The sequence below is a fragment of the Hippopotamus amphibius genome, chromosome 5, assembly GCF_030028045.1.
Source record: "Hippopotamus amphibius kiboko isolate mHipAmp2 chromosome 5, mHipAmp2.hap2, whole genome shotgun sequence".
NCBI classification, from domain to species: Eukaryota; Metazoa; Chordata; class Mammalia; order Artiodactyla; family Hippopotamidae; genus Hippopotamus; species Hippopotamus amphibius.
Genome location: NC_080190.1, coordinates 14271157 through 14343245, shown reverse-complemented (window position 1 = coordinate 14343245; position 72089 = coordinate 14271157). Strand labels below are relative to the sequence as shown.

The 72089-nt window shown below is 38.9% G+C and overlaps 1 protein-coding gene across 4 annotated transcripts; it reads right to left on the bottom strand.

The window, feature by feature from the left end:
* Nucleotides 1-27221: 27221 nt before the first annotated feature.
* RAB11FIP2 (RAB11 family interacting protein 2) lies at nt 27222-69892 on the bottom strand. Of its 4 annotated transcripts, XR_009053814.1 has the most exons (6): nt 68733-69892; nt 62928-63370; nt 61744-62212; nt 37791-37836; nt 31699-32028; nt 27605-27991 (listed from the first exon to the last, which is right to left on the bottom strand). XR_009053814.1 is itself a non-coding variant. In XM_057735699.1 (5 exons), exons 1-5 carry the CDS (start codon nt 69083-69085, stop codon nt 31801-31803), a joined length of 1539 nt encoding a protein of 512 aa, XP_057591682.1. In that variant the 5' UTR covers nt 69086-69892; the 3' UTR covers nt 27222-31800. The 4 variants fall into 4 exon arrangements, 3 of the variants coding, with proteins under 3 accessions (XP_057591682.1, XP_057591684.1, XP_057591683.1); XM_057735699.1 differs by having other exon boundaries at nt 27222-32028; XM_057735701.1 differs by lacking the exons at nt 27605-27991; nt 31699-32028; nt 37791-37836 and adding an exon at nt 60041-61106.
* Between the last annotated feature and the right edge of the window lie 2197 nt (nt 69893-72089).

Here is a 72089-nt window from a genome sequence, read left to right as displayed (position 1 = left end):
TCCCTCATCCTGTTCTTGCCAGGTGACTTGAGCCACCATCAGAGGACCCATGCTCTGTTTAGACTCAGAGGGGCTCACTGGCCAGTCCTTTCCAGGCTGTGCTACAGGAAGCTCATGCCCGGGACATGCTGACTTCCAGGATGATGGAGACAGCCTCCTGAGTGGTCCTGTCAGCCCTCTCCCAGACCAAGGGCACCCTACAGCATTCTAGAAATGTTATCTGGGAGCTGCTGTTTAGGGAAGACGGGTAGATGAGCTAATCCCCATGGTCAGCAGTGCCCCCAGCTCCTAATCGCTCAACATCAATTCCTCCTTATGGGAATTGAGTCATCAGAAAGCATTCAATCATCTCAGGTCATTCAGATAGACTTGCTCTTCATAAAACCCAGCCCAACTGCTGATCCATTTGGCCAGCTGAGGATTTGATAATTCTGAGAATGCAGAGCTGTGAACAGAGGGAAATCATGGGTCTGTCTGGCTCACAGGGCAGATGGAGAAAGCAATGCTTTTCCAATCACATACAGCTCCTCCTGTTCTCTGGGCCTATGGCTAAAATCCAACAGTCAGTGATGGATGCAAAGCACCTAAAGCTGAAAGTTCTTGATGAGAAGTTTATAAATGCTTAACGGCAGCTTTGACTTTTCCACTATGTTTTTTCATTATATACCTATATATAAAATATAACAGATGTGTGTGTGTATATATATATATATCATGTCATGAAATAAAATGTAGAAGTTTTTAAACCACCTGTAATTTCACTGCTTCAACATATTTTCTTCTTTATGTAATTACTTCTAGTTTTTGCCCTTAAACATTTTTACATAGTTGTAGTTATATATGTGCATACTTGTGTTTTTAAGTTTTACATTGTACCATAAACACTTTTCCATTTTCCTTCTACCCTTTTAGCTTATATTTTAATAACTAAATTATTATATTACCAAGTAAATGTACTATAATTTATCTGAGTGATACCTTTCTTTTAGAGATTTGTGTGATTTTAGTATTTTGCAATCATGGATAAGATTATTTTCACTCATATAATTTTTTATTTCAAATTTTGTTGGAAATATGATATTATTAATTTTAAAAATATATCTGTTCATACATATATTACCATCTCTTCAAATGTCCATTATTTTTCCTAAAGATACTTCCAAATGAAAGTAATTTAGTGTGAAGCCGCCTTTTGGTGAAAAATTGTCTCTCGTAATGACTTGTGATGCTAGGGATTCAGATGTTGCTTTGGTCAACTTCCCATTCAGACTCTTCTAGGATGTTCTGTGCTTTTTCTTTGTGGAAGAGAATTTGGGGCAGAAGTCTTCTCTAATCTCAGTTCTTAACAACAACTTTTCCCCTCTTAGATCTACTTGCACAGCTTCAGGGAATGGCGAAGTTCCCCTCCTTGGGAGAGGGGAGAGGACAAAGGGGCCTGTACTTAGATAACAATGGCCCGTCACCTGGAAAGAGCTCTAAGCCAGAGAAGAGTGATGCTCTGTGCAAGTCAGAAGTCCCTCCAGGAAGGATGGTGCAGCCCGTGGGTTCTGCCTTCCCTGGGAACATCTTACATTCATTCTTTCTTAATCTGCTAAGTTTGAGGCATTCTTTCTTTAGTGTGTTTCTGACACTGCTGAGCAAACTTCCTAACTTTTAAATCTGTGTTTAACTAATCCTTAGCACTTGCAAACAAGGGTACCAAAAATAGAAGTATTCTCTTAATGGGGTTGCTTAGGGAAGAATTTTCTCTGAAGATTTTTTTTTTATGAAGGAAAGTTTTAAAAAAGGAGGTGGGAAGCAGGTTAAGGAGAAGAAAGTTTCCCTTTGACAATTTTGTTAAGATTACTTAATCCTATTTTTAGCTCTCCTAAACAGATGGGGCAAGAAGTTACAGCTGTGGCAACTTTGATAAATCTAAAGAGGGACATTTCTGAGAGTGACTTTTATCAATCTATAACTATCAATGGAGAATTCATGTTACTATAAAATAAAGAATGCCAAAGAATCACTTCTTTACTGTCAAATAGAGATTTGATGGAAGAAACAGCCAGGCAATTAATTACATTTAGGAACCATGCATCTTGACTTTGAAGTTAAATGTATTTCCCTGTGGCTTTATATTGAGAACAGCTTTTATTAAATTCAATTACTTTTCCCTCTGGCCTGCTCCATAAAGTTGCACTCATAGAGAAGGATGGCTCTTAACAGAATTATTTCCACTGGAAAAGATGATGATCAAGTAGGATTGGTCACTAAAAAAAGTTGGTCATATGTAAGCAAAATAACAGATGATAGGCTGTGTTCCTGGTGGCCTTCAAGTTCAACCACTTTCTCATCAGTTAACAAAACAAAGGAAAGAAAAATGAAAGGGTCTTCTTATTTTCCATTTTGCTTCTTTCTTGGCTATATCACCACCTAACACCTTACCCTTTTGCAAAAGGGATCAACTCATCTAAGAACCCTTGGACCATAACATTCCTCTCAAGATGCTCCCAGCATTAGAACCTTGTTGGATTTGGAAAGAGCTCAGAATTCATGATCTGCAAAGATCACCGGATTCCAAATCATCAGTTCTAGACCCACCTCTCTCTCTAGCCACACGAGACTTAATCATTTCTGTTCCATGAAACTTATTTTCTTCATTTGACCAGCAGGCACAATGACTCTTGCCCTGCCCATCCCATACCGCCATTATGAGGATCAGGCGAGATGGTGAGATAATAAACAAGTGATTATTGCAAAGCACTGGCACCATTGTTATAATAATTTATGAACTAGCAAATTTCTGTTTCAATGCCATTTAAAATAAACTGTGGTTTTCTTGAGTAATTTTCTTGTCCAAGTGTGCTCAGTTGTATCTTACTATATATAAAGAATGATTTTTCTCTCCCCAAGCCACACAAGCAAAAATGTTTTAAGAACCTGACATATTATTTGATTAGAAAGTGACTGCAAAAGTTGACTGCATCATCGACCAATCAGGTGACAGCTCCCAAGGAGGGCATTTTCTAACCAAAAGAATAATGTATTTCTGCAATAAAATGACCAGTTTTACAAGTCCCAGGCATTGCTTTAAAAATGGTTATATTAGGATCAAAAGCTTCAGGGCCACCTGGGACCAGTAAGTGGTCTGTTTCCTTCAGAAACATCATCTACTTTAGCCCCAGTCCTATGGTTCTGGCTCAGTGAAATTAAGAAGCATGAAACACACAAGGCAAGCCCAAAGAGCTTGTAGAAGAATTATGTAGCTAAAATTCAATATTATGGGCAGGTAGTTTTCTTCCATGTTTGTCACAGAAAGGAGTCAAGGTTAAGCTACAATCGGCGTGACTCCTACCAGCAACACACTTCCAAAGCTGGATTCAAACGCTCAGCAGCAAAATCTACAAACGGCCTGGCTACGTGCCACTGGACTTGGTTGTTGAGTCATGCTGTCCTTCCTCATTTCTCATCGCTGATCCTGTTGGGGACATGTGTTCCAAGCAGTGTCCGCTTCATCAGGCGTATCATAACCACCACTTAGGGACAACCTCCTTAATGACAGAAGATCATTAAACTGCCACATCAGGACTTCGAGTGGATGGAACATATCTTCTGGCACTTTCTTTGGGTACACTGAGCTCAGCTGTTCTGTTGGCTTTAAAAGAAATGAAAAACTTAGACATCCAGATGTGCTGACATCACAGTACCAGTGATTAAATCCCTGAGAAGTTCCATGCGCAGTTTAGTCAATGGGATCAAGGTGGGGCATAGGAGATGGTTTCGAGCTTAATGTGCTTGGAACATAGTATGACCACCATGGAAGGGTAAGCAGCAACACGGGCGATATATTCTCATTATCAAACTATCATGTTGATTGTCTACCGTATGCAGTGAGTTCATCTAGGGTCCTGGGAAAGACACAAGAAATCTGCTGGCTTGCAAGCTGCATTAGGCAAAAACCACATCAGTCTTGTGAACTTATTTATCCATAGCAAGAAACATAAGGCCCCAAATGTACTGTGTTCAATAAATGCTTTATAAATTAAAGAATGAACAAACGACGAATGTTAAGATGTTAGGGGTAGGCCTCCAGTAAGATGATGGAGTAAGTACAGATGTCTACCCACACTCTCCCAGCTCCAATTATCAAAAACTACGAAAAGAAGTGAACTTACTTCTGGAAACTAAGAAGGGTGCCATTTCCTCACCAGGCATTGCAGGGTCTCTTTCGCATAGATAATTTTGTCATTGCCGGAAGACTCTCTAAATGCGCTCATACGGTATGTAACCTTTCAAGACTGGCTTTTTTCACTCCGTATAATTATCTGGAGATTTCTTCAGGTTTTTGAGTGTATCAATAATCCATCCTTTTTATTGCTGAGCCGTGGTCTGTTGTATGGATACACCAGCACTTTGTAACCATTCACCTGTAGAAGGACATCACGGTTGTTTCCAGCTTGGGAAATCACAAATAAAGCTGCTGTACACATCCATATACAGGGTTTTATGCAAACATATGCTTTTTTTTCCTCTTGTTTATTTATCCTAGAACCAAAGACTTGAGATTACCTTATGGAACCAGCGTGGGCGCATGCCGTTTTTAGAACCAGTGGCTGGAGGGAGAGTAGAAGGAGAAGAAATAAATGCTGACTGTCTTCACCTGTGTCATGAGTTCCACCTTGGGGTAGGAGGTTGGGGTCAGTTTCCCTAGAGTCACAGGAAAGCCCATCAGCATATGGATGGTCAGCAAGATGGCAACATGGAGAACTGGGCAACATGGAGGACTGACCAAGGTACCATCGCTCAGTGAGGATTCTATGCTGCGAGCAGTTCGCTCTCCTGGTGAAGGTCTAACCTCAACTTCAGCCTTTTCTCCAAACTTCTGCACATGAAATTTGAGACCACATGGCAACCAGTCCCCTCTTGTTCCCCTTCTCTTACTTCCCACTACTACCTCCCTCAGCACATGCTAAAGGGTCCTTGATCCTTGGTTCCTGTTCCATAACTTGTGTTCAATGGTCCATCAGAGTGAACCTGCTCCCACCCCATCTCCTCCTGCTTCCCACCCCAGACACATTATCCCTTTTGCCTCTGCATGACTGCACATTCCATGTCTACAGGGACAGGCTGTTCCAGCGGGCTGCCAGCCTCTGCCTCGTGGATCTCAAGGTAAATTTCACTTGTAATTTTAGAATTTTAGAGAAGGAAGGAGTGAGAAGGAATGGGAAAAAACAGACCATCACCATTAGAAACTCTACTAAGTGCCCTGCCCCAGGCTTCTTGGGGGCAACAGCCCATCCTTACCTTACTCTGATGTAGTCTCCATTCCTCCTGCCTCCCATCAACAGTATCTCTTCCATGCTAATAGCTGACATTTACAAAGACTACATCTCATGCCCTTTTCTAAGTGTATCACATATGTTTCATTCTTACAATGACTGATTGCTCCATTTTAGAGATGAGGAAACTGAAGCTCTGAGAAACTCAGTGACTGCTCAAGGCCATACAGCTAGGAAGCATCAGAGTCAGGATTCAAATCCAGGCCAGACAGCTCCAGAGCCCATGTGCTTAACCACCATGCTGGCTTCTCCATCATTCAGAGTTAGCAGGGCTCATCACTTTCACTTGGATTTTTAGGGGATAACCAACTCAATAACTTCCCTCAGTAATGCAATTAATAAGAAAAGAAGGTAACAAGGGACTTCCCTGTTAGCACAATGGTTAAGAATCCACCTGCCAAGGCAGGGGACACGGGTTTGATCCCTGGTCCAGGAAGATGCCACATGCCACGGAGCAACTAAAGCCCATGCGCCACAACTACTGAGACTGCTCTCTAGAGCCCTTGAGCCACAACTACTGAGCCCATGTGCCTAGAGCCCGTGATATGCAACAAGAGAAGCTACCGCAATGAGAAGCCTGTGCTCCACAACAAGGAGTAGCTCCTGCTTGCCACAACTAGAGAGACAACTAGAGAAAGCCGGCACACAGCAACAAAGACCCAACACAGCCAAAACAAATTAAAAAAAAAAAAAAAAGATAACAAAGGCCAGCGGTCATGGGACACATACTCTGCGCTACAGGCTCTACCACTAAGCACATTGATTATAAAGCTGCTCGTGTCACACAGAAATACTGTGGGGAAATGAGGCTTCGAGAATGTAAATAACAAGGTCAAGGTCATTCAACTAGTTAGTAAGGGAGCCTGGGCTTGAACCCAGGTTTTTTGATGCCAGACCCCATACCTTGGTCGCTGGCTTGTGGAGGGGCTGCACTTTGGTCCCATAGGTCCAGGCTTAGGTCCAGGGGGATAAGAGTTCTCTTTTAGGGGGCTTTTCATTACTCACAACCCCAGGAGTTCATGACACCAAAGCAGGGTACTGGGTGCCCAACGCTTCCCCAAACGGACACACCAAGTGGCTGGCTTATCTGAAGTCCAGGGTTTAGGTGGCACCACCAGACAGATTGGATTAATTCCGAGCTAAGCTCCTTAAGAGCAGGGCTCAAGTTCATTTTATTCATCAGTTTATGCAGTTATTAGCACAGTGCCTAGCACTTAATAGACGCTCAATAAATATTCAACAGATGAATAAACGAGCATTATTTTAGCGGAAGGGTTAGCATCCTCTTTTTGTTTTTTTAAACTTCTTCCCAGGTTAAGTGGCAGATTTGCACCTTGCTGAACATACACATCACAGACCAAAGCAGGAGAGTATGGAATCATAGTCCATTTAGCTCAGTAATAGACATTAATGTGACTAAATTCAGCTGATGGAGACTAGGTGCTGAGTAATGCTATTGCTACCTTGATGGTTTTCCAAACGATGAAACCACTGAGAAAAATAAAATAGGAGGAAAGCCAAAGAGAAAGAGATGCAGAAAGGAGAACCCGCAAGAGCAGAGAATTCAGGTCAGAAGTTCAGGAGGAAAGAAAAGTAAAGACTGCTACCAATAAAATAGAAAACACAGAGTAATCCCAGGCAAGGGAGTATCAGGAAGAAGCCCACAATGCTGAGGCCAAAGCAAAGATTACAGAGAAACTTTGGAGAAGCAAAAGGTCAGAAGAAAGCAAAAGTCAAATAAATAATGAAACCTGCATGAATAAAACCTGCACTGGGGCGCTGATAAATATAAGTTGTCACATCCCAAGGAAAGGTCAGCAAAGGAGGGTGCTACGAGATACAAGAGATAACCTGGGGAAGAGTTTTGCTTTCAGGATTTGATTTGCTTACTTATTTTTAAAAGGAAGGAGAGCACAGATGTTCAATGACATCAGTTTCCCAGGAGTGGCTGGCACCTGTTTGCATACCCACAAATAAAAATAAAGAAAACGTGCTAAATTCCTGGCCTACTTTACTGTGGTTTTTAAGACAGAGCTAAAGATCGGCTGTCACTGAGTATTGATGGCTTAGAAGCTCCCGTCAAATACTTTGAAATTTGTCTTTGAAATGTTCTTCTCTGTTCTCTGATGGATGTGGGGTTATTGGGGTTGTCTCTGTGGTCCAGAAATGGGTTTCGAGAAACCCACACAGGGGCCTGGCTAATGTGCATTGACAACAACTTACCTCTAAGAAGGAACTTGCCCAAGGTCACCTGGAAGGTTCACTGCAAGATGTGGCCAATCTTGCCCCCCTCCAAGCAGGTTAGCACAATCAAACCTCATGTCTTCACTGCCTTTGATGAGCCCTGGGGGTTACTTTGCTTCATCGATAAGCAACCAACAGCATTGTATCGCGATGCCATCTGAAGAAAGCATCTGTCATTTCCGGGGGGATTTTTCAAAGCAGGGTATTCCCCAGGAAGGTATGGGGCCAAGTCAAACCCCACTGTCCACTCAAACCACACCTTTCCCCTCTTCCCACTGGGATTTCCCCATGAGATCCAGCCACGAGAAGATCAAGAATGACTTTGAGTAACAAATGCAGTTACCAAGGGCAGGCTGGGAAGAAAGGAGGGGGTGTGAGCTCCTTCTCTCCAAATGGCTGTCTTCATGAGTCTCCACCACTTGCCTTCAGCCCGCCCAAAGCACTGAATGAAAAGACTTGTCAAACTGTTTTTCTGCCCTGAGCCTTTGTACGTGCTGTTCCGTCTGCCCTTCCCCCACCACTGGGCTCAGTCTTCCGTCTTCAGGACCCACATAGAGGTCACCGTCCCAGAGAAGCCCTTCCAGATTTCTGGATTTTAAGTATTAATAGATTCCAACTTTACTGACTCACAGAGGTCCGTTCTTTTCCTTCCCAAATGTACTACTACAACCTGTAATCACTTGCCCAGTTATCTGATTGTGTGTTCAATGCCAGCCCCAGCGTCCCCTGGACTGGAAGCCCCATGGCTTCCAAAGAACAAGGACTTTGCTCTCATCTCTACCACCGGATCCTCAGAGGCCAGCAGCATGCCTGGTGCAGGTAGTGGGTCTACTGCACATAGTGGGTCTACAGACATTTGCTTCACAAATGCTTGCATAATCCTAGAAATCTCTACTCCAAGATGTGTGGGTGACTCTGTGAAGCGTTCATAAAGCTGATAGAGCAAAGCAGCTTTGGATTAAGAAAACTGTAAGGTTAAAAATATAGAAAATTACAAATTCACTCTAAAGAACAAATTCATCAAGGATTTAATATCAAGGATCTATGACAACATCGTATGCAACCATTTTGTGCTTGTTTGTAAAGTACTTGTAATTATGCTACAGGAAGTTCTTCAAGTGAAATGGAAACATTGGAGGGAAAGTTGTATCTTCAAGAAGGGACAAAAAGCATTAGAAATAGTAAGATCATTATTTCTCTTCATTCTCTTAAAATACATATGACTTTAAAATGCAGGTTATAATATTGTAGAGTTTATAATATATATAAACGTAAAATATGAAAATTTTAGCATAAAGGATGACAGCTAGGTAGAAACTAAGCAACTAATAGATATAGTTTTCTATAAGTAAGATTTCCACATTTTACAGAAATTGTACAATATTAACTCTAAGTAGCCTGTAAAAAATAAAGAATGGATTTTGTAATCTTTAGAGCAATCATTTAAAAAATGCAGTATAGGTAAAAAGTCAATAGAAAAATTAAAAGGGAATTCTCAAAAATATGTAAGTAAATCAAAAGAAGGCAGAAGAAGAGAAACTGAAGTTTAAAAAAGGGTGACAATATGAAAACAAATAAATAGAAAATAGTAGAATCCTAATCTCAACCATACTGATAGTTACATTTAACCGTAATACCCTAAATATTCCACCTGAAAGAGATATTGTCAAAATGAGTTAAAAAAAGAAGAGCCAACTATATTCTATCTGCTTTGCATTTGTTAATGCATTCAAATCTCATTGTAACTATCAGGCTTTAGGAGGCTGTGAAAGATGAAGTGAAGCGCCCAGCTCACAGAGCCACCGAGGGGAAGAACTGGATTTGAACCCAGTAATGTGGCTCCAGGACCCACTAATCTAAGATTTATAGAATAATCCTAATTAAAACATTTAATCTGGATTTAACCTAAAATTGTGGTATACCTATATTTTGAGGACGGGAGTGAGGGCGGGAGCGAGGGAAGGAGGAGAATGGAAGTAAGTAGAAAATAAAATTGGCCTCATCCTGCACAAGAGAAAACTAATAGAAAATGCCTAAACATCATGATCTGATGGCGAGCACTATACATTTAACTGAGAGAAATGCAGACATGTTTCAGAAGAAAGAAATAGACAAGGCGTCTAGCTAAATTAGGGCTCCATAGTGGGCAAGGAGGGCATGGAACTATTAGTTTTAACTTTGTCCCTTTTAGCAATTTTTGACATGTTAAAATTATTTGCATTGACTACTTTGATGAAAATGCATTTGAAGGAAAGAAAAAAAAAACTTGCACCAACAATAAAAGACATGTTGAGCGACCCGGCTCTCAGTTTGCTGAAAGTAAGACAAAGACAATAATTTTGTTATTATGTGGTGTATTTATTTATCTGTCCATCTAACCATGTATCTATGTATGTATGCATCTATCCATCCATCTGTCTATTTAAATTGGCTCAAGTGATTGTGGAGGCAGACAAGTCCCCCAGTCTGCTATCAGCAAGCTTGAGACACAGGACAGCTGGAGGTGGAGCCCAAGTCCAAGTGTGAAGGCCTGGGAAACAGGGGAGCTGATGGTGTAAATTCTAATCTGAGGGCAGGACCAATGTCCCTGCTCAAACAGTCAGGCAGGCGAAGTTCCCTCTTACGCAGCCCGTTTGTTCTGTTCAGGCCTTCAGTGAACTGGCTGATGTCCACCCCCATTAGGGAAGGGGCAACCTGCTTCACTCAGTCTACCCCTTCAAATGCTAATCTCATCCGGAAACACCCTGCGAAATGGCCCAGTGAAACTGACACAAAATTAACCATCACCCATGCCCTGAAGAGTTTACATCTATCTTATGCACAAATTGCTATATTTGAACTTATACAGATTTCCAATATTCCCAATTTCATCTGCACTTTCACTAAAACTGCTCAGTATCATAGTTATTTATTTTTAAAAGGCTTTTTAAAAATCATAAAAATAAAAGAGAACATTAGAGAGTGCTACAGTTCCCTGGTTCCCCTCCCCCGCCCCACTCTCCCTGGTCCCTCTCAAAAGGCTGTGCCTCATAGATTCACGAAAAAAATACGTTGCGTTGTTTTGCATATTCTTGTCAATAATCATAAACATTATTTTCAATAGTCATAAACACTACCATACTACACAGGCCATTCTGCAGCATGCGTTTTGCACTTAATGTGATTTTTTTGAGATCTATCCAATGGACTATATTGTTCTAGGAAAAACATGAAAGTATGCTGCCAGGGAATTCTCCTAAATTTTCACATTTCATTCACATTCCCCCTCTCAACAGAGATTATTTCATACCTTCTTTTCTTTTTTTTTAAACTCTCCCTTCCTCTGTATTTCTGCACTTGCCTTGTGTCATCTCATCCAGTCCAAGAACTTTAAATACCACCTTTGTGTTGATGTTGCCTTTCTGTTGATTCTCCAACCTTGACCTCTCCCCTCTCCCTAGAGCTCCCCATTCACACAGCTACTGTTTATTTCACTGTGCCATCTGGATTTCCTAAGGGCATCTGATACATCTCATGATGAAAAGGGGGGACTCTAGAATTTCCCCTGATCCTACCCCAGGCTCCTTCATTTCAGGGAAAGGCCCACAGCCACCCAAGATGCTTTAACCAAAGTTTTAGGAGTTATCCCTGTTCCTCCCTTTCCTTCACTTGGTCTGGCTGAACCAAACCTCTGAGAGGATACGGCAGCAGAGAGGATGCGGAGGGAAGCTGACATCTACGTCTGGCAGCACCAGCTCAAGGCCCAGGTAGGAGACAGAATGGGAGAAGAGTCTGGTTCAGCATACAATATGAAGTAAGCGGGAGCGGACCCTCATCCTCCGTCAGGGATGGGGGTAGGGTGAGGGCTGTGATGGGCTGGGAGACTGAAAGCTTATTTCAGATGGGGCAGCTGGGGAGAGAGACCCTCAGCCCAAGCTGGCGGGATCTTTTAAGAGTAGTTGAAAAGCTGGATTTTAAGTCTTGGCAACTAATTCAAACCATTTGTATATATTGCTTAGGCCAAACAAAATATCTCTGAGGCCCTGATTTGGCCCATATGTCACCACCTTGCAATCCTGTGTGGGTGTGAGTGCATGTGTGTTACAGTTGGGGGAGCGGCGGTACTTGAGATGCAGAGTTCACAGGACAGCATTACGCCATATGTTATTTATTGTTCCCTGCATGACCCCCCTTTTCATATTTTCTAATTACATTGTTTATTTATTCTTTATTCCCTACTCCCACTCCCACCCCTACCACATGCAATCACTCCAACTGACTCGAAACTTTTGTTTGTATGTGTTCTTGTAAACTGCGTACTGTTGTTGTGCATGCAAGAATTGTTCATTTACGTAAATGTGCTATTATATAGATCTAATTCTGTCTTGCTTTTGTCAGGACTAGGTTTCTCAAGTGTAGATATCTACTCTATTTCCGACTGCCTCACCCCACCTGTGGTATGCCTCCCCCTCCCCCACCCCCCATGCCCGCTCTCCCCAGGTGCTTCCGAGTCCCACTAAGAGGAACAATACTGCAATTAACGTCCTTGTACCAGTCCTGCAGAAAACTGTATGAGCATCTGCTTGGGATATACCTTGAAAAGCAGAATTGCTGAGTCACAAGGGGTGCTTACTGCGCATGGCACTGCCTTCTGGTCTCATAGGTGGGGTAGGAAGATGCAGCGATTCCTACGTCCTCACCCACACTTGGCATCGTCCAACTTTCTTCTCCTCAGCCGAATGGAAAATGATACTTCATTGCTCTGAGGCCAATGAGTGCTTCCAGAATTAACACAATCGCTTTTCCTGGGAAACTCAACAGGCTTTAAAAACTCTTTGTGTTCATCTTCAGACCTGAAAGGTGATTCTCCCCATTTTATAGTTGACTTACTACACACCAAAAGGCAAAGCCAAAATCTTATTATACTTCTTAAATGGTGAATTCCACCTACTGGCAAGGCAAGACGGATGAGAACTGCCTTTCTAGCTATTGCATTCTTCCATCCATTCAGCTCAGTATTCCCGTCACCAGAATGCACTTCTGGGGTGGGAAAAATAAGACAATCTTTCTACTATGATGTTTTGTCAAATTCAAAGAAAAATGAAACTTACATAAGTAGAAATCCAAAGCATAGTCTGTAAAGTGAACTTTTTCAAGTGACTTAAAAAGTCAGAGTCCCAGGTTGAGAGGAAATACACTCTGGACACAGAGAATTTACTCTAATAAGAGCATGTTATGATTATCTGTTCCAGGGTCTTGACTGAGTTTGCCTTGTCATTACAGAAGTTGTTTTTTTCCTTTTCAGTATGGCATAATACAATCCCCCAACACTTAGGTACTTAAAAAAATTTTTCCCTAAAGCAGCAGGAGTGATTATCATGAATGATAAGTAAATTTGTCAGCATTCGCACACCAGAGTAACTTGCATCAATCTGCACGAGACTTGTCTGAAGGCTGGAAAGGCTTTGCTGACACATAGGCTGTCAGCTCTGGAGCAGGGCTGCTGGGTGTATGTGGTGTTTTGTTTTCCATTCTGCCATTGCAAGAATATTATGGGTAATTTAATATTTTCTAAAATATTGAAAATCCTTTTAATTGAATAAATTTACTGAAAAGCTTCATAGATTTAAATAGTCTTAGTCATTTTCTAGGAAAGATTGATTTCCTTAAGAGGATCCAGCTGTAACTTGCCTGGAGCATTGTACAAATTCTTTAGGGGAACTGATGACTTTTTTCTTGTCAGTCTAGTTGAAAATGATACTCCCTAGTTCTATTTATCAGTGGGGAAAACTTGTTCAAACACATTCAGAATGCTGCTCCTGTTTTTATTGAATCTAATCCTTCTGTTTCCCTTGTTAAGAAGGTTTAAATATAAACACAATCAAATTTGCTCTATGTGAGCTGTTAAAACCCAACAGCAATACAGAGAGGACCAAAATAGCTCTGGCATAATTTGCATTAGAAACATAACTGCTGTTTACTTATTTACAGGACACAATGATAACACCCAAAGAGATAAAAAGAACCAGGAAGAACCCCACCCACAATTAAAACTAACGAAATTGAATTTCGTAATCCTAGACTGCAGCTTTCTCAGGACAGAGACCAAGTCTCAGCCTTCTTTACAGACTCAGTTCCTGGAAATGAGCCTGGCTCCCTGTACCTAAACGTATTGAAATCACAGTGACCACAACAAATATCACCCCTTTCTTCCCTACCTGAGATACACAGAGGAGTCAGACAACTGGAGACAAAAGTATCAGCTTCATTCAAGAAAAAGCTACATTAGAGGGCATGGCAGCATTGTGAATAGAGTGGGCTTCTGAATCCTTCACCCTAAATTAGATGGAAGTGGCTTTCCGGTCATGGGCAGCTCTGGTCAACTGGAGAGGTCCCCCTACACATGCGAGCCTGCGAGCTCCTGCCTGACTGAGATGCCCCAGAACGCCTGCATCCTGTGGACAAGCTGCCCAGGAGTCAAGGACCTGCAGCTCCCTTCTCAAACCTGCCAATCAGCTAAGCCACGCCCCCTCTTGGCAGGGGAGGGGGCAGAGAGAAGCTGGAAGCTTCCAAAGGCTTTTTCCTTCTGGAAGCAGAGTGGGAGTTGCTGCCTCTCTATAGAGACATACACCTGTGGAAGTGAATGCTTAGTAAAATAGGGGGAATGTGGTTTTAAAATGATACCAGCTTCACTAGCGCTAGAATTCTCAACTCTGTTCTTATCGTGGTAACCAGAACGTGTGCTAGCAAATACGTCTCCAAATTTAAAATTCATCTCATTCCTTAGATCCATGTTTTAAATCTGCCTTCTGTTTAGATTAAATTATGTTCTTGGCCAAGGAATTACTTGGTCATACTTTTCTTTATAACTTTGCACTTTCCTCCTGCCCTGTTTCATGATTTCTTAGTATACTTTTTCTGTAACCTGTTGCTGGGGAAACTCAGCAATTCTAAGCATAGGCAGCTATTTGAATCAGCAAAGTGTTCCTTAATGACCTTAATTGGCTAGAAAGAAAAATCTTTGTTATAGTGCTTTCTATTCTGTTTTGGGTTTTAGACTTTCCGGATGTGTGACAATATTAAACAAATGATCACTTTGATTTGGGATTTCGGGCTCAGATCAAAGTCAACCTTGTCAAACACTTAGGGAGAGGTGATGAAACCAGGCAGGGCTCTGTGATGTAGAATGCAGACACACAAGCATGGGCGTCCAAGGGTGTTTGCAGAGTCTCCCCTGAGTTTCAGATCAATAAGGAAGACACCTGGGTGTCGATCCTCTGCAGGTGTCTCCCCCATGCTGCGGTCTTTGATTTTCACAGGGTTCCTTTTGTATTATCTTAGCCCTGGGTTCGGATCAGGGTTGACCGCTCAAAACTGAGCTACTCGAGTTACGAAAAACACTTAAGACCGCCTCTCGATGTTTAAAAGGCATTTTGTAAAACAGAGAGAGGAAGAATGTAAAACACCAGACATGGAGTTTGAGGGCCGGGGGGCATTGTTGGAGATCATCAAATATACCAGCCCTCCAACCCACTTCCTCAGTTTCTGAAATGGGGAAACACACAATCAGTGTTGAGAACTTGAACAAAATTACAAAGCTCATCATTGACCAGATCAGGGCTAGAACTCAGTTTTTCGGATCCTCCATCCATCTTTATCCATCTCTGCTTCTCAGCTGTTGGAAACTTTAAGGAAGAATACCCAAGTCAAGAGGAGAAGGCAGTGTGACTTCTACCTCGTTACCTGTATCCTGTGTTCACTGCTCATTTGCTGAAGTATTTCTCCAAGGTCAGCAATAAGTTGTAGATTGCACGTTCTGGCCCAAAGCATGACTGTCTCTTGGTCCCCACAATTTTCCAGCTTTCATTTCTCTTCACAGTACACTTTATACTATAGTAAGGATCCAACCCCATTGGCAAGATCACAGCTCAAATCTGGGAAATCCGGGTAAGAATTGATCCGTGGGTCTGCTTCCTTGCTTGAATGGACTCAGAACGTAAATCATTAAATTAGCCTTGACTGTTTAAGATTTATTTGTTTTGGGTGTTGTTTTGGAGGTCCTGGGGATTCCAGTGGAATGATAGGAAAGCTTTTGGCATTAAGTTTCAAAGTGAGAAAGTGAAAAGGTCAACACCAGGGTGAGAAGGGGCAGGAGGGCCCCCAGGGAGGAAGAGGCAAAGGCATCCCTTCCAGCCACACACACACATGCCCCAGCTCGAGCAATCAGACTGACTTTGGAAACACCTACCCGGCACCCATGTTTGGAATCTGTGTCTGCAAAGGCATGGGGCACTCCCAATCAGGTCTTCCTGGTTTCTGAAAAGGCAACCAGCAATTTCCATCACAGCTAAAAACTGGACACCTGGGGCTACCACTGAGCCAGCTTGGGGGAAAGGCGGGCAGGAAAGGCCAAAGATGCTGATGAGAAATTCATGACAGCCCCCGAGGGGCAAAAGGGAACACCCACCCAGAGAGGCCCAGGAAGGAAGACTTGGCCAGGTGGCACCACTTCAGTTTAATTAGACAAAGGCAGGGGGAGGGGGCGAGGTCTGAAAGCAGAGACACCTGGGGAGCTAAAGGGGTCGGGGGCAAAGGTTGAGAAAAACAAGCCACCTGGGAGCCTGATGGAAACACTCTTCACAGGGATGAGGTGTAAAGGAGGCAGGTCCAGGAGGCTGGCAGACCAGAGTATAGAAATGGAGGCCATGGAGGCACTGCCTGTTAGACAGCCTGCTTTCAGTCCAAAGAGGTCAAAGGAACTAGGAATGGCAGGGATGGTACTAAGAGAATGTCCTCACCTGAGAATAATAAGGGATAAATGTCAAATCAGGAGGATGGCACAAAGGGGCCTAACCTAAGAAAGTCTTTTTTCTTCTTTTTAATTTTTTTTTTTTTTTTTTTTTTTGCTGTAGCTATCTGTTTACGAACAGTATGGTCTTTTTATTTTTCAGATCTTTATTGGAGTATAATTGCTTTACACTGTTGTGCCAGTTTCTGCTGTACAACAAAGTGAATCAGCTGTATTTATACATATAACCCCATATCCCCTCCCTCTTGAGCCTCTTTCCCACCCTCCCTATCCTGCCCCTCTAGGTTATCACGCATCATCGAGCCGATCTCCCTGTGTTACGCAGGTGCTTCCCACTAGCTATCTATTTTACATTTGGGGAGTGTATATATGTCAATGCTACTCTCTCACTGGGTCCCAGCTTCCCCTTCCCCTCCTCCCTGTGTCCTCAAGTCCGTTCTCTATATCTGCGTCTTTATTCTTCCCTTGCCACTGGGTTCATCTGTACCATTTTTTCAGATTCCATATATATGTGTTAGCATATGGTATTTGTTTTTAAAATTGATGTATAGTGAGTTACAATGTTGTGCTAATTTCTACAGTACAGTAAAATGATTTAGTTTTATGTATGTATATATATTCTTTTTGATAGTCTTTTCCATTATGGTTTATCAGGATATATTGAATATAGTTCCCTGTGCTGTACAGTAGGATCTTATTGTTTATCCATTCTATACAGAATAGTTTGCATCTGCTAACCCCAAACTCCCACTCCATCCCTCCCCAACCTCCCCTCCCCCTTGGCAACCACTAGTCTGCTTTCTACGTCTGTGAGTCTGTTTCTCAAACCGTATGATTTTATGAGTCGAATTAGATTTTTTCTCTCCATTTTTTTTTAATTTAAAAATTTCAAACTTCCCTAGACTGGAAAGAAAAATACACTTTATGCCCATATATCCTTCACCTAGATTTACAAATTGTCAACATTGTATTACAGTTGCTTTAGCTTTCTAGCTGTAACCTTTTCCCTGAGCCAATCGAAAATAAGTTGCAAACACCAAAATGCTTCATTTCTAAATATTTTAACATGCATTTCCTAATAATAAGGCCATAACCATCAACATACCTGGGAAAATTAATGTTAATTTTATTTAATATATAGTTCATATATAATTTTCTCAATTTTCCCCCAAATCCTTTTTTTTTGTCCTTATTTTCCTAATCCAGAATCTACTATTTGGGCAATAATATAGTTGAATACATTTGGTTATATCTCAGGAGAATATTTTAATTTGGAGCAACCTTTTTTTCTTGTTGCCGCTTGTTTTTCATGACATTGAGGTTTTAAAAGATAACTGACTAGAATAAACTACATTCTGGATTTGTCTAATTGCTTTCCCATGGTTAGATTAAAATTAAATTATCTTTGGCAAGAATAGCATGCAGGAGATACTGTCTTTCCTGGAAGGAAAACATACCTTAAAGGTTTCATCTCACCTACAGGACAGAAAGGTTCTAGTCAGAGTAGCATCAAGTCTGTTCCTTTCTTTACAATTTACACTGATGTCACGGTTTCTCAAAAAAAAAATTTCTGTAAATATCTTGGTCACAAGCAGATCATTAAAATAGTTATTAAAAAGCCAGTTATGAATTGAACACTGATTTTGATGCTAAGGTTCCAGGCAAAGAAAGCAATATGGTAAAGAAAGTCAGTTCTAGAACTTCACTGTCCAACTCCTATAGAAAGTTAAAAAAGAAATTCCTGGACTGAATTCTACTGGAAATGTATCATAAGAAACATGATGGGCAGCACCTTTCACTGATTCTCCAGCAGAAGCAGCATCAGTCTTCACGGAGAGCCTGGATCTCGGGGATTCTGTTCTCTAATGGGAAGGGCCCCACGTGTTCTGGATGCCAGGTGTGCGAGTGGGAAAGCTGGTGGTTTTGCAAATGGAGGAGCCTGACTCCTCTTCTTGACCAGATGGTGAGTCACTCACCTCAGCAGGGCAGTGATTTACTTGAGGCTCTGATAGAGACCCCCAAATTATATAAAGGTGGCAGAAGTCTAAAACCAGGCTAATAGTCAAATATTCCTAAATTAATCAAAAGAGGTACCTTATTCAGTTCTGAAAATGGCACAGGAACCCAAAGGGATTTATGAGAAACTAATCTGTCTCCTATGCAAACCCAGTTACATTCTTCAGAAATAACCATCATCTCAATATTCTTCCAGAAATGTTACTACAAATGCATACATACCTACACATATTTTAAAATGTAAATTACTAGAGCACTCTATATTTTTCTATTGCCTTTTTCTTCTCCCTTAACTAAGTGGTTGGGTATTTTGGCATACCAGCTTATACACGGATCTCATGCTTTTTACTCGCTGCATAGTATTCCATTAGACACCATGAAGTGTTTGACTAGTGGCCAATTTCTAGCATTTTGTTATTATCAACAATGTTGCAGTCAACATCCTGACAAATACATGTTTGTATACACTTTCCAGAATATTTGTAAGATCAATTCCTGAAATATAATTGCTGGATCAAAAGGGATGTGCATTTAAGATATTCATAGATATTACAAAATTGCCCTCCAAAGAACCTGTTTCAAGTCACACCCCCAATGATTTAGTGTCCATGTCCCCTTTTCCTGGGAAGCCTGTGCTTTAACACAGCTGAGCAACCTGATAGGTAAAACATGGCATCTTCTTTGTCTTTTCTAATTTGCAGGTGTTCATAGTAAGCTATTTGGATTTTTTCTTCTGCCTGCCTTCTGTTTTCCTAATGGTCTTTTCCTTATGGGTATATGAGGGCTTTTTATAATTATAGAGAAATCAGACCTTGTCTGTCATTTGTGCTGCAGTCTATTCCCCTTTTTGCCATTTGCCTTTTGATTTTGTTTATTGGATTTTTTGGTGGTGTTCAAATGTTTTAAAAGTGGTCAAATATATCTATCTTTTCCTTTATAGCTTTGGGTTTTGTGACTTGAATAGAAAGGACTTCTCTGCTGTAAACCAAACTCCCTCATTGCTTTGATACATCTCATATTTTATGTTTAAAATTTTAATCCATATAGAATTAATTCTGGTATAAAGAGTGAGGCATGGATTTGAACTTGTGTTTTTTCCCAAATGGAATTCAGTTGCCTTAAGTCTATTTATTGACTGACCCACCTCTTTCCCATGGCTTTGATGTTTGTTTTTCATCTTTTGAAGGTAATTATTCTCAATTAAAAAGCTAAATCAGACTCATTAGATTCTGAGTATGAAAATTTTTCAGTTAGTTTATTCAATTTAGAAGCTACTGGTAAAAATAATTCCTTTTATACACAATTTTAAATCCATTCAGCAGTTGGTACTTATTTTTCTCCAAACCAAAAACTCATGTGTCATAAATGTTGATGAAGTTTTCTTAAATAAAATTTACCTTAATTCATCTTTCATTTCTCAATGATATGGCTGCAATCCAAGTGGAGAATGAAAATGAGTTCTCTGCGACGCAGGAAAGGATAACATAGACCATTTGCATCACAACCTTTAATTGTCCAAGAATTGTCCCTATACTGGAGATAATTCTGTGGTTGTTCCAGTCTTGCTTGGAACACCTCCCAGGTTTCAACTATATATATTTTTTTAAATTAAACTCATGGGTTAACAAAGAGAGTCGTGAAAAAACTGCATGTGAGCTCATCATTAGTTCTTTATGCTACCAGGTACATCTACTATTACCTCATTGCCTAGGATCAGTATTTGTCAGATGACATGAAGTTCTCACTCACAAGAAGGTAACACTCAAGTACAATCAGTTGGTGCTGCTATGATTAACTTGAGAGTACTTAACTGGTTACTTCAACTTGAACAGGCCTTAAAAGATTAAAACATGGTCCTTAAAAAATAGGCGTGTGTGTGCATGGACTTCATGAACCCTTGGTAGACATCACTGGTGGATCAGGGCCCTATTTCCGTTTGTCTATCTTGCTCAACTCTGTCATTAGCATTTGGAACAGTGCTTTGCACAGAGCAGGTATTCAGTTTGTTGAATGGAAGGATGGAAGGAAGATGGGTGGATGGCAGAACCCAGATGAGCCTTCACCAACTTCCTTGACATTGCAGCAACTGTTGATTGAGCAATTAAACACTCCAGATGAAATCTATTTACCACACACACTGAGGTTTTATTCTGGACCCATTTTTTCTGACTATTCAATGAAAGACATATATATTAAAGAAAGCACTTCAGTTAGAAAAGCCTATCGTACTTGGTATTCTTATCAAAATGATTTATTTTTGCATCATGATATAATTAAGAAAACTGTTTTTATATCTAGAGTTTCCATAAGACTCCTAAACAAATGTGTACCTATGTACTCCCTGTTTCCATTAGGGACCACTCAAGGTTTCTTTCTTTCCCATTAATTACAAATATAAGCCAAATTAACATGGGAGCTCCTCCCTTCATCAAGGACAATGGAAAGTGTTTTCGTAATAGCCATGGTTGCAATATTTTAAAGTACAGATAATTAAAATCTCAGCATGCTGCCATCCGAATCACATACAACAAAAAAGTAAAACCTTCTTACACCATATTTCAAAGCACCAGCCTCTAAACTTCTCCCTCCCCTCCCTCCTCTAACAGGCATTTACTGAGGACCCAGAATGTGGCACGTGAACTGTAAGTGGGAGGGCAGCAAAGGTGACCAGCAATTTGGTTCTGCTGGGCTTGCATACAGATGAGCAGGGCACAGAAACCAGGAAACAAATGTGGAGAGTTGCAGATGACAAGTCCTTGCTAAAGTAAAGGAAGGCATGAAACTGACTAAGCATGCTTCTTAAATTCTGGTAGACTACCCATAATTTAAGATGAGCAGTTATTTCTACCTGTTCCTAGTTTACACTGGCAAGCTTTTGGTAGCAATCATGTCTCCTCTAGACCCAACTTCCACTGCTTGTTAAAAAACTTTATTTTTATTCATCTCAAAGGGGCTGGCTCCCTTAGAAGATAATGTCACTGTTTATAACAGATATTCTTAATGATCATATGGATCTTAATAAAAAATAATTTGATCATTCAACAAATATTTATTGAGTAACAACTAAATTCCAGGCACTGTGCTACACATCAGTGTTGGGGCTACAATGACTAGAGGCTCAAACTCTTTGCCAGGAATTTTTTAAATAACTAGTAGACTCAAAAACAAGAACAAATAAATGTATAAGATGAGGGTTTGCCAGAGGTCAGCAAAGATCAGATGGGGCACTTTGCATGCAGTGGAATGAGCAGGATTGGAAGAAATGCCAGATAAAAAATGTATTCATACGATGCCCCATCCCACAAAAGATCTGAGGTGATTTACAAAGACACAAGGGTGAGTCGATAATTATCCGCCCTCTGGTTATATTAAAACTCGTATAAATTCTACAGCCAAGTGCGGATCATTTTTGACTCACCCTCGTACATACAATTCAAAATGATGAAATAAATGAGTCACGACAAAGAGGAATATGGATATAAAAATAATAAAGGTAGGAGTAAATTTACCATGCATAGTAAGATTTATTTCGTCATTATGGAATGCCAAACACTATTGATTGACAAACGAAAGAGAAACTTAGGTGAAGCTCATTCAACACGTTGATTCCCTCCACAAATAGGAAGAACTCAGCACAAAGACAATTGAAAGGCATTTATAAAATGATTGGCCAGTCTGTGGGAATCAACAGAAGGTACAGTCCCACATTATTTTAGGTGGACGATAATAAATACCTAGGGTGTCTGTGATAATGTTAAAAGAATAAGGATCAGACAAAAGGTTGAAATAACACGCCAATATCCCTAAATAGTGAGTTCTATGCAATAGGCAATCAGAAATTAAGATGTACATTGCTGTGGTCTTATTAAGGCTTTTGACAGGAGACGTGCCTTTGGGGTTTGAGGGCCACCCAATGAGCGAGGTTACTCCTGCTATGGTGAGATCAAAAGGTAACAATCACTAAACAAAGAGAAAGTTTGGCTCCGAGGACACCTAGTTTAGACATCAGAACACGAGAACCGAAAGCAGTTAGATAAGGTACCACTAAAGGGTGAGTAACAGGATTGACTTACCATTGCCCAGACAATGGCGCGGTGGGAACTACATTTTGTCCCATGTATATACCATTCTGGCACATTCTTAGAGGCAGGTGGCATCATGACAGGAGTCTAGGCTACCGCTCATCAGGTGGTGTGACCCTTAAGTGACAACAAGCCTCCTGGGAGTGAGCGAAGCTCCTTAGAATCACTCTCGGCTAACAGGTGGGTGGACTAAGAATCCAGGTGTCTACATGCAGCTAAGTGACTTAGGAAACCTTTCAGCCTTTCACAACAAGGTCCCCTGCTCTGGGGAGACCCACCCATGGTGCCACCATGCCCCCATCCTCCACCAATTCAGAGGAAAGAAATAAACAAATAGCCTCAACCTCCAACAGGATTAAAGTATCCTCCGAGACCTAGGATTCTGCTGCACCCAGCTCAGGGTTTCCAAGACTACCCATTTCAACCTGATGCTCCCCCCAAATCCGTCCTCCAGGGATGAGCGCAAGACACCCAGGCTGTCCTAGTCCCAGCCTCCCTCTCTGGCCCGCTTCACAGAACAGCCTGCTTCTCCCCGCGTCCCATGCGGCTGTGGCTGATACTCTGCAGCAACTTCTCACACTTAATGAAGGATGCTCAGAAGCACAGTTCTAATTAGCGCTAATGCCAATATTTTTATTTAAAATCTATTCGCTTGAAGTCAAAGTGACATCTTAATGTCACTCAGCAGAGCAATTTGCCCAGAATAAGAAAAGAGCTTCAGGTTTTGGAAAGACTTCCTGCTAGATTTCAGACCACATTTTTTTTTAAATTAAAACACAAGGATTGTCTTCACAAACTCTTCCTGAATATTTCATGTGTTTTCTGCTTTATTTGCTGTACATATCTTCACAGTGTGCATATTATTCAAGTATTCCTAACAGATGGTCTCAAGTGCTACATATTATATAGCATTAAGTGAATAGCTTGGTAAACAAATGAGTCAAGGATTAAAATATTTTACAGCTTATAAATCATGAAAGATGTTCAATAACAGTATATTAGTAAGAAATCTTTAAATGTAAACATAAAAACATTAAATATGGCTATTGGATCAGTCAACTGTTTATGACAAATTATTATTTCTTCAAAAGAGTGCTCATCCTATAGGGTCTCAGATTATAACCTAATCTGAAGCTGGCAACTAGTTTTCCTGTGAGCCTGGCCCACTGCTGCCTTCTCTACCCATTTCCCCCTCATGAATGTCTCCTTCACCACTAGGAAAGGAAAGGAAATTCATAAGCCAATTTAGTTACTCTCTAACTGTAGCAAAATTTTGCTGAAGGAGGTGCAAAGCACAAGTTCAAGTTGAGGATTCGGAATCAGCTGTGATTTTAACGACCTGTGCTGCCTAGTTTCCTTTCTTCAAGAGGCTAATCAAATGTTTGGCACTGAAGTTTCCACTGAGGGTTTGAGTGATGACTGAAACAAACAAGACAAAACCCCCAACAACGTTTGCCAGTGTGATGTCTCTGAATCCAGTTTACACTGTTAAATGTTCTAGCCATTATTCCACCGAGGAATAAAAACCAGTAAAATACTCTGCTATTGATGGTCCTCTCTCCTACCATCCTTATTCTATAGCAAATTATCTTATTTTTAACCTAATACGTAATGGTGTTTTCCTCATCGCCCAGTGTTTCTAGTATCTGATGCAAGATCTACCGAGACTCTTACATTTCATTCTTGATTTCCCTAGAAATGACAACTCGACTCAGTTTTGATTGTGAAAATAATGGTAGCTTTTTATGAACTATTTGACAAAATGATTGTAACTAGCAAAGTTACGAAGTGCCTGTTAAATAAAACCTCTCACTCAAGTCACAAGTTGGCTTCACTTGTAATACTAAGGTTCATTGCCCAATTTCACACATACATTCAAAAACTTTATTCTACCACATTCCATATGTAGCTGCATTCTGTTTCCTTTCTACACTAGTATCTGTTATCTCAGTTTTCAAGGCCCCCGTGAGGCTGAGAAAGATGCCCTCCTTAATCAAGTCTGGCTGCCATGTCAGAAAAAAAGACATCCTGGCAGTTTCACATTAAGGCCTATGTGCATTTTTGTCTTCCCCATCACAACAGCACATCTTACTGCACAAACAAAACATCGTATCAAAGAGCCAACAGTATTAACTACGTATCTACTCTGCATAGTGCATTGTGCATATCTTACAAGCATTCTATCTACGTGAAGTGTCATCAGACTTGTTTCTCTAAAACACAAAATATTCTTTTCATCAAAAAACTAAAAAAACCGGTTCATAAATAAATTCAGGACTGGCAAGGAAAGTTACATGAAGTTAAAGGATTCTCTAAAGTACATTAAACTAAGAAAAAAAGGGGGGGGGTCCTCTATCTCATTGGTACTCAGATTTGAATGTGCATTTGAAAGACCAGGAGGGCTTGTTAATGGAGCTTTCTGGGTCCCTATCCCCAGGGCTTCTGATGCAGTAGGTCTGGAGTAGGGCCTGAGAGTTTGCATTCTTCCAAGCTCCCAGGTCCCCAGGTGATACTGCCATTGCTGCTCTCGGGACAACTCTTTGAGAACCAGTGATCTAACCATCCAGCTTTCCTGATCTGGCTGGAGTCCAAAAGTACGGCAGAATGTTAAATGGCTGATGTACAAAATCAAAACTACAGAATCAATGACCATTTCAACTGAAATACGTATTTTATATCCTAAAAAAAATTCACACACAAACACATTGACTTTGGATGACTGGAAGTTGTTATATACCATATGTGATTTGACCTTAACACAGGACAGTATAAAGTGCTAAACTGATCTTTGGGACACTAATAGTTTTTACACAGTTTTTTACCAAAAGCCAAGACCATCATAAATAAGATATTGAAATATCATAATTGCCACAAAAGGGTATGTATCGGATCCTAGATAACATTCTAAAAGGCTCTGAACACCAGAGCAGTGGCCCTTGGACTGTAACTCAGATCCACCGTGCTGTTCTCCCTCTGAAAGGTATCTGCACTGCCAGGCTCAGGGGTAGGCACCTGAGAAAGGCTTTTTCTTTATCTCTGTATGAACATTTCACATGAGCTCTACCTTCGTCACAGATTTCTACGTGCACAATACAGTATCGTTAACTGTAGGCACCATGGTGCACAGCAGGTCTCTAGAACTAACTCATGTTAACTGAAATTTATAGTCATTGAATAGTTACTCCGTATCCTCTCCCCACTCCTTCCCGAGAGTCTTGAGCTGTGATTCCATCTTACACAGCACACGTGCCCCGCACACCTCTTGGCCAAGCCACGTTTCGATTAAACACAAGATCATCTGTGGGGCACGTAAACAACTACACTCCGCACTGTTCTGATGATGAGGATGGTACCTGGGAAAGAGTGACTCACCAAGGAAGGGACTGCACACTCATGGCCTGCGTGTTTTGTCTGCTTGCTTGTTTTTAAAGAATCAGTTGCCGACATTTGGAGATCATATTTCACATAAAAATCTGTATTGTCAGTCTCTGAGATGATCAGGTTTAGCAACGCTGGCCTTGCATCCATCTCCATCTGGCCACCATGAGGTGGGGCTGAGCAGCTGCTGCCGCCATGAAGCGGAGGCAGTGGGCCCTCTGGACCGCCACCGTCCTCAGTAACCCCTGCTCTCCTACACCTGGGCCCACCTGCTCTGCCACCGCACTCACCTGGCTCTGCAAACATTTGAGTCTGCAATCCCTGCATGAAGGTCGTGGCACAAACGAGAAAGTTTGCTGGGAACTGCAGATAACCGCAGCCTCAGTCCCACACGCTCTCCTGTCACTCACCAGCGCGCAAGAGAATGGGACATTGTGACAGAGCTGTGACCATATTTACTCTCCTCCAGTTTATTCAAAAAAATCATCTGCAAACTTTGGTACTAACATGAGTAACAAAGTGGACCATACCTCACATTTGAGCACAACACGCCACTGAATACCTCTGAGAGAAAAACTGGATTTCGTGCTTCCTCGCCTGCGTTCTGGCTTTTGAGTAGGTCTAACAGGTGATGAAACCCTGGAAATTTTAAGAATCAAATTTCAGGGGTATAAGAACAGACTCAAGCACTTCTAGTTCATGTATTTATAGCTTTATAAGAATGTTGCTTGTAAATATTAACTCTGTATAATCATAAAACTGTCAAAGCATGACATTCTGTGTTATCATGTAAAATTATCTGGGGAAAATGCAGAATGCTGGGCATCCTACAAGCCCATTACTTTGAAAAGCTGAACAAAAACACTTCTGAGAGAGGCACTGCATTAGAACAAACCTGTGTGGAAAATGGCCACTTTAATAGAATAATAACTCTCTACTCCCAAGTTACCTCAAATATCTTTGTCTCAGTAGACCAAGGGAAAACAAACATGTGTGCTGGGGACAGGCAGTAAGGGGAACAATCTAGAGAAATACCAGAGGAAGTGAAGAGAGACACTGCCTCTAAAATTGAGGGCAATTAGGGACCAGGAAGGTGTTCTGGCCTGCAGGAAACTCCCTTGTTCCAAGTGTGTATGACTTATTTTCATGGCTAATACGTGTGGATCATGTCTCATAACCCAGAATAATACAACTGCTCAACACACTGCCACACCCACACCCACACCATCATCCCGGGCCCTTAGATCCCTGCTTCCCTCCGACAGCATCTGGGATGGATAGGCGTGCACCTGGACTGTAGGCTGAGAGGGCTGGAAGTGGGCATGAGTTAGAGGTCTCTGCCATGAGGTAGACGCTAAAAAGTAGTGACAAATGCTATGGTTTTGCCAACTCTACTCTACTCGAGTTCCACAAATAGATATTTTGTTAGTTGTCTTAAATTTCCTCTGAAAGCTTGTACAGTCCTTACCTTGGAGGGCTGTTGTGAAGAATAAATGAAATAATGCGTAAAGAGAAAGCACTAAGCATAGGTCTTAGCCTTTGTATAAAAACGCAGATGTAATTTTCTACCAAACGGTAAGTTCTGTCCGGGTGAGGGGATGTCTTATACACAAAGGGCTGCTAAACAGTGTCCATGCTAAAGTACAAACCTTCCTTTTCAAAACTCTTTTCATAGTGAAGTGAGTCTACAGGGCTTCAGAATGTTTGCTGTGGTACATCAAATAATAAGAGGCACCCTAAGTACTGTATTTTTAAAAGACAAGGAGGGCTCATGTACAAATGAATATTCATGCTGTTTTATCTGCAATAAGAAATTATGACAACCAAATTAAGATTAAACACTTTAATCAACTATAATAAACCAATAATCATATATTATATAAAAATTCTGATTCATGCATCAGAGTACATAAATTACACAACTGTCACATTATATAATGCTTACATACTTTTGAGTTTGTACCTGCAAAAATGTATACAAGTTACTAGAGCATTTTATTTAGTAAGTGTAATACTCTTCAGTTATAAATAATGCTTGTATCTTTCAAATACCTGCTAAATATATACATTTCTAGATCTGCAGCATTTTTCTTTTGTACCTCAAAATACAAACCACCTGGAAGATCGGAGATTGATAGGCCCCATGTATCATTTGTTACAGACTTCAATTCCAGTAAGAGTGGATTTTTTGACATGGAAAAAAAATGAAATAAAATGTCAACTCTAGTTTAATGCTTGAAAAACTTCTACACTTCTTATTAAATACATCAGAAAACCCTTCATATGCAGACTAATTAGTTAAGGTGCTACCTATTGCATATTAAATACTTCCAAGGATTGCATCTGGATTATTAGTTATAAATCTGTGAAAATGGGGGCTTTCAGCGTGTGCTGACAGACCCTTCCATCTACAACCATGAGCCAGCAGCACTGCGATCCTTTCCCTTTTACTTCAAAGAGATCAAGGGAATGAGCATGCTTCGTGTTTCATTTACACACACACGTGACACCAACCATATCTATAAGACACATAAGCACAGAGACATCAGAAAGTTTCTCCTTGTTTTACAAATCCAAGGTAGGCTGCTTTTTCTAAAAAACTACAGAGGAAAATAAAAGTTCTAGTGTAACAATTACTAGATATATTAAAGACAGAAATTCTTTTTTTTTTCTTGTTTTTTTTTTTGAGATCCTCCTTGCTAAAGAATAAGCACCCATATGGGGGTGGTAGGCGGTGGGGTGTGAGGGTGGAGGAGTTGGTGAAGGATGTGAAGAAAGCAAGTCTGTCACTAAGGAGCTGAGTTTTACTTAGGTTTCCATTCATGAAACCCTTTTAAATACAAGGTAACGTTTTCACAGCTGGAAAATTACAACGAAATCTTCACTCACTGCTAAAAGCAGCAGATGTAGTTATGTATAATCTATGATAATACTACATTCATGGGAGGATGGGAAAACTAGGCTCGATGCAGAATATAGCAGCAAAAAGCAATACTTACATACTTTTCGTGAATGGGTGACATGTCATTTTATATACAATTCTAAGATTTATTCCCTGGTATTCAATAAATGAACCTGATGCCTAAGTGGTAGGACAATATGTTCAATACTTTGAAGCTGAAATTTCAGAACTGGGAGGGGAGCTGGCTGTAAAACTATACTGTTTTAAAAATATTAGCAGAAATATTTTTAATTATGTGACAGAAGTATGCTAGCTTAAGACAGGTTTGAGACTATTATAAACTGTGATTTAAAAAAATCCTCTTACTGGTGGAAATATTTTGGAGCATGCCTTTTTTAAGCATAAAAGCAAAAGTAAACTCTGTCTATAAGTCTACTGTGCTGCGCATTATTTAATGAGTACATATGTTTTATTTCCAAGTCTAAGTTACTAACAAAATATACCATTAGAATGCTTAAAAGTTAGAGTTTGGAAAAATAAACTAATATGTGATCTTTTGGCCTTTTTTCTACAATGCTAAAAATTAAAACTACTCTATTTGCACTTCTGCCCACAAACACAGGAAACACTGATATGTTTACTTAGGAACTCACTTTTTGTTTTCAGTTCATTATACTGACCGACTGATTATGAAAATATATAGTAAGTTTGACTCTAGGTCATGAGTGAAACAAAGTTCATTAACATCGGAACAGAACATTTCAGGCAGTGATAAACGCAGATTCAGTTTTCAATACAATTCTTGTCTCAGAATTAAAGCTAAAAATATTGATGCGGTTATAACCAAATCTTTAACGTATGGATAAGTCTAATCCTTAACAGTTTTTGTGCAGCAAAGAATCTCTCCTTAAAAATGAATTTCCTCATAAAAAGAATACTAGTCCCAGAACCATACTTTTTCATGAGCTCTATTTACATCAAACATATCCCCAGTACAACACTGGCATTGTGGTTCATTCTATAAAGAGGAAATTTGGCCAAAGCATATTAAAATATCTGCAGATAATCTGTCATAATACTGAAAACACATGGATTTTAGTACTTTTAAAAGTGTAAGAAGAGCCTCAGTTATACTAACAACAGAAAAAACAAATACTAAGAACTGCGTAACATTTAATAAATGTTAACTAAAAATGACACCCTGTTAAAAAGTGAGAACTACCAAGACCTCATATGGAAAAATAAAATTCTGTACCAGATTGTGACGTTTATTACAGAAATTTAGAAGAGGAGGAACAACATGGTAAAAGCTGTTTTTCCTTCTCTAGTTCCTCATATTAAAAACTACTTAATTTTTTGTATTTGGGAAAATTTTTCAGAATTTCAAAATTTATGTTTTCATAGAAAAACTAAAGAAACTCAGAAAAATACAAACAATAAGGAATTTTTGCTTATGAATACAAGCTTGGCCAAGTATTATCCGATTTAAAATATGAAATTGGGCAAAACTATTATATGTGCTTTGTACTTAACTCTCAATGAAGTTTTAGTAGAGATAAATATTAGACAAAAATGCATTTGGTAAAAGACTGGGGAATATAATGTCTCCATATACAGGTGAAGTTTTCATTTTAAATTTCCTTTAGCAGACACAGATTCAGTATTTCATAGTATGTATTTCAGACTTTTAAAGTTAAAAAATAAGCAGCAGATGATTAGTAATATTTTTATATTGTTATTTTTCTAATGACATATTTTATCCAAATATATAAAGAAAGTTCATAAAAGTAGTCAACATTTTGGGGGAGCAGACTTAAAAAGAAAGCTGACAATTTTGTGATACTGAGTCATTCTTACAGGGTGGATATAGAATAGTGTAGAATGTCACGCTAGTAAGATCTGTTCTAAAAACTCACCCCTCCTTTAGTAACTCTTATTTTGGTTCAGAACCCAAATGCAATCATGTCCTTTTATTTATGTAACTTGAAACCAAGCCTAATTCTTCACTCCTAGAATTTACTCATTGCTTTGGGTTATCAGGCATCAAAATGATCACCTACTTCCTGGCCCCCCCCCCCAAAATTACCTTCAGATATAACGTCCTATTATTTTGCTAGTACTGAATATTTTAAAGACACTCAGAATCTCAACAAATCACATTTGCTTATCTTCTGTTTACAGGTCAAACAAAACTCAAATATTAAGATAAAAAATTAATTCAAGAAATTCATGCTGTTGCAAAGTTAATGAAGTTTCCTAAAATACATCATTCTTTAAAAAGGGACTCTAGATCATTACTTTTGGAAAAAGAGAAAAGATTTGATGCTGGAATAATATATAGTAGCAACTCATTTTGAAACTAAGGTTCACATAGTCAAGAGTGATCTGAAGCAGCTTCTCTATAACAAACCATTATAGTAACAATGATGATTTGTTTCGCATGGATAGAGCACACATACATTTTCAAATTAAGAAATCTTAACTGGTATCCTAATTTGAGAGGCAACCAGTTGTCTTTAAATGTTCTAAAGACACATGTATATATGAGGTATATGCATGTATTTTATATACAAAGATACATGAACAGATATTCATGTACACATATGTATATAAAATATGAACTTTTTTTAATAGTGTTTATAATGAGCAGTATTCCTGCAGCTAAATGTCTACAAATTGACTTCTGAGAAACCAACCACAGTACCAATTCTGCTTGATGAGAAATCTGTTCCTGAGGAGTAAGTAGGTCATGTACGTCTGAAAATACTTCTAGGCCTGCGGCAGATTAGTGGGCCAGCACCAGCACCTAAGTGAATCCTAAAGAACTGCTTTTTCACGAGAATCTGGCCCATTTTCACTTTTAAAGTTTAAATTATTTAGCTCACTTCAAAGGTCACTCTTGAGAGTCCCTGCTAATATTTACAGGTGAAACAATTTTTCACAATGAAGGAGAATATGTAATGAAACCTGATAGTGTTGTCTCTTTCAGTAACAAGCTTTTCTTCTGTTTTTCTTTCTCTTTCTTCCTTTCTTTTTTTCCCCAATTATAAATGCAGTACCACTGGCTTATTAACTATTGGAGAATTTGCCAGCTTTCCTGGATGGTTCGTATGGCACTCTGAGAATACTGGGCGTTTCCTCCATCACCCTTACAAGGAGGTTGTCGATGTAGTCCTCCAGCTCCCGGATGTGGGAGTCCTTCCTTCTAAGAAGCTCTTTGTGTTTTACCAGCTCCTGCAGTACTTCCTCGTAGGTCAGACTACGATAGCCTGCAGCGGCATCAAAAGGGTTGCTGTCCTAGAATAGGATAAAGACGGTCACTTTAATAGATAGAATATGAGGGACAAATTATGAACTATTTTGATCTTCAACTTTTTCAAACCCTCGTCAAACTTTTCTCTATCCTTGGCTAGAACCAAAGTGACAGTTCTGAGGAAAGTACTAGGGCAGATACACCAAAACCCTGATTACAACTCTAAATTCTTATAAAACCATTTTTTACATTGTGGACAATGTCCTAATATAAGAAACTGACCACATAATTTAAATTAAGAGATGAAATGTTCTATAATAAACAAAATAGACAAAACCAAAAGATCTGTAAAAATTAACTTTAGGAAACATAAGAGGCTACTGAAAACTATACATTTGGACATTAGTTTAGTCCTCATGGAATTGCTTCTACTGAACTGTAGTTTAATGTCATGCCTTTGCCTTTTTATTGACGGTGGTTACAAGAAACAGCAATATCAACTCTGCTTCTCCAATTTGCTATGAAATGTTGATGGCATTCAAAATCAAATCCATGAGCATCCCTTATAAGGACTTCCATGGCAGTAACTACTGTTTTAACTTATAGGCAAATAGACTATTTTCTTCTCTGAGGAACTAGTCTAATTTCTCCTCCTGGTACTAATACCTATACAATTTATTTTATTTCCCTTTTTGCCTTGGTTGTCAGGAAACTCAGAGTTCAACTACTTAAGATGCTAACACTTAAGATTAGTACATCTGCATTCTCTGCCATTTCACTTACTTTATTTTGTTTAACCTTAATCTATGGGTGAAAATTCTTTTAACACAAAGGTACAAACAAACCAAAAAAAGGCACTGATTTAATTCATTCTTATTACAAAACATCTTAATATTAAAAGAAAAATATTTCTCAGGAATTTAATCAAAAAGACACTATAACATCATCTATATAAAGTGTATAATATTTAGATGTTTCATTACGTAAAACGTAATGCCAAAATATAAAGTAGCAACCTTTATGCCTTTTTGTACACAGGTCTGTCACTGCATTCAACAACTTAAAATGGTTTTCATCACTTTCTTTCCAAACATTTCCATTTAGCTTTAAAGAAAATAAACTAAAACACTGAGGAAATTGGCCTTGTTCTTAAGGACTAATAGTATCTCATCTATTCAGTGGAGGATGGAGAAAAAGAACTGGTGGCGTAGAGAGGTCTTTCGTCCCCCTTTTTTGTCATAGGAATTAAATTTGTACTAATTTTCAGGATCTATTTAAATTTGCTATGCATCTAGGAGCTTTTATCAGCAAAACCAAAGTGTAACTTTTTAATCCCCTCCTCCCCTATGCCCTGTGAGGACTTTGCTGCACCACAGAAACAAGCTAGAGCACAAATATCAATTTGATGCTTGTGTTACCCAAGCACACTCCCTTCCCTAGGATAAAGGCAAAAAAATATTCTGGGCTGAAAACTTCTCCAATCCATAGACTCTCTCAGGTTTTGTAGATAAGACAGAGCTTGCACGAGGCTTTCAAAGATTTTGCCAGGCAGAAATGCGTCATGGGCATCTCAACCAGTGAGCTCTGCTTGTTCACAGGAGGAAGCAAGGTTCAGGGCACAGTGGTCAATAAAGGTGATCAGCAGAGTGTGGCTGGGAAACAAGGTTCAGGACAGGGCATAGAGAGAGAGGCTGAAGTGGTGGGTTCTGAACAGATCCTCAAGGATGTCTAATGCTATCAAAGTGCTATGGGAAAGAGAAAGCTCACTGAAGGTTTCTAAACAGAGGAAAGATGATTAAAGCTAAATTCTAGGGAAATGGCAGCAGTGGGTAAGATCATTTGGAGGGACCGAGATTAGTTACAAAGCTATTTAAATAGTAAAGACAAAAGTCAGTAAGAGCCTCTACTAAATTAACAGAATAGAGAGGATCCTAAAAGAAATTTCAATTCTATAAGACATTAAAAATGACTTACTTCACCATTAGAAACTGGGTACCAATACAACTCTATCAGCTGTATTACCTTTGTCCTCCAAAACATTTCAGAATATTGCTTTATGACAACTGAAGGACAATTCTGGAGAGATGTGTTGGTTTACTTTTTATTCTCTTTCAGATCAACTAATTTTTTGTTAGAATAAGTACACACATATTTACTAGTTTATTTAATTGGTCATTAGTCTAGAGATACAAAAACGCAGATTTTCCTAAACACATCCTTACTGACGTTTATTATACTAAGCAGGTTTCTGTAGAAAAGATAAGACGTACCATAGAGATAAGTATATTTTAAACATTAATTAAAAATAAGCTAAAGTTTCTTACTTTAACCTAAGTAATTCTGCACAAATTGAGACAGAAACCCACCTAGGTCTCACTTTCCTTCTCTGATAAATGAGATGCTCTCTAACTTTAACATTTCCTGGTCTACAAAGGGATTTTTTGGAACTGCATTTTAAAAAAGTAATAATGTCCAACTAATGTGATTTCATTTTTCTAATACAATATTTCCTGAAAAACAGCCGTTCTTGTGAGAACTGCAGGGATTAATGAAATTAAACTAAATGGGATTCATTACCGATTGTTTTACTTTTCTTAATTTAACATAATAATAGCATCAGATTGAGCCTCTCTTAATCAAATTATACATATGTGAACCGATTTCTCCAAACTAATTAACTGATAATATACAGTTAGAAAATCATTTATATTGTTACATTTTACACTATACCAGTACTAAACAGAGAATGTAGTTAAAATAATTTTTTTTAACATTTCTCTACAGACAATGAGGATGAAAGACGTGGAAAAATTCTTAGTTTGACATAAGTAGTTTCAATTAACGCCATGATACAAATCAATCTAAAATTTAGTCTCTCAAAATAATCAATTATTATCCCACAACATTGTTCAACACGTTACAGCCATAATCTAAAATACACAAATCCCTTATTTGGCTTATTTTTCCCCTCACAGCCATCTAATACTTGTGGATAAACAGATTTCTTGGAAATACAATTCTGACCTTTTCAATAAATTTTCCATTTGTCCTTTTATGTGAGAATTTTACCCCAAATTTCTGTACTAAGTTTCTATGCAAAAAACATCTTAGAAACACATGCACTATAAACTATATTCTGGAAAAGAATATAAGATAATTAAAAACAGTTTTATGCTTAGTTCCAGATTTTATCCCATATTTGAAAATCATGTAAACCTTCCAATTTTAGGCATAAGATTCTCAAATTGACTACTATGCTCAATAAATACATTTATCCTTATTTGTTGATCTAACTCCAAATAAAATAAAGATTAATATTAACTAATACATACAGTAGGAAATTAAAATATTTTCTGGCTACAAAAATTATTTTGCTTAAAGAGAAAAACTCTCAGGCAAATATAAAAATGAATTATTTTTTCAAAAGATACTTTTAATACTATTCTTGCAAAAAACTAAAATTGAGAAATGTCCCAACTGGTCAAGACTCAAGTAACCTAACATGGGACTCCTAAGTACTCCACGTTTTCCCTCCAGCACTTCATACAGATGGAACATATGTTTTTAAGATGTCTTCTTATACTGAAATTTAATGTAAAGTTTTCTTTTCTCTTCCCCTCTCATAACCAATCATTTTTCATTCCTACCCAAACTCTGTTAAAAATTTCCATACGCAGATATAAGAAAATAAGGGTTGGGTGAGAGAACAGAATTATTACATTAAGTTTTCTAACTGGAATTTTAAATAACATGTGTGCAAAATACTTTGAGATTTACTAGTGATCTATTTTTACATTACTCATAGTCTAGCCTTTTAAACTAAGAAATGTATATTTTTTACAATATTTAAATTTCAACAAAAGCAAATTATCAAGACTCAAAATAACTGAAGATTTAAAGAAAGGTTGTCCTGGTAACCAAATATTGGTGGGGTACTAAGTGACATCCAAGGCAACTAGAGGAGAGAGAGAGAGATAAGATGAAGGCTTGGCATTCTCTGATCATCTCATTATTGTTCTAATGAGGAACTTTGCTCTGGGAATATCATCTCAGCTACTTTCACATCTTTTGTCCTACTCCCTTCATCTCCCTTTCAGTTCTTAATTAGGCCTTAAAGAGCTCACACTGCCCTTTCAACTGGCTACTGCTCCTGTTTAAACACCGTGCTTTCACAGACAGGTGTTGGCACTAGCACATAAGACATACAAACTTAATTACAAAATACTATGTCCAGAAGGGGGAAAAAATATAACTTGGTGGATGGCTATTATTGGAGAACTTAATGTAAATTACTTCAAACATCTTATAATCTTCAACATAAAACTTGTTCAAATACTTTTTTCAACGATGATCAATATGAGGATGAGCTTTCTCCTCTTAATTGTATCTTGCAGTAAATTAACAACACCTAGTAATCCTTTAACTGTCATTTAGAATAGTTAGTATTCCAGAGAAAAATAATCACACATCAAGGATTCTTTTATCACCTTTAAATCCTTTAACTAAAACAATTTTCACATTTTATTTCTTTAAAGAACTCTAAGGATGCTTTTACAGCAATAAATTACAAGATTTGGGAAAGTACATTTACAAGCACATAGAAATTGTAATTAAGGTTACTTAATAAACAATAGCTGCACATTAAATGATTTTTTGATGTTGCATTTTGTTTGAGATTAAGTAACTGCCTGATAGAATTCATTTTACTATCTGATCAAAGGCTGACTTCATATATTCTGACATTTCTTGCCAGACTGCCATAATATAAAGACTTGAGTATTTATGAAACATCAAAACGTACAAATCATTTACATAAAACAGCAAAAACACAGTACAAAGTCCTCTGCCTCTATAATGTTTTCTACCATTTTAAAGACAAATAACTCCATTTAGAATGGTTTACACAACACCATGGTTTCTTCTAGGCCTATCACATCACAGAAAATTGTGATATGTTATTGCTTTGAAAAATTCTTATTATACATCTGGATCACACACATTAAGGACAGATGGTTCGAACAGCAACCACCAGCCTCTTGGAATAAAGGCTCTATTTCTGTTTCTCAGTGAGAATTTAGTTTTCTACCAGACATGTCCCCATATTTTTGTAAAGTAACTTATTCTCTAGGTTTAATATAGTAGTTAGAATTGACTGAAGATGTACTGAAACTCTGAACAGAGATCAAAAACTGGACTTCAAATAACAATGAAATGAAGTTAAGATATCTGAATAATCTTTGCAAAATATGTGAGTTAATTTAGCTGGTCACTACCAAGCCTGTTAATATGTTTGGTTTTGTTCTGACTTGGAAGGTAAGTGTCCTAAAGGTTCTTTCAAACACACTTTCCTGGTTAAATGCATCTTTTGCCAGAAAGCTTTTCCTATTGTTAAATGTTAACAAGCAGTTTTATTCTTCCTTCAGCCTCAGTTACAACAACAAGATGCTAGTTTTCTCCACATGCTCTTATTTCATAACTATAATGTTGACCTTAACATACAGCTTTCAGATTCATTTTTAAACAGTCTACAAACAAAATCTGTATATTCTAAATTGGCTTCAATTATAACTATAATGTTTATAATGTTTGCTTACACTTCCACAGATCATACATAACTCACACCCTACAGTATATTAAAGTTTGAATTTTGCTTTTTTTCTTTCTCCCCAAATTATCACACTAAGCTATAATCTGTAGGTAACTGAGGGATTCAAGGAGATGGAGGCCCTTTTAGAAATGTGCCCCAGACAGAAAGACAGCTTACCACTTGCTTTCTGGTAATTCTCTAACCCCCTCTGCAACTTACCGGGATTTTCCTGAGGTCTTCATTACTTGTCGGTTTCATATGAAAACTGAACAATAAAAGACAAACACAAATATTAAAAGCATATCACAGTCCATGTGGAAGGAAACATAAAAACAGAACATTTTAACCAACACTGCAATAACAATTTCTAAACTCTTATATTACCTGAGTAAAATTTAATCCAGGATGTAAAAGAAAAAGAACATTTACACAACATTCTAAAGCGTCTATAATTTTAAACTCTGAAGGAAAACCCTTCAGTTATATTAAGACTGAAGAACTGTACCTCTAAATATGTAGTTTCTAAGCATCTTTAAATATAAATGATTTTACCCAGTGAGATATTTTATAAAATTAAATTTTGTAATGTTATTATTTTATATACGCACACTCACCTTAGGCCTTGTGATATAAAACTATGGAGACAGATTTAGGTTGGGAAGACTGTAGAATAAAAGTTGAAGTCATCTCTTAAAACAATTATTTCTATAGGCATTAGAAAAATTAACCTTTAAATATTCTCCTATCAAGAAGAATGAATTCAGAGCTATGTGAACCATTTCTGTCATTAATGGATTTCTAAGTAGCTGGTCTTCAACATTTAAATACCCAAATGGACCAAAACAAAATGGATTTCTTCCATGCAGAGAGGACGAAAACATCACAGCTGAATGCTATAATCATTTTCTTCTTTGAAACATGTCCATTAGGAAGGGGACTACAACCAAAAAGAAGCTAAACTTCAAAGCCATCTGATGAGTAAACATTTCATCGCTGCTATTCAAGTTTAATTTTTACCCGGCACTTAAGAGTATTAGTCATGAGAACCGCTACAAAGCATTACTGTTCAAGGAACTTTTTTATTCCAAAAAAAAAAGACTTAACTGTAAAATATATTTTTTCATTATTTGTGCTTTATCAGCCAAATAACTAGAATCCTATGAAGAAATTCACTTTTAAAACTTTTGACTGTATACACAAAAGGTCTGGACACTGAAAAACATCTACTATTACAAGTATATATCCCCAGCTGTAAATCTACAGGGCATGCGTGCATGTACAACCACCTCGAGAGAATTTCTCACATGTCCAAGGTTTCATTTGTTATGACTAAGAATTGTGGTACCAGCTTCCAGAACCCGTTGCTGATCTTTTCTACCTAGAACTCCTGTGGATAAATTTGGTATTTCAGTAAAGCTGGGTGACATGGTGGGGAAGACTGAAACATGTTTTAAATACCTATGATGCACCATGTACAGGCCAACGTGGCTGACACATTTTCTCACTCCCTGTACCTCACCGTCTTTATGGTGTTCTGTATGGTCCCAGACTAGACTCACTGTACTGGCAAAGCCTCAAAAGCCTGACAAAAGAGTGGCTTAAAGGAAAACAAAAATAAATTCAAAATACATTATCATGTGGTACCCCTAGGCCTCGAGTGCCGGGGCGGGGGGTGGGGAGGGCAGCTGATAACATTCACAGTTCCCATCCTCTCTGATTTTCAGTCTAGAGAGGTCAACATCAGGGACCAGTGGGACTCATCTCTCCTTGCCCCGTTATCTCACAGCCTGTTATTCTCTAATAAGTCAAGAAACGCATTCTGCTGCACCTCTCTCCATCCAACTGTGATATTCTCGAGGAGAAACTGATTTACATTCAGTGTGACAGCACACCAGTTACAGGCAGAGAAATGGTTGAGGGCCCTGGAATCAGGTGGTGTGAACTCCAATCCTGGTTCTGCCCTCTACTTACTTACCTTTGAGTGTGTGTGGGTTCCCTTGTCTATAAAATGGGGATGGTAACAGGATCTACCATGTAAGACTGCTGGGAAGATTAAATGAGTTGACCACATGTAAAACACTCAGCACAGTGGTTAGCAGACAAAACATGTTCAGTAAATTATTTTATTTAATAAACATCTGCATAGCACTTTGTGCCAGATACTGTGCTAATGAGCACTTTACTAAAATTAATTCATTTAATCTTCATAACTCTTAAGGCAGCTACGACCTTCATTTTCAAAAGAAGGAAATGAATCACAGAGAGGTTAGGTTAGGTTGCATGAGGTTGTCCAGTGGGTGAGCAGTGGAGATTGACACAGTCCTAGCCCAGCTTTCCGCTCATAGATCTACCCGGTGAGCACAGGCCGCACTGCTGAAGCCCTAAATACACAGGATACGTGGATTAATCTGATATTTTGAGTAAGCACACGGGAGAGGTGCCCTCGTAGGGGGACAGTACTCCTGAGAGTTAAAATCTTGACACCCAGAGGAAGGAAACGGTCTATTGCAGCAATCAGTCAGGGAAGGTCTAAGTCAAGGAAAAAGCAGGACTTAAAGTTACATGAAGGATGGGCCTGGCAGGCCAGAGAAAGAGGACTCTGAAGACACATGCTGTCTGGGGCTGCCGGCCAGTGGTGCCACTGCGGGACCCCAAGGAGACTGGCACACAGGCAGCAGGGTGGGAAGGAGCCCTTGAAGGGTTGTCATGTCATCTAAGACAACGCTCTCAGAACGGATCCATAGAGCAACAGACCATTTCTGACAAATTTAATCTTTCATAAGTGTTATTTTGATGTTTCATATCTACTCCATCATATCCTTGAAGAATAAACAATACTATGACTGTATAAATTTCATTATATGTCTCAGGAAGAAATCATTGAACTAAGAAATAGAAATGCTGCTATTATACTTATTGTAATAAGAGTTCTGAAGGAACAGACATTTAGGACAAAAATTTTATCAAAATCACAAACCTAACCATATGTACTATCTGATAGCTTTAGCCTATGCGACTGAAGTGAAACTCAGTGACAACCTGCAAAGTGTCTGCGAATTCTCAAGAATGCTCACAACGTAAGGGGAGAGAGGTGTGGAGCGCAGGGAGGCAGGCTCTTCGCCACTGTACCTGAGTGTAACCTGAGTGCGCTCACACTCTTCTGCAGCCCAGAGCAGAGATCTGAGGCCAGGGCTCTGGTACCCGCCATTGTCTGAAATCTAAAGACAGAACCCCTCCCCTGTGGTCGGCTTTATATTCACAAACTGACGTGTCAAACACATGACCAACTCAGTCATTCACAGCTGCCTTTTTTGATCCGTCCTTAAGGGGGAAAAAAGAGTTAACTGAACTGGACTGAATTAGCGTGGGGAAAAATAAAATGTCTCTATGTATTGAAGTGTGGCACCAATTTGTAGTATCTTTCTCTTTGGACTGATGTCCTCATGTCAGACAAGATACTGAATAATATAGTCTGACTGCTCAACTGAGTTGTTGACAGGTTAAGGAAAATGGTTTTTAATCAGATATAAAAATAAACTCAGACGTGCTCACACTGAAAAAGTCTACACAAATTTAAACTTCAGCATTCAAAACAATTAATTTTCTAAATCAGAACTGAAAGAGTTTGGTGGCGGCAGAGTATTTTAAAGTAACCTTTGGGCTGATAAAACATTTTTAAATTCATATTTTTAAAAATATTTTAAACTAACAAAATGCTTTACCTTAACATCCTGAAGTTTTTAGGTTTAATAAAAGCTTGTTTTCTCCCTTGTGATATTTCCAAATTTTAAAGAATTTTTCCCAGGAAACTTTAAATTTTAAAATTAACAGTACTCAAATATATCTCAAGGAATCATTAGTATCTCTTCTAATAACATCACATTAATTTACTTTCAAGTTAGGATAAATACTGAGAAAATAAATTGGTGAAACCTGAAACTGTCCTTCAGTTTCTGCTATGGACTAGTCATCCACAGATAAGCCAGAAGAGCAAATCAACGTTTATAATAAAGTGATAAAACTGACCACTGTAGAAATTACTAAGGCATTTGGCAGTGAAAAGAGTTTCTTTCTTTGTTCTTCCTTTTCTCTTTTTAAAAATCTTTTTGCTCTCCTTTGGAGCAAGAATACCTAAGAAGGGGAAGAGACTATTAACAGCGATAAAGTCTGTCAAGACCAAAAAAAAAAAAAGCCCACAGAAGAACAAAGATCTATTAAAACTGATTAACTAGCTGCCTTGTCAATGCAAGACAATGCAAACTGTGTAAATTCCTGGCTCTAGGATCCTAAATCTTTCAAGGAGAAGTCACGTAACAACACTTGAAGCTCTTTCGAAGGCATTTAAAAACAAGTATTACATCTTCCATGATACTTCTTTCCAAGCCCTGTTATTGCTAGAATTATAAAGCTAAGTCCATTTTGGCCTACAACTTGACTCATTTTGTATTTAATAAGTGAAGTCAAGTTATTTGCAAAATTCAGGAGGTGTCCTGCTTGTCTGGGACGGGGGCAAAGAGAGGAAGGGGGCAGAGGAGTAGCTTTCTTAAACACCATTCAATTTCTTATGGTGTACAGGAAATAAGTATAACTTTATCGCAGAAGAACTTCTGACATTAATTCTTTTCAAAGGAAACTATCCTACTGATCTTGTTTGGCTGAGAGAGTGGGCTCTGGAGACCTGGAGCTTCACTCTGGTGACAAATGTAGTTGGGGGGGGGGGGGGAAGGGTATAAACTGAGAACTATGCCATGATACAAAACCTTTAATGAGTCTGAAAAGAGGAAAAAAAAATACGCCATTTACAGCGAAGCAAGGGCAAGTCATGACACCTGCCTAGCAACAACTGCTATTACTGGACTTTAACCATGGTACCAAGCACCTTTGTTAGCACTTTACATGTTAACCCCCTTAATCCTTGAACAATCCTATGAAGTGAACTGAAGAGGAGGAAACAGGCAGAGTAAAGTTCAGAAGCTTGCTCAAAATTACACAGTTACTAAGGGGCAGAGTCAGGGTTCAAAGCAAAGCAGCCAAAGACCACCAGCCAAGCTCTTCAGCCATAAACTGCACCTCTTCCACATGGAGCTTCTAAAGTCCTCAGTCCTACACGGAGCTCAGAGATGGCTGGTTTCAAGGAGGCCAACACAATTTCCTGAGGATTCTTCCAATCAGGATGACTATGAAAAGTGCAAGACTCAGACAATCTTAGATTAGAACAAAGGCTGAAAAGCAACAGGTATGGAATTTTTTTTGTTTGCCCCTCCTGCTCCATTCTGCCCCTCCCTGCACCCCAGAAGGCTGATCTCTGGAAAGTGCATCGCCTGGGTCCCCTGGCCCACTGGCTTCCAGTTGTGCTCTGTCACTGGGAGGCACCTGCAAGAGACTGGAGGACAGAAAGAAGAGGAAACACGGTATTTATTCCGGCCCCATCCTACCACCTCCTCCGTCCCCCTGCTGCACTGCAGCTTTACCAGCAGCTTCTGTACAGACAGCCACAGCTGTTCCTTCACACCTAAGCATGGCAGGCCCTTCCAGACACCACAGATCCCCAGTGCTATACTAGCCCTTCCTCGGTGTCCTAACCCTAGACACCCCTCTATAAATGATCCCTTCACTAAACTTTCTTCAATGACTCATTTTGAGTGTGTCAACTCTTTCCTGCTAGGACTTTAACTGATATAAGAACATCCAATAAATGCCATAAACTATTCACTTCATAATTTAAAACAGGAGAGAAAGAAAGGAAGCCAAAGAAAAACTGCAAGTTTGAAATGGTGTAACTGAAGTGGCTGGGATTTGAATAGTATCACTGTACATTTATATACTGCCGTACAATCTATAACACATTTTCACAAACGGAATTGCTCTAAACACGTTTCCGAAGGAACAGTAATCAGTAAGGTGGAATACGGTCGGTCACTCACAATAAGATCCCACGGAGTCGAAATTCCATCTGATCCATCTCCCCTTCGGAGTCCCCACTCCCTCACTCCCATGGGACCTGCTTCGTGGACCCCCACTATGATCCCAATTGTTTCCTAATCTGTTTGTATTTACCCACCCGCCTCACCAGAGTGTATTTATAGTCCATTAGCCCTCAGATGTTCCGCCAATCTCTCATCCCTCCCAGGTCCCTCCCAAGACTCCTGCTGTCTTTGTCACTTTACTGACTCACATTTTATAACCTGAAACACCTCCCCCACCACCAATAGTCACTGCGCTTTTATGAAGGGTGCCACAAACTATTTTTACTTAAGGCAACAGCCTCCTTCTCTTTAACCTCTGAGCTCCCTTTGATGACTGTTCTCTCTTTCTGAGACCCTCCCCTCTGTGATATGTGGTGGCCTAAATTTTCTCTTATGTTTCTGATTACCTGTCACCTTCCTCGTTTCACCTTAGGTGGGAAACACTAGCTATTTCTTAATGTTCTGTTTTCGAATCCCTTTTTCCACTCTACCTTGGTATTTCATGCCCTCTGATGACGTCAACTGCCACCACTATATGGACTGATGATTGTTAAATCTTTAATCTTCAACCACAACCACTTTATCCTTGCAATACCACTTTTACAAATGTCTGTTTAAAGTCTCAGATGGAATATCTTACCTGCCCCTCAAAGTTCTCCCAAGCCAATCATCCTCTTGACTTTTCTATCAGTTCTGATCTTCCTCCTCCTGGTACAACCAGTCTCCTGGTCACCAAAGGTGAAGCCTCAGAGGCACCCCTGACTCCAGCCTCCAGCTTGTATGCCTCATCAGTGAGCTGCCAGATTCTCCCCATTCAGCTTCTGGACACGCATCTCTCACGGTTTCCTCACTACTCAATTTCACAGTTACTTTTCTGCTCACAAGACCACCTAGATTATAACAGCCTGGACCACTGTAACTGCCTCCTCTCAGTCTCCGCCTCTGTCCCATCCAGCCTATGCAAAAAAGGGCTGGATAGGACATTCTAAAGCTCAAGTCTGACCTCATTATTCTGCTGTCAAAAAACTTTTGGCCTCCAACTTCCTCCGGGACAATAACAAAATTTCTTAGCCTGGCTTTCAAAGCCTATTGGGCTTGATAACATTTATTTTCCAAATTTACTGCCCACCACCCAGTACCCAGGTACAACCTATTAAATTGCTCTAAATTTCACATTTTATTTTTAATCAAGAAACAGAAATTTCACCACCTATTTCAAAGAATTAGGATTAAAAGAGAGTTTAAATGGAACATTTTGTATGACGAAATGCTATTCCAATGTAAGACATATGAACCTATATATATATAAAAATATATATAAAAATTAACTCAAAATTGATCACAGACCCAAATATAAAGTACAAAACTATAAAACTCCTAGAAGATAACACAGAGAAAATGTAGATGATCTTGGGTATGGCAATAATTTTTTAAATACAACACCAAAGGCATGATCCACGAAACAAAGAATTTATAAGCTGGCCTTCATTAAAATTAAAAATGTCTGCTGTGTGAAAAACACAGTTAAATAGAATGAAAAGACAAGCCACAGACTGGGAGAAGATCTATGAAAAAGACATATCTGGTAAAGGACTGTTATCCAAAATATACAAAGAACTCTTAAAAGTCAACAATAAGGGGCTTCCTAGGTGGCCCAGTGGTTAAGAATCCACCTGCCAATGCAGGGGACATGGGTTGGATCCCTGCTCCAGGAAGATCCCACATGCCACGGAGCAACTAAGCCCGTGCACCACAACTATTGAGCCTGCGCTTTAGAGCCCGTGAGCCACAACTACTGAGCCCATGTGCTGCAACTACTGAAGCCCATGTGCCTAGAGCCCGTGCTCCGCAACAAGAGAAGCCACGGCAATGAGGAGCCCGCGCACCACAACGAAGATAGCCCCCACTCACCGCAACTAAAAGAAAGCCCATGCACAGCAAAAAAGACCCAACAGAGCCAATAAAATAAATAAATAAATAAATAAATAAATAAATAAATATTTATATAAAAAAGTCAAGAATAAGAAAACAAACAATCCAATTTAAAAATGGGTCAAAGATCCCCATAGATACCTCATCAAAGAAGATATACAGATGGCAACAGGCATAAAAAGATGTTCCACATCACATGTTATCAAGGAAAAGCAAATTAAAACAATGAGATACCACCGTACAGCTACTGGAATGGCCAAAATTCGCAACACTGACACCACCTAATGCTGACGAAGATATGGAGCAACAGGAACTTTTACCATAGGATCCAGCCATTGGGCTCCATGGTATTTATCCAAAGGAGCTGAAATTTATGTCCACACAAAAACCTGCACACAAATGTTGATAGAAGCTTTATTCATAACTGCCAAAACTTGGAAGCGCCCAAGATGTCCTTCAGTAGGTAAATGGATAAACTAGTACATCCAGACAATGGAATATTATCTGGTGCTTAAAAAAAAGAATGAACTCTCAAGCCATGAAAAGACAGGGAGAAATCTTAAATGCATACTACTAAGTGAAAGAAGCCAATCTGAAAAGGCTACAGACTGTATGATTCCAACTATGTGACATTCTGGAAAAGGTAAAAACTATGGAGACAGTAAAAAGATCAGCAGTTTCCAAGGGTTTGGGGGAGGGGCCAGTCAATAGGCAGAGCACAAAAGATTTTTAGGGCAGTAGAAATACTCTGTATGATACTATAAAGATGAACCCTTATCATTATATCGATACATTTGTCAAAAGCCAAAGAATATACCACACCAAGAGTGAACCCTAATGTAAACTATGGACTACGTATAGTTATGATGTGTCAACACAGGTCCATCAATTTGAGCAAATGTACCACTTTAGTGGGGAATGCTGATAATGGTAGAGACTATGTTTGTGTGCAGGTAAGATGTATATGGGAAATGTCTGTACCTTCTGCTCAATTCTGCTGTGATTTTGAACTGCTCTAAAAATAAATGTTTTTTAAAGTTTGCATTTGGGGTATCTATCCTAATCCCTGGACTCCCCACCCCTTTCTACTAGAAACTGCTTAACGGAGGGAATGATATCTCAATCTTTTCAGTCCTAACATCAGTACACAGCACCTAGGGTATGGCAGATGCTTAACAAATATATGCTGAATAAATTAACAGCCAGTGCTTAATAAAAATTGGGCTAATAATTGACTGAGTAAATCAATGGTCAACACAGGTTTCGACAAGGCATTAAGTCCCCAAAGAGCAGAGGATATTATTTTTCTGAATAACAAAGATCGCTTCTATCTAGATCTGATGGCATATTAATGGAATATTTTTTTAAGATAGAAAGAATTACTCTGATACTTAAAACTGCCAATATGAAGTGAAGTAAGTTTCAAATTGGTAACTTCTAATAAAATCCATTCAGCCAGCCAGTTTATCCACTTTAGCAACCAGGTCTACCAGTTTAGGTATTTGACCACAATACTGATCAAACTGAAATTTTTCTGGTAAATGCTGAAAACATTTATTCCAAAGAGGTTCAATCTCAAAGGAGTTTAAAGAAATGTTCTTAATGATTCCTTTTATAAAAGCCCTAAAAAATTGAAGTGTCCAAAGAGAGACTCCACTAGTAAACTCAATCTTTAGCACATTTCAATTATGTCTATTACACATGCAAATCGGGCTTAAGAGCCACAGTGCAACTCAATATTGCTTTTTTCCTTTCTTTTCTTGGGGGTGGGGGAGGGGGAGTGAGTACCAAATCAAGTTAATGCTATTAGAGATTAAAATACTCCATTATCTCTCCTGGGACTGGCCAGGCACACTACTACCTGGATGGCAAAACAGAACCTAATACATAAACGTCTATGGGGATTAACAGTAATTTACTTACTATTATTCTCACAGGATACCTTTTATGAGATCTCGTAGGCCAGACAATTAGGAAATTGCGGTCAGTGACACCAAAGATCATGGACAGCACATTCAGACCTAGCTGCTTTTCTATCATGAAATGGTAATGACTATGTGGTTGAAGAAGTCCTAAAACTTGAGGATTGAAAGATATCCATGATTTTACAGCATGTTTCATCAAGAATATCATGCTCAATCAAGGTGTACTTGCTATTTTCTCCTGATGAAGAAAAGAAATGATTATTTAAAATACAGTCACACAATTCACAAATTTCCAAACATAAGCTCTATGAATTCCAAAAATTCTCCATTTCTTTAAAACTAAGCTCCTCAAAACTTTGTTCTCTTTAGTACCCCAATACATGAGAATAACAACAAGCATAAAATTGCCTTCCCATCTCAAATTTAACTTAGAAATTCAGGTCAATTTTTACATTTTACTCCCTATCAAATCATGTTTCTCTTAAGATACAAAGAATCTTTTCTCCTTAAATCTTTAGGAACCTTGTCACTCTGGGAAGCTGTGTTGTGATTATCCTGCTGCTCTGAGCAGACCCTGGTCCACTGTCTGCCATATATCCACTAGAGTCCATTTGAGGGTGCGGGGTAATGGAAGCAAGTTCTGTCTACTTTGGAAGTCAAACAGTAAAACTGGACAGAAGTGATGAGAACAAGGCACCAGGGCCCTTGACAGGGCCAGAGCCAGCACAGGTTCTGTCTGCGATCAAGGCCAACCCAGCATCCTTGATCAGCCTTTTCCCTGTGAGGAGAGGTTGAGGACAACCTGGGCAGAGGTAACTCTTCCATGAAGCTGGGGGCAAAGCAAGTTGGCCCACAACACCCTTGGTCAAAAGTACCACAAGCTGGCTCTGTACCCAGGACAAAGCCAAGTTCTGGAAAAGAAGTCCTAGTGCCCTCTGGGCACAAGGAAGGCCTCCAACGTTCAAGAACACCCTGCAATGAGGCCCGGGTCCAGAAAGCACCTGCTTACCTAACCTGTCATCTCTGCAGAGCCTTCAAGGAGAGGCACCCAACACAATCTGGCTTCCCCTCCACTGGGTGACACAAACCCCAAACTCCTGTGTATCCTCCTTGGAGCAGAGCTGCTGGGGTGACTGGGGGATTTCTGACCACGCTACACCCTAGACTGAAAAGCCCAGCCTTAAAACATTCTTGGCAAGTAAGAGCTGGTTTCGCAGGGCTACGAAAGTATAAAATTTTGCTAGAAAAGAATTTATTGTTTTGCGTAAAGATACACTCTCCAGCCCCCTCCCCAAAATAGTTAAGTGTGATTATTATATTGGAAACTGTACATTATACTATCTCTCTCAGCCAGTTCTTTCTGACTGGTACTTCATTAAAAACAAACAAGCAAACAAACTACTCAAGAACATTTAAAAGACAGGTACCCAATGATTTAAAGCGTGTTCCTTGCAATATTTGCAAATTTCTGGTGCCATAATAATTTCCCTACTGTCTTGTTCCTATAAGCTATATAATTAAAATTACTTTTCACTGCAAAAAGTTTTTGTTCTGAATCTAAAATCACACTTAAAAGTGGAGTCGCACTGGGGTCTCTCTTTGATTTCACGTGTGTCCCTTCCCATTCAGGTCCATTACCATACGTGCAATAGCAATGGCACTGTTCTCTGGGTTTTCCTAAAATTGTATTCCAATCACAACATTCATATGCTGAAAAATCTTTACACTTATAGAATGTGGTCCAAGTTCTTCATTCCAGTATGCTAAGTTCCTAGTAATGAGGTCCCATTTCCATTACCACCTCCAATCTTAAGAGTTTTAGGTGACCTGGGTCTCTGAGAGCCACTTACTACACTCATGTTTATCTCACTGCCTATTCTCATTTTAATTGTCACTCACGAAAGCCCTTTCCTATCCCTTTTCAAAGATCCATCCTTTGAAACTTTACCTTTTCCGTGATGCCTAGACTGCCTAACCTTACCCATTTAATCTCCTGTAATTTTTATCTCCACCAGCACTTACTAACTGCATCACCAATCAGGACAATTAATCACATACTTTGTATCTACTTGCCTATGATCTTAAAGACAGAGAGGCTGCCTTATGCAGCCATGTTTCACAATATTAAGGGAATTCTCATATGAGAAAAAAAAGGCCACGTCCATTCTTTTTTACCAAGTTCCAAAAAAACATATATTTCAGAATGTCACTTTAATACATACTACCTAGTAATCTAAAGACAGAACACAAGGAGATGATATTATACGACCCTTCTCATAAGTACACAAGATGACAATCCAAAAACATCTTACATTCAAATTTTAATTATATGTTTTTTTCTAAGTGAGGAATTTTTTTTTAAAAACCAGAATGACAAAACATTAAAAATATAATTAATGTTATTTCAGGCATACTTAAGAATGCTGAGTTCGGAGACTACTCGAGTAGAATCTTATACTCTTGGTGAAAAACAAAGACAAAAGAGGGCACTTTCACTGACAAAGAAATGAAAGAGCCAACTTCTAAACCTTGGTTAGAAGGGATGCACTGTTACCTGTGTGAATTTCCTAAGGCAGGGACCCTTTTCCCAAAGGGGACTCTGAAATGTCGTGAGCTTTTAGTAAGCAGCATTTATCCGTCTTACGATGATAGTTTTGAACGATTTAATTTGAACTCAGTCATGTGAGTTTAGGAAAAACTCGTCATGCTTTAAGGTAAAGGCACAGCTTAGATATTTACCCTGCACTGCCCTTCTTAGTGCTATGCAATAATTTCTGAACACAGGATTTTATAGCAATACTGATTGTAATACTTTTGCCTTGAAAGTCATAAAATAAATTTTCTACTTAATACAGGGAATACTTTTACTTAATTTCAACGTGGTGTAGTTTATTTCATCAAAGATTATTACAGAAAATACATCTTGAAAAAAACTTTTATCAAATTTATTGTTTTCTACCAAATGTATATCCTTTATCAGTCAGTGAAAAACGAGTTCATAAGTTCTTTTATTGATGATTTTTAAAGTTGAGAATATATTTTTACTTGTAAGTAATTTCATTTAACTTATTTAAAGCAATTGTTGCAGATTCTGTAGGTGCTTTGTAATAAGATCATAGCAGGAGCTACCATTTACAGCTTCACCATGTGGCAAACCTACCTGCAGTACTTTATGTGCCTTACATCATTTAATCTCTTCCACAACACAAGGTTGTTATCCCATCTTACAATGAGGCCTAGAAAGGCTAAGTAAGGTCATACAGCTATTCAACAGACTCAAACCCAGACCTGAATCCTAAACCTGAATTCTTAAACCCATCCTATACTTGCTTTAGGATATTCTACTATTACTATATTTATACTTTCATGTAACACTGAAAAATCCTCAGGTAGAAGTAGTTAATCAAATATATCTTCCAAATCAAATATTAAATTTAATCTAATATTTTGTTCAGTATGATTTCCATTCTTAATTTATTTGGGTCATTTAATTTCTTTGAAAGTGAAAAAATCTACATGAAACAATATAGTGTACACTTCAAGTAAACAAAATATATCATTAACCTGAACACCCCCATTCCCACACCAGACTCCATAACAAAGAGGTTGTTATACTTAATGCAGAGCTGCTGCAGGGCACTCACTAATTGGCTTCTGGTAGCCTAAAGTAGCAAACATACTTCCTCAGGAACCTACCAGGCAGGGAATGACAAGGCACAGACTATAGCTCCAACTAAAAAAGCAATGGTAAAATTACTAAGTAGTTAGTAGAAAACTAATAATATAATAGTACATAGCCACTATTTATAACACATTCCTTCAAGATGCATCTCAATTTAAAAATAAGCTTTCTTGCTATTTACTAAAACAGCTGTCTATCTACTTGTTCCCCAACGTAAAACATCATGTTCAATGGTCCAGAACAAAAGTTCAAATGCCTCTTCCTTGAAGAAGCATTTCCTAGTTTCTAGCAAGCTGTTCCTCTCACTTCCCACAGCAAACCGTGTCCAATACAGTTCACTCTGCCTGGACTACGGTCACTGCTTACACATCCCTCTCCCTTGCTTACTAAGGACGCTGCTAGTGACCTATGAATCTTCTCTTCAACCTATGCACCCCTAGGCCTACTAGAGTTTTACAAACATGTTTAAGTAATTTTAAAAATTGGCAATTTGAATTAAGTTTTATTCTTGACAAGCTGATTCATGTAATTGCTATTTAAGTGATATTAGCACTTTGGTCAGATATCTAAGCTTAAAATAAATATATAAAATACATAAAACATTTTTATTTGACATATAATATATTCAAATAGTTATAATATGGTATTGTAATATTTATATTAATTCTTACACATTTACATTATAGTTATGTCATATAATAATACTGAATTATATTTACTGCATCAAATCAAAGAGCAATAATTTATCTTTATAAGTTCAAGGAGAAAAATGTCAAATGTCTGGATCCTAATATTCTTAGAAACTAGTTAAATGCATATAAGGAAGATCATTTCAAAATCAAATTAACTTTTAATTTCTATCACCAGCAGCTATTTAAAACACCCTGGCCACAGGTAACACTACCACCATATATTAAATATATAGAAACAGTACCTGTATTTCAAAAATTAACACTTCACTGTTATGGAAAAAGGTAACCACAAGGGATATGGTCACAGTAGTCCAAAAGGAAATGCTCTAAACATAGAAGCAGAAGGCCTAGAAAAGTGGTGTACACAGAAGTAAGGGAAAAGCATAAAAGAAATAGAAGTTATTCTCTTAGTTAGAAACTAACAAAAGGGGTCCAAAGGGGGCAAGGTTTGGTAAAGCCAAAAACCACTGGAGAGGAATACATGTAGTAATTACAGTGTTAAGGTGAACACATTTTAAATGCATTAAGTCCATAAGCAGTTACAGAAATTTGCATCCTTGTGTTCAAAGAAGCCAAAGTATTTTCCAACTTTCAAAAACAACTCTCAAGAACTGTTACTATGTTGATACAAGCTTGCTTGTCTTGAATAACCCAAAACACATAATTCCTATTCTCTAAAAACAAAATTCTAAAATAAACAAGATAGCACCTCATTAAAAACACAAAAAATGCAAACCTCTCCATCAAGACTGAAACGCCAAGTTTGATTCAAAGACTACAGACCTCACACTGCTGTAATACACGTCTTACAGTGCTGTGATTCATCAAATTGAAGACACTGATTGAAGACATATCACTGGAATAATTTCCTTATTTTTTCTTCTTTAGTAGTCCCCCACCATCCCGCCCCTCCATACACACAAAAGCAGAATGGTTAAATCCCATCTATATTAGCCCAGAAATGTATCTCAGAGATGGTCCCTTCTTTCCCATCCTCACTGCCAAGTGACCTCCATCAACTCTCACCTCAACAATCATAGTAACTTTCTAACTTGTTCTCTTGCCCGGAGGCCTCCTCCCTGTTCTCACTCCTGGCCCCAGCAGACCCCCCATGCTATGGGGCTATCTAAGATATTACTTTGATCATATTGTAAGATTTTTAACCCAACTTAAAAATTTTTAACCCAAATTAAAAGTCTTTCATAGTACCTCAATGCCTATACAATGTCCAGGCCTTAGCATGGAATTCAGACCTAATATTTACATGCCTGTTTTTATGAGCTCTAAGAGTAGGACTGATGTCTTAATCACCTCTGCTGTCCTTGTATACAGCAAGTATTGCTCTTACTAAAATACTGCTATTCATCCAAAAATAATGAAAATGAAAATATCATTTGATTATCAGATCTGAAATCAGGAAAAAGTCACCTTGATGGCCTAAAGCAGCCACGCTGAGGAAGCAATGAAATGCATGAGGAGAACTGCAGGGCTTTCTTGCGTTCTTAATCTTCTGAGTGTAATGTGTTTATAATCAAGGCTTGCTAACTGGGAGTCTTCTGAACCAGGACTCGATTCATACCCCAACAATTTCAAATTCACACAGGAAATAATTAAGCCAAATACCTGAAATTGGGACTATCTCGTCTCAGACTTCAAGGTACCATAAGAGCATGACTGGAGGGACCCTTGCATATTATGTATTGATAAAAACCAGACTGATGAAGGACAGTCTTCTCTCTGGCCTAGATCCTGACAGTTTTAAACTGGACAAGGAAACTAGACTGCCAGTTTGGAATAGGCAATTTTAGCCAACAGGCCACAGGTGAAAACTAAACGGAATAAAAGCCTAAATTTAGAATCACATAATTTATGCCTTTCCAATGGTATTCTCAAAATATACATGTTCATTAATGGCGATTAATGAAGATTATTAATCTACATGTAACAAGCTTCCCTGCTTGTTGATTTTACAAAGAAATAATCATCTCAAATACTATCTGAAAGCAAAAAATTTACATATTGATTTACAAAAATTAGTGCACTGAGGTCACTGGAATATAATCTTAATACTTTCCTGTCAGAAACTTCAAGAAGACTTACATACTACATCTTGTATTTGATCATATCATAACAACCTGTTCTCTTTAACTATTGGACTCGCTATGTGTTATCCTGTGTCCAGTGCCTAAGAGCTCGTTAATTACCTAAACTATATCTCCATAGGTCTTGTTAATTACCCGTCTCCTGTCTCAGAGGACCTTGTTAATAACTTGTACAGTCTCTCTAAAGAGGTCCTAACAACACATTAAAATTAAAGATGCTTTTCTTTTAGCACCTGTCAAGTGCTGTAAATTGAGAAATTTTCACATCAGTTTATTAGCCTACGGTAGTTTTTGTGGATTTTCTTGGCTTGTTTCCTTCTCTCACAGATTCTCTGTGTATCTCAATCCCTCAGCTCAAAATAACAATGATAATAACTTAGCAAAGTTTGTCTTTTTTTGTTAGAGCTTTTTTTGTTTTCAATTTTGAAGTCTATAAATATCAATTTGCATTAGTAAGTTAGCAAAAGGATGGCATGGTTGGTATCTGCAAATTAACCCATTGGGAGATGTACCAATTAATGAGAGCTATTATAATGAGTATTAGGATGACAAAGGGTAAAAAAGTTTCAAGTAGTATCTGGGGAGTTAAGCATAAAAGTTCTAGTTAGTGGTACAGGAACTAATCACCTTGCATATTTTATGTTCCCAGTCACTGTTTCATTAGATACATTCTGTAAATCCCTGGGCACTAATGGATTAACGGCTCCAAAAAGCACCTCTAAAGTTCTTGTTTTCTGTCTCATAAATGAAGCTACAAATTTTCAGCTGTGTAAAAGATTTACAGGCTGCCATGAATAACAAGCAGATAATCTTTAATATTAGGCAAATATGAACAAAAAATAAATACTGCTATTAAAATTAACCTTATGCGGGATAAGGTTTAGTAAGTCAAAGACTGAGCTTTAAACTTACACAGGAAAAAAAAGTCCATGGGTCTTTTCTTTAGGATCATTTGTTTACTTTAACTTTTTAAAATAAAAATATAAGTCTACAGTAAACAGTCTATCTTCTTAATGGACATATTATACAACTTCATAATAATGGTTACATGCTTAAAAGCCTATGGTGATTTTTGTTTTGTGAAAATTAGAAACATTTAAATACACATTCTAGGTAACTAATTTTCTTGCAGGTGCTAAGAAAGGTATGTTACAATCATCACAGGAACTGACTAACACAAGCAGGGAGCGAGGAAGGGAAAAGAGAAGTAGGTTAACCTGATCCCAAAAGTAAAAGGCATACTACCATGCAAAATGATAAAATATCCGTGATAAACATGAGGTCTTGAACTCAGACACTATTTACATACTAGCCTAAAAAAACTCTTTTGCCTAAGTTCAGATCTAAGAAGTAGACAGGTTCTTCTACAGCAAATACTACAAAGGGAATAAGTACATGCTCTAATAAAATCAACGATACTAGGAATATTATCATACAACCTACCATTAAGTTATCACAGCACAGCTAAGAGTTTGCTCCATGGTACTCACAACTGCAATGAGGCAGAAAATAATGAAGGGAAAGCGCGTTCTTTGTGCAGGTCATAAATAGAAGGATGTTCCCAAAACAAAATTCTCTGGTAAAAATATCTCCCATAAGGTCTTGTTCTCTGATGAGCTGCCTCTAACACCAAACAACATTAGCTCATCCTACAGAGTATGCTTATATTACTGACTATATTTTTAAAATTTCAGAATAAGACATATACCACAAATTTTCCCCTTATATTAATGAATTCCCTTAACCAGTTCTTCCGTCCTTAACTGGAATCTCAGAAGAATATACATCACGAATGGAGTTTCTCTTCAGTCTATTAGAGGTAGCTTACAAACACAAGCATATTTTTCAAATGTTGTTCATCAGTACTGACGCCTCGGCGTTACCTGCATCCTGAAAAACAATCCATCCACAGATGCCATAAATATTTACCAGTCAGACATTTCTACCTGGTCTTCAATGCCTACTATAATTTAGATGTTTCTTAGCCATTCAACCAAATCCATACTCCTCTCTATACCCCTGTTTAAGTCAAGCTGATCTCCTTACTGATCCCTCTACTTAGTTAGGGCCCTGTAGACAAAGCTAATACGACTAAACTGTCTAGTCGACTATGAGTTTACCAGCACGACTCCTGATTCCTACTCATAAATAAGTACTTACTAAACTTTTATGAAATGGATGATATAATTTAGACAAACAATTTTTAAGCCTGAGAATCAGTAGGAAGTTTTGTTTTTTTTTCAATCTTGACTTTTATTTCAGGGCCCATTTACGGAAGATTCTAATTCAGTCTGAAGTAGGGCCCAACAAACCGTAGTTTAAAAAAACACAAACACCAAAAAACCCAGATGCCCTTGATGATCAGCACTGAGGACACGCAGGGACCCAGGTGCTGCAGGTACCCACAAAAGAAGCTTCAGCACAACTGTTCAGCAGTTTATAGAGGTTAGTTGGGAAAACTAAAACCTAGACACAATAAACATCATACAGCAATTATGTTCTATATCAGCAGCATTCCACAGAAGGGAACACTATGTTACCAATCAAGATAGGATTAAAGAGTTTTCAACATCAAGGATAGCTAGGCTTAGGACACTCAGAGATGAGTGAAGAGTGCATTCCACAGCTGAGCCAAGGAACGGAGTTGGCCAAGCTTACAGGGACCTCAGGGTAGAAAGATGCAGTAAGGAAATGAACGCACCTGGAACAGAAAGGTGAGGAATAGTAAAAGAAAAGTTGAGTAGTTAATAAAAGCTGAAAATACAATAATCCTTGAAAATCAGAAACAAGAGTTTGGATTTGGTGTTGCAAACCAGTGGTTCTGAAAGTTTTCTGAATTAGGCTTTCTTAAACAGAACAAGAGGCACTATGGCCTATGTGCCCTAAGTGCTAAATAATAACGATGCTAAATGCTATAATAGATAAGTGCAAAAATCACAGTAACTTAATATTCTGAAAATTCATCATTCAAGACAAGGTTCAAAGGTTATTCTTGTTTATTAGGTGGCCTTCCACATGTATTCAGAGACTCAGGCTGTCCCTATCTTATGGCTCTGCCCTTCTTAAAAGACCTCCATCCAGCTAGTACAGGGTTCAGCAAACTATCTCTGTAAAAGGTCAAATAATAAATATTTTTGGTTTTGTAGGTCATACAGCCTCTGTCATAACTACTCAACTCTACCATTATAGCACAAAAGCAGCCATAAACAAATGGGTGAGCTGCGTTCCAACAAAACCTTATTTGCAAAAACAGGCAGCAAGCCAGATCTGGCCCCCAAGCCTAGTTTGCCAACCTTCAGTTTGGGGTATGGAGGAAGACAGGCAATATGGAGGACTGTATAGGAGGTTTTCATGGACTCGACCTGAAACTGGTATACACTCATCCCTTGGTATTTGGCGGTATTGGTTCTAGGACCTCAGAAGATTACTCAAATCTCTGGATGCTCAAGTCCCTTATATAAAATGGCATAGTATTTGCATGTAACACATATCCTTCCTGTATACCTTAAATAAATCACCTCTAGATTACTTGTAACACCCAACACAATGTAAATGCTATGTGAATAGTTGTAAATACAATGTAAATGCTAAGTAAGTAGTTGCCAGCATGCAGCAAATTCAAGTTTTACTTTTTGGAACTTTCTAGAATTCTTTCCCCAAATAATTTTGACCCGAGATTGGTTGATTCCACGAATGCAGAACCTGGGGACATGGAAGGCCAGCCATACATCTCTTCCACTAAGTCTTCAATAAGCCAGAACTTGGTTACATGTCCCCACCCAAGTGAACAAGTCTAGCTGTGCCTCTGTTAAAAAAAAAAAAAAAAAAAGAAATTGGTTTGGTGAACATACCCATCTATTTCCACTTTCCAGAGGGAAAATAGCCCAGTAAGAACTGGTTGTGAACAAATTATTTGAAATGCTATATGTTTGTTTTGCGAAAGTTTGGTTTTGTAGGTCATACAGTCTCTGTCATAACTACTTAACTCTACCATTACAGCACAAAAGCAGCCATTTTCTGCTGATGCAAAAAATCATTATTTTACAAATGGAAGGGTTAACCATGTAACAAATTAGTTGAGAACGATGCTGCTAAACTACCTGTGATTTGTGATTAAAAAGCAAGAGGAATAGCAATTTTAAAACTCAAACAAATCAATACCAATAGTAAACTGATAAAACATTTTCCTGAAAACGTCAAGAATCCAAGCTACACTTTCACATACATGTGTAGTAGGACTTCTACATCACGCCAAGTATTAGACAGTATCCAGACTTCTTAGACCTGGCATCCAGGACACACACAATAATGTACACTCATCACACCCAATTCAGCGTTCTCTGGGTCCACAGCTAAACCAAAAGTGGCTGCACTCAGGTTGGGACATGACTGAGCACTGCCCAATGGGACACACGCGGAAGTAATGGGTACCACTGCCGGGCCCACATGTGATCCTCCACTCTTTCCCTGCTGCATGGCCTCGGAGGACGTGTGTTAAACAGTGACATCACAAGAAGGAAAGAGCCTGGTTCCTGAGCCACTGTGTGGAGCTGAGCAACAGCATGGAACAAAGCACCCACTCCCCCCAGCCCCATCTCAGGGAATAAGACTGTGACAAACAAGGAAAAATTAACTTTTACTGGAATAAGCCAATGAGATCTGAGGTTGTTTACTGCAGCTGTTAACCTATCTGTATCCTAATACAGAGTTCTTCACAAATTCCACAAATGTGCTAGTTAGGATATGACTATTAAATTTTGGTAGTCCTTTAAAACTCACTTAGATTTCTAATGTTTAGTTGTATACAAAAATGCACACATCTGCCTTTACGGATCTGTTGTTGGTCTATCAGAAAGACCTTCACAGAAAGACCTTGAGCTGGAAGGAGACTAAGGGAATGAGGAAATGAAAGTAGTAGTTTAGGAAATCCATCTCCTATATCGTGTTCATTTATTCAAAAAAATGCTTTCCAATACTGGCTACTTACCACCATGCTGCAGATTAAAGGCTGAAAAATGAATGAAATGCAGGCCCTGCTCTCATGCTGTTCATGGAGGTGAGAGGGAAAAAAAGTGACTGGTCATATTAGTGAACCATGGGATGCCCACAGAAAGGAAGAGCTAGGTAAGAACATGCTGCAGCACGAGGAACAGTTACCTCTTCCTACAAGAGTAAGAGAGGCTTCAAAGAAGTGGGCGTAGGTAAGAGGAAAGAGACTAAGAATTAGTAACTGCAGGGAAACGTGTTTCAAAGAGCCCCGCTCTTTTTTGAGGTAACCCAACAAGAAGCCTTAACTCATTTCCCTTCTCAGTTTTATGCAAGACCATGGGATCTATTCCAAGAACAGAAGCAAAATGCAGTAATTTCTGTGATTACCAGGTGATTTCTTCAGGTGAACTTTACTTACAAAGAAATAAAAACTAACTTTCAAGAGAGTGTTCCTTAGTATTTAAAATTTTTTTGGCATAAGGAAAATTCTCCAGTTGTAATCATACACATTATTCACCCAGAGGGTAATAATACGGTTCCCCTGCACCTGCAATCACAGAAGAGCCAGTTCACTCAAAGAACAAAATCCGGTTCCACAGCTACATATTTTACCCTTCACTTTGTTCAGCATTCTCACAAACATCGGTCACAGGAGTCCAGGACTGTAAATAGATCTATTTAGCCCTACTGGGAAAAAATAATTCACAGCATGTGACCTAGTGATGTGAGTCTATAGCTTCGAAAGTGCATTTGGTTTAGACGTTAGGGTGAGAAGTCTGAAATGTCCCATATAACTGAGGAATGATATTGGAGGAGAAATATGAATAGACCACACTACCTTGACTACGTCCCTCCTAATTCCACTCGAGACAAAGCTGCTTTCCAAAAATTTGAACCGCACTCTCTTCCTAGATCTATTTATAGTCATTCCTTCTTTTTTATACTATTAATTAGACCTATCCCTTTACTGCAAATGTTTTACATTTACCACTAAGATGGCTTGCGACAAAAAGAAGAGTAACTTCACAGGAAACTACAGATGTTTTCGTCCTCATAGCTGGCACTTCATGAATATGAAGAGAAAATTTTAAAATTAAAAAAACCTTTTATTTTTCACATACTTGCAATCATTTTATACATATATCACATGAAACAGCTCTAATTTTGATAGAAACAGCATTAATAATGAAGTAACCCCAAATAAAGTCTAAATTTGGCAAAATGCCATGCTCACTTTTAAAACATTAATTTTTAAGTCCATGTAAATACCAAGTATAAGGCAATTAAAAATTTAAGGATACCTATTTTTCCATATAGGTATGGAAAATTTTTAAATTATTTTCCTACCATTTCCCATTTTTCTTGTCTTTCTTTGACTCTAATACTATGTAAATTACCCAATCTCTAAGTTATCTCAGATAGTTCTTTACAAGAATCTTCTTCAAAAAAAGCTCAGTTGAGCAGAAAAAAAGCAAATACATTTCTATTTACCCCTGTAGTTTAAGGCTTAACACAATATGTGAAGTACACTGTGTAAAATACCAAAATGAAATATTTGAGAATAGCATATCAAAACCATGGACTCTTCAATAAAATATTAATACCATATGATAAAAACATATTTCTTCGGAGTATGGTCTATAAAGAAAACCGAACACTACTTTCTAAAGCCACAGCAAATACCCATTTATTGATAAAAGAAAACAAAAGAAATACAAACTGGAAAACTCTAAATGCATGTTTTAGAAGATCAGAAGACAGGCAGGAGATCACAAGCCTAAAAGGGTGACTGTTAATACTATTTTCTGTTTATGGTATGACAAAACAAAGCACTGTTCTTGAATGAAATATGACACGGCACTATATAAAATGTAACAGCAACCACCATTTATGGGATCCCTACTTGGGGCCTGGCTGTGACCATGTACTTTACCATTTATCGTCCCCCAATCCTATCGAGTAGGTATAATTTTCCTTATTTCAAAGATGGAGAGTCTGAGGTTGAGAGAGGTCACAGAGCTACTGAGCCAGGTTTCCCACTGGGGTCCAAATACCATACGTTCTTGCCTCGGGAAAGAACGTCTGTTACATGGCAAACAGTCTATCTACCATGCTCTTCCATGATAATTGCTTAAGATTCCAATAAATTCATCTAATTCTTTGCTTGAGGTTTCCTTAATCAGCTTTTCCACCATTCACTTCTGCAAAGCTCATCATCTTATTTAAACCACACAGTTCCAACCTGTACTAAGGAATTAGAAAAATACTATTACAAAACTGAGAACTCATATTTTGAAAATCTAAACTTTATCATGATAGATTATAAGTCATCATTACAGATATCCTTTGATGTATTTATAGTACCCACAACGTTCACTTAATTCCAATAAACATTCACAAATAAAAACTATTCCAAATAGCTGTTAAATAAGGACAGTTAACACCTATTATGAAAACCATTAATATTTAAGCCAGTATTTCTTAAAGAACGGTCCAGAGGCTGGTATTGGTCCATAACTAAGCTCTGGAAAATAACATCTAGAAACACAACTTACCACCTAAATTTCTGTCTTGAATTAACACCCACCAGTGATTCACTCTCACCACATCTCATCAAAAACTATGCTGTCTTCTCCGCAAGTTTCGGTGAGTTTCTGGCTAACACAAGTAGAAATAAACTATGGTGGGGATTAAGAATCTTTTATCCTTCTAAGATAAAAAGTTCAATTCCAAAGATGTATGGAACATTGCCTGGCTCCAAAATTAATTATAAAAATAAGATAAGGATTTTTTTCAAGTAAAATAAAAGGAATTTAAAAAGGATATTGGATACTTTCAAGTAGTTATTTTCCAAAATAGCACAACTTCCCCCCGTTAAGCTTACCTTGAAGATGGCATTATATTTGAAGCCCTGAATTTTGTTGTAAACGGATTAGTTGACTCATAATCAAAATAGTCCTGACGATTTTCACTAAATGCATTAGGTGATTTCAAGTCACAAGGGCTATCGGATCCCCCATTGTTAAGTTTATCAGATCTTCTGCTATCTTTTTTTCCAGTCACTCTTTCAAACAGGCTAACTTTCTCCCTTTTTTCTCTTTTGTTTTCTTTTCTTACTTCAACTGATTTTGAAAATAAATTCACGCTGCTGTCCAACGATTCGCTGCTTTCTTCAAATGGATTTTTCTTCCTTGGCAGTGTTGCAAATTTTTGGGGTAATGAAGCAGTCACATTTGTAAATGGGTCATTTTGTCTTCCGAAAGACGATTCACCTTCATCCACACTGCTGTCAGGTTGGTTCATTTTAGAAGTATCAAAGCTTAATGTTCTTCTGTGTGGAGATTTGAGACTTCCTGCAAACAATTTTGTAGTTAGTACATAATCAGTGACACATTACATCACACTGTCTGACACATTCTGTGTGCATACTGCTGCTTTTAGAATAAGAGCAATTAGCTATTTAAAGATATTAACCTTTTAAAATAATCAAGGAAAACAATCTTAAAATGCTAAGGTACAGTGGTATGTAGGCTAATAACAATTAGTATCTTGCTAGACAATTAGTAGTTTACTCAGCGTAGAAAGAAACAATCACATAAACAAATTATAATGTCAAAACTAAAGGTTCTGCTTGGCATCAGAGTGCTATAAATTCTCAGACTTTTTTTCATCATTAGCATTAAATTTACTTTCTTACTTCTGAACATTAAAGGTTCTTTTCTAGGAACTTTCTGATGAAATGGAATATTCATTTATGTTTCAGGCTTTGAGTACAGGAGAAACAGCAGTAAAAAAAAAAAGAAGCCAGGCCATGAAAAGAGACCAAGACTCATTTTTATTATCTAATAATATAAATACAGTACTGAACGCAGACAAGCTCTGCCTTTAATAAGCTTACCAATTTTGAGTATAAGCAGGTACTCAATAAATATTTGCTGACTAAATTTAGAAGATATTAGCAAGAAACGCCAATTTTTTATTCTCTAACTTTAGAAGTCAAACTTTAAAAATTAAGAGGGTAGTTCAGACCACGGAAGATCAACTAGAAAGAATGCAGGCGCCACTTACCACTTTCCGGAACTGCTCCAAAGGAATCTATCTGGCGTCCGAGAAGATGCGTTTGAGCAACGGTGCCAGACTTCAGCTTCTCCGAGGATACATGGGCCCCAGTTAAATCAGACATTGAATGCGCTGAAGAGAGTCGCTGAGGACCCAAAAGGAAAGGCTTTTTTGGTTTTGATTTCATCTGTATTTCACTACTTGAAAATTCAGTATTGGCATCAGGCATGTGAGAACTTGGAATGATTGCAGAAGATGTATCAGAAAACGTCCCATCATTTTTTCTACCTTTCATCTTATCTTTTAATTTTGCAAAAGGAGATCTTGTTTTGTCCTTCATTGATAAGTCAAACATACTTGCTGTCATATTGTTCCTCATAAATTGAATATTGACCTTTATCTCACCCCTGTTTTTGGCTCTTTTTCCTTGTTTGGATTCTAATCTAAACCACCTTAAAGAGAAGGAAAAACTGGGTTGTAACATGTAACGAAGAGAGGATTATCGAGCTCTGTTGTATACAAATAGCTTTTTAGGTAAAGTCACTCTACATCAAGGCAATGTAAGCACTGAAGGAGAAACTGTCAGCCAGAGTGCTTCTGGTTTTATTCAATGCTTCACTTAAAAACACAGGTAAGTCTCTGTCATGCGGCATATACAGAAGCAATCAGGATTTTTGGAAAAGCTATTTAGACAACATTTTCTTTCATGATTTGAAAATCACCCATCGAAAATTCTTACCAATCATAGCTATTATGTTTCCATCTAAGGTAAATGTTCCTAATGGCTGAAGAACATTCTTTAGCATTAAAAGACGCTACGGTAGAGACCCGGAAACAATTCATCAATACAAACTACTTTTGAGCACCATAACATGATAATGACAAAATTTTTAATAAAGTAACAAATACTCAGCCTCCATCTCAAAATAGTTCTGTAAAAGCTATTAAAAGAATTTTGTTATATGGGAGACTTCTCCATATAGTTTGCTAATCATGAAAACTGCATACGCTGTAATTTAGATTCACATAAAATGGGTCAAAGCCTCTTCCTGAATAAAATGTGCAAAATAAGTAGAATGCAATAACTGACAAACAGTAATAAATCTGGTAAAGCATTTCTGAAGGAAAAAAGAAAGCTTATATGCTTCCTCTTAGAATCTACTTGTTTCATTAACTACCGCTACTGTGACAATACCAAATAAAACTCATTTTAACTGGAGCCAAATCTTTTGCTTTTAGTCACTTCAGTGAATTACATTGCCCATTTTCAAATGATGTGTAAGAAACAAAGTTTATTTTGGTTTTGTTTACAGTATTTTTATCCATGAGAACTTCGCCAGTTGTTGGTGTCACAAGTGGTCAGTCTACAGGGCAAACAGCCAAAAAAACTACAAACTCCAGCCTAGATGAGAGTTTCTACAATGTTTTCACAGTACTTAACAATAAAGTCTAATATCCATCCCTGAGACAGGTCATTGTTTAAATACAGCTCTGCAAGCGTTAAATTTTCTTAGCTACAAAAGGAACTCTGATCTAATTTTACAGGGTATACCAGAAGCAGCTACACTTACCATCAATTGGAAGACTGGTTCAAAGATCTTTGCAGGGAAAAGAAAACTGGCACATAATATATATAACACCTACATCTTAGCAAGTAACATGCAAGAGAAATATTTTCTGTTTAATTTGGACCAATTCAATCAATTAAGATCTAGTTGCATCAAAACAAGCAACTTTAAAAAAAAAAGAATTATAATAGAAATCATTAACCTGAGACCCTAAATAGAGAAAATTCCTTATCTGAGGCAAATGGTGAAATCTGAAGACTCAGGGACTAGAAATAAAAAATTACAGCAATAAACTCTGTGGAAGAGAGAACCTTCAGCCAAATCAAGTTGAGCCCTCGAAAAGCCTCGAAATGAAGCAAGGTTATATATCCAATCATTAACTCACAGTTTTGGAAAACAGAGCATTTTCAGTGGAGGAGAAATCCTTCTGATGGATAGCCCATGAGAAATGCTCTGTTAACATCTCAGGTTATACAGAAAACAGGTGAATCCACTTTGCAAGAAATGTACCCCCACCCCTGCAAATCCCCAAACAAAACAGAACCAAACAAAAACACCAAGCATGTAGGATTTGCATGTGTATAAAAAATCAAAGCAAATCTGAGAAAAAAATAAATCAATAGCCCAATAAATGGAAGGGAGTGAGGGTAACCAAATTCATAGAATTTTAGAAGCGTGGCCAAATAAATCATCTAGTCTAACATCTTGATTTCACAGATGAGGAAAACTGAGGCACAGAGAATGAGTAACTTCTTAACGTCAGATTGGAGTCAACAAGGAAAAAAAGCCAAAGTTGATGAATAACAGCTGCATGAAAATAGTAGTTCTTTTGTATTTAATGAATCACATGTGTTAATAAGGTTTAACACATACCAGGCTGTATATTACAGGACACTGTATTTAATCAGGAGACATGAGAGCCAACGAGGAAGTCAGTGCAGGTTTTTTCCTGCTAGAGTGTAAGCTCCTTGAAGGCAGTTTGCCTTGCACTAAATAACTGTTTACTGAATTTTCATTTCTAGAATTATATTCTTAAAACAACCATGCTACAACTCTGTGTGTGTGTGTTGCACTGTTTTGTACTTTGGTAAGGAAAGCTAAAGACTTAGGTAAGCTTTAACGGATAAAGCAAGTCAGTGTTTGAATATAAACTGTAAATACAGTATTTTCCATGCTCCTCACCAAAAACAGAAACAGAAACACCAAAAGCCCAACTGCAAAGAACTTTAACAAATATACTAACTTAAAATATAGGCATGACAAATAACTCTAGCTGCTTTGTTTTGAAAATGATATAATAGGGAAGTTTTAATGAGACCTTCAAGAATCATTCCAGAGATACCACTTGTTTTCCCAGGCTTCAAAAAGATAAAATGAAGACATAGCATTTGAGGCTTAGTGGATTAATGCTGATTTTTTTTCACCTCTGGAGTGCTGGATTTAAACTGTATATGGCCTCTGTTCAATTTTTAATGGGCACAGGTCCATGTTCAAAAACCACCACACATGTGGGAACTATTCCCAAGCAATTGGTGCTGTGTGGTCAGAAATGGGACAAGATTGGCAGTAAGGGTGCCAGAGGCCAGGACGCAGGTGCATTGCCGAGCTGCACACAAAAGTCCTAAAATCTGCATGTGTTTGAGTCACACCTAACTCTAGGGATTCTGATGGTTATTACTTTTCATGAGCATTTAAAAAAGGAAAAAGAAAACCCACTTCTGCTGTTAAAAAAATCAATCGATATTACATAACAGCATGAACAATTTTACCAGTCTATTATTAAGTACTGTATTGTTTCCTTAAATCTTGTGCCAGAACCAACCCAAGACACTCATTAAAGTGGGAGATACAGAAGTTCTCTTTCCATGCCCCACTCAAAGTGTTCTGGCTCAGACCCCTTTTTCCTCTCCTTGAAAGACCAAAAAAAAAAAAAAAAAAGGCTTTTAATTTCAAGGTATAAAAATAAGTAAAATGATAGTTTTAGCTATCACACGTCTTTGCCTATCATAACACAATTGGAAGACAAGCTGCAAATAGCTGTCTTCAGTGTCAAGAGTAGAAAGTGTCATACCCAGCAGTTCCATGGGACTTTAAATCAGCTGGTAGCCTTCATCACTCATACTGGTTTTCTAAAAAGCACTTGGGAATACGCTGACAAGGCTCAGCAATGTGCAGAATATTAAATATCTTTCTTGCAATACACCGGTGACTCAAGTCTGTCTCTTACTGGGACATACGTACAGCTGTGCTGGAAAAGGAAGCTATTAACTATATTAAAAAACTAGAAATATTACCAATAAAGAGACCTCATCAAATATGTGGTCCCCATTTATCCACAAAGAAAGAAAATGTTAGGAATTTAATAACATATGAAAATCACTTTGAATGCAATAACATCACAAGTGCTGTCGATAACATATAAAAGCATTTTCCTCCCTGAAAGTTCTAATCCATTTTATATAGTAGCCAATAGAGAATTTCTGTAGGGAGGCTATGATATTAAGAGTACTGCTTACAGCCAAATTTATTGTAATTGTGATGGTGCCAAAGATAAGGAGTAAAACAAGAAGAAACTTTAAAAGCTTCTTTCATCCTCAGAATCTCTGGGTTCACAGTTGGGCCTCCTTTCACTTGGAAAATTTATATTTCAGAGAAGGCCTGTAGTATATCATTCATTAACACTAAAAGTACTGTAAATACAGTAGAAATCTGAAGATGCAATATACTTAGAAGTTTACATTCAAAACACTTCTAAATATTATTTAGTAAGGTCATCCAAAATTGGCAATTTGAAATAAATTATTTGGTGATTATCCATTTTCAGTTTAAATTTGATGAAAAACTCCTCAGAGGTAACTGAATGCTACTTCGTAGGTATCAGACAGTTATTAAAATCATTGAGATATATTCAACTTTACACTTTTTTTAAACCATTTTCTCTCCTTTTAAAATACTTTCATCTCTTCAGTTAAATATTTACCATTTTCTTCTGGCATTCCTAGTATTATTTCTCTCTCTACCCTTTTACCCTACACATATTAAACCTTAGGTAACAATCTGATTAAAAAACATTTTTTCAATAAAAATAAAAACTTCAATTAAGAGAAGCTTGCAGGAAGATATTTATAGAAAGAACATGAGATGGTTGTCTTAAAATATAAGAAAATAACATGAACTTTAAGACAGTTACTATAATAGTTCTTAAAAGCGTAAATAAATTCAGTTATAACTGAAACAACAAAGCTATTTTTGAAATCTGAAGTCCTCTTATAAATTCAACCTATATTTTTCTCTCTTAATTCCATCAACTTCAACGTTCTCTCAGACTAGAGAAACTGTAAGTTTAAGAAAAAGGTGAGTATCCCTATCTCAGAAAACATACTATTTTTCAACTTAAGACATAATATCCTAGTTTTAACTTATATTATGGTTTTTTAAATTAGAATATATCTAACCTGTTTGGGAAAAACTTACGTTAGAAAAAACCCACGTTTTTACTGAAGATGTCATTAAATCATTTCATCAGAAGAATTTAATCATTGCCTCCAATCTGACCAGCATTTAATATGGTCTAAATACACTGCCATTATAGAACTAACTTTGAAGTAATTGCGTTCAAGGTTGAGGATGTCTGTACATACTCTTAAAATTTTTTTCTTTTAACAGCTTTAGATTCCATCAAGATGTACTGACCCTCAAATCTGAGTTAAAATAAAAGCCAACTGTTTATAATACTGAAATAAAATATTGAGTTCTAAATGTGGTAATTTAGCACTTGACAGCTTCAGAGTTCAATTGAAAAAAATATATTCAAAAATACATATACCTAAAAGACATCACACTGGCAGATTTCATTTGCTGATGTCCCATTTTCTGAAAAATTGTAATGTTTAAAGACTGTAACAATTTACACATATGCAGTTTTAGTTGGTCAACACTATGGTCCAGGCCTCTTATAAGCAGTGAAACAATGCTAGTTTACTTAAAATTCTGCACAAAATATTCAATTATTGAAGATGTCTTCCTCAAACAAATGAGGGAGTAATGGATCATGAAAAACTCCACTTAAAAAATGTTTCTTCACAAGGGCTATTTTTACTTCTGATTCATGCAAACATGGTGCTTAAAACTGGGTCATATTTCAGTCCAAAAACCAATGCTCCTGGTAGACAATTTCCAAGAACAGAAAATCCATAAATAAGATAATAAAGCTCCCCCCCAATTCAAAATAAATTACATAACTTACTCTGTTTTCCTTCTTTGTTTGTCCTCAAAGATGTCATTGAGATTGATGGCCACCTGCCCTAGAAACTTATCCAGACCCACCAGGGACCTGTGCATAACTACGAGGAAAAGGATGTATTTCTCTGGATTCCCCTGCATTAGCAACCCAGGTAGCTCAAAAGAGGCCTCTTCCTTCCAGACTGGCTCAAGGGTTTTCTCAGCTACAGAGGTGGAGTACTTTTCCTTGCCCAGCTGAATTATAGTGTATGTGTCATTGGTGCCACTTTTGCCTTTTGGCTTAAGATCTTTGGCTTGGAGCACTGTGACCTGCACGTGGGTCGGAAACCACTTTTGGGCTTGCTCCGAAAGCATCATTCTGTCCTTTTTCTCTGCACCGAGTTCACCAGCGCAGGCACTGCCCCTCCCGCAGGGAGAGCCGGATTCCTTAAATCACTGCATCCTAAGGGCACTTAACGGAGACAGGCAAACTCACAGCTGCCCGACTTCCCTAGGGCTGATGTCCAAACGCCTTGCTGGGGCAGCCCGGGGACACGGCTGCTCTGGGGGTCCCCTTTCCTCTGCAGAAGCACAGGGGCCCACCATCACCTGGCCGCGCCGTCCAGGCCTCCGCGCGGAGGCCCGCGCCTCGCGTCCGCACCTCCACGCTCCGCCGGCCCCCGGGACTGGCCCTCGGCGGCGGCGGGCGGCTCCCAGGCCTCCGGGCAGGTGAGGCCAGGCCGCCCAGGCCCGAACGGAGGGCGGCGGAGGTGGGAGGGCGCCCCCCGCCCCAACTGGCAGCCCGGGGCCTCCCGCCCGCCTCCTCACGGCCGTGCCGCCCCCGCCTCCTCCGCGCCTCCCGCCCGCCCCGCGCTGGTCCGCGGGCCCGGCCGGGCTCCTCCTCCCGACCCCGGTAATACGAACCGCCGGCGGCTCGCGCGGCCTCGCTCCCGCTCGCAAACCTCTCCCTCCTCCTCCCCCTCGCCTCGGCTCCTCCTCTCGGGCGGGCGTGGGGGCGGGGGCGGGTCGCCGGGGGCTGGGGGTGGGACCCGGGGGCGGGGGACGCGGCCGCTCCCGCGCGGCAGGACCACAGGGTCGGCCGCGGGCTGCAGGGCGGCGGGCGCGGGGCTCGGCCTCGCCCGGCCGGCGGCTTCTAGTACCGGACGGGCGGCGGCGGCGGCGGCACTTCCGGGTTGGCCGGCTCCATGTTGATCTTGGGAAGGCAACGGGGCGGGGCCGGGCGGGGCCCTAGGGTCAGGGGTCATCCCCTCCCCGGTTGCCGTGGTGACCGGGGGCGTGCCGCGCGGGCGCTGGGGCTGGGAGCTCCTCTCACAGAGCTGGGTGTTCCTCCGGCAGGTTCGCGCCCGCTTTGGGCCTGGCACTGCGCGGGACGCTAGGGACGTGGGGACCTGCACGCACCGGCAGGGGGGCTCTGGGGACAGCGGAGACCGCTCTGAAAGGAGGCAGCCAAGGCCCGGGGCCTGCCCGGTCTTGGGAGAGACCCAGTTTCAATCTTTGGACGCTGTTTCTGCTGTACTCTGGATGCCCAGTGCCTGGCACCGAGCGGACGTTGGACGAATGCTGGTGAAATAAATCACTCCCCTTCATTGGCCGAAAACATACTTTCCTCCAACCCCTTATCCACTCTTCTCTTTTTGAAACGAGAGAAGGCTGTTAATTGACAGGAATGACATCCCCCACTCAGAAGACAGGAGAGAGGGAAGCAGATAAAAGATCCCAAGGCTACAATAACACAGGGGTTAATATATCAGATCCCGGGAGGCACTGGGCTGGAGTCAGAAGACCTGGTTCTGATCCCACATCTGCCACCATCAGACTGTACGACCTTGGTCAAGTCATTTCCCTTCCCTGAGCCTCGGTTTCTTCAAAGGTAAAACAGGTCTCCATCAAGTCTGAGACGCCATAGCGACTCTATGGGCTCAATGCCCAAAGGACCCCCCTGGGCACTCACAGTCTGATAGTCTATCTAACTTCAGAAGCCAAACCCAGAGGTGATTCTGATCGTATTCAACTAAGTCAACTAAGAAAAGCAAACAGCCTCTTTCACCAAGGGCGGCCCACAAGCTCCTTACCTGCTCTGAGGGCAAGCCCTGAGGGATACCAGCGCTGTTGGAATGAAAGGGACAGTGTTAAAGAAGAAAATGGGGATGTGTTAATACTGCATTTTTTTTTCTGAAACCACTCTGATCTAGTGGGGAAATTTGGGTAATGGCTGATGAGTCAGGAGCCTTGCTTGATGTCCTGACTGCCAGAAATTCAGTACAAGGCTCTTGATGAACACTTAGCTTCCTGAGACTAGGAACTTTGATTCTGGGAGCCTGGATTTCCTTGTTCATAAATTGTTGATAAAATTGCTACTATAGAGTTGGGAGGGGTATTAAGAGATAATATATGTTCATTTCCTGGCATAGTATGGAACATAGTTCTAAGTCTCCCTTTGTCCCTCTATTTCTCTATTACAAAAGATATTCTTTTTTGTATTCTGTTCACAGCTGATCTTCCCAAGGAAAGTCTGACCTCTTTGAATTGCCTTGTGTATCATAGATCATCCCTTCACAGTGCTTAGCAGGCAGTAGACACTCAATTATCATATGACTTAATGCCCTTCTCCCTTACAAGACTACTTTTGAGAGTAAAACAATATGATAGATGTGCATACACTTTTCCAACTTAAAATGACTTTAAAAGTGTAACATGGGACTTCCCTGGTGGCGCAGTGGTTAAAAAACCGCCTGCCAATGCAGGGGACATGGGTTGGAGCCCTGGTCTGGGAAGATCCCACATGCCACGGAGCAACCAAGCCCATGCGCCATAACTACTAAGCACTCTAGAGCCCCCGGAGCCACAACTGTTGAGCCCACGTGCCACAACTGCTGAAAGCCCACACTCCTAAAGCCCGTGCTCCACAACAAGAGAGGCCACTGCACTGAGAAGCCCGCACACCACAACAAAGAGTAGCCCCCACTCGCCGCAATTAGGGAAAGGCCGCACGCAGCAACGAAAACCCAACTCAGCCAATAAATAAATAAAATTTTTTAAAAAGTATAAGGCATTGTGTTTTATTTTCAGGCAAGTTTTAAAACTTTTCCATTTGAGGAGAGCATTGTATTCTCCATGATTTCTCACTGTCCCCATGTATACTGGCTGTAGCCCTTAAAACGCTTAAGAAACAAGGGTCTTTTCATTAAATATTTTTTGAATGGCAGTATGGGAGGGCCCAATACATTTGTGTCAGAAGAGCATCCATGCAGTTGAAAAACCTTAGGGGGAAAGGGGATAACATATTATTTTAATCTTGTGGAGTGAAGATACTCTCCTGACTCTAAAGGACAACACTACAAACCTCAAAGACTACTCAGAT

Bases quoted from the DNA above. Each gene is read 5' to 3' on its own strand.
- RAB11FIP2 (XM_057735699.1), bottom strand. From the start codon at position 69,085: ATGATGCTTTCGGAGCAAGCCCAAAAGTGGTTTCCGACCCACGTGCAG. The intron at 62,213-62,927 runs GTAAGTGGCGCC...AATTGTTTGCAG, and splicing joins TGGAGCAGTTCCGGAAAGTG to GAAGTCTCAAATCTCCACAC. The intron at 37,837-61,743 runs GTAAGCTTAACG...TTTATTGTTCAG, and splicing joins AATATAATGCCATCTTCAAG to TTTTCATATGAAACCGACAA.